At 39.2% G+C, this 72,089-nt stretch overlaps 2 protein-coding genes across 2 annotated transcripts; one reads left to right on the top strand and one right to left on the bottom strand.

Moving 5' to 3' along the window:
- Positions 1 to 32,500: 32,500 nt before the first annotated feature.
- Positions 32,501 to 33,538, top strand: LOC137287703 (uncharacterized). Its single transcript, XM_067820092.1, has one exon. It carries the CDS (start codon positions 32,501 to 32,503, stop codon positions 33,536 to 33,538), a length of 1,038 nt encoding a protein of 345 aa, XP_067676193.1.
- Positions 33,539 to 34,056: 518 nt separating this feature from the next.
- On the bottom strand, positions 34,057 to 36,390 carry LOC137287702 (uncharacterized). Its single transcript, XM_067820091.1, has 4 exons — positions 36,335 to 36,390; positions 35,051 to 35,278; positions 34,459 to 34,625; positions 34,057 to 34,301 (listed from the first exon to the last, which is right to left on the bottom strand). The coding sequence occupies exons 1-4, from the start codon at positions 36,388 to 36,390 to the stop codon at positions 34,057 to 34,059; spliced, it is 696 nt and encodes a 231-aa protein (XP_067676192.1).
- Between the last annotated feature and the right edge of the window lie 35,699 nt (positions 36,391 to 72,089).

Raw genomic sequence — 72,089 nt, 5'->3', positions numbered from 1 at the left:
TTTTGTCGGTTAATAAAGAATACATTTTATAAGCTTGAATCACAGAGTGACATGTTCCTTTGTGAGCCACGATCGCCCACTTCACATGACTGCATCAGGGTCAGTTATCGGATACGCGTCGAGATAAAGATGCTGAACATATATAAGTTGATCAGTTTTCCATTTATTGCAGAAATACTGAAAGGTCACAAGCTTACAGTTTCACTCTGTGCTGGTATAATATGATTACAAAATGTGGAATTATTTATGTCGCCTGTCTGTCATTTCTTAGCTTCACTGCATGGAATATACAAGATGAAGATGCTAGAATTACAGTGATATTTACATAGATTCCCACACTGACATGAGAGATAGATACACAGAGCCAGATACATGTGTGTGACAAAGACTCTGATAAAATGGTCAAACAAACTGTACTATTTTTCTTGTAAACTATACATTTTCTACATTGTCTATATACCTGTCTGTGTCAATACTGAGTACATATGATCAACATGTATAAATGGGAAATGCACTTCTAAATTTGCACAAAAGTGATTATCAAATGAGTTTAAAATCTGTTTTTAACAGAGATGAATTGTATTGTTACGGAAATGCTAGGCACGTGTGCACAACGATTGCAATGCCATGCTTATGTTAAACCGTTGCCAGTTTCGTATGGAATTCAGGAAAATTAATAATCACATTGCTTGATTGCCCTTCACATTGCAAATGATGAAACACATCAAACTCTACACACCGACACCGATGGCGAAGGCTTTACTGAGACAACAATGTCGTAGAATATTCTGAAACAAAATGACCGAATACCGAACACTTATAAGAACCTTGTAGGGGCGATAGTGAAGAATAATTTTCACGTCATATGTACAGGGCATCTATATCCTGTGGTGGGTGGTGTGTGTTTATGTGATTCTAACATTGATTCTCTTAAATGTAATTTTTTATGAAGTTATCATTTAGGATGATTATTCTTTGTCTGTGTATGGATGGTGGCGGGTATTTATGGATGTTTTACTTGTCAAGTCTACGACAAACAGTAATGAGTGATCTCAGTATCGTGAAAAACGACGACAGCTTGAGGATCAAGTAATAGTTGTAAGCGGGTCATTGATTATATGCTGGAGAGGACTCAGAAGACGACAGCAGTTAGAGTCCTACAGTAGTACAAAAAGGCCGCTTCCTTTCTAAAGTATGCTTGTGCTCTTTCAAGTTGCAATGTTTTGCTATCATTTCACTGTCGTTGAGACCTTGCGAAAAACCCAGCACACCGGACATCTCTTTACCAGGGGTAGACTTTAACACAATGAGCTTACTATTTTGGATGCTATTTAAGGGTCTAGAATATCTGTTTGGTGTTTTTTTTTGTTTGTTTGTTTATTCCATTGTTTGTTTGTTGTTTAATTCCGCACCGCCAGCGGCAATTTTCCAACGATATGGTGGCGGTATGTAACCATTAGACTCAGGTCAGACATTCCAGTCATTAGCAACAGGAGCGTTGATCTACACACATGTGCCAATCAGGCCAACGAGTGTGATATCCGATGCCGTTGGTAGACTGTAACGACAAGCATGGTTTTATGGTATTTTAATGTCAAAACAATGAAGGATCTTTTTGATGTTAATTATCATTCAACCATTGAGTTTTCAAAGGAAATAGAATTATCAGATAAATTTTGAATAATGTCTTTTTTAAATAGAAAATTGGTATTTTAAACATGGTGGTATGAATTAGCAACTGCAATTGTTAATGGCTTTACCCTCAAACTGAGTTAAAGTAGCGTAACATTATTGTCCTCCGAGAGGGTACGTAAGTCCCAAAACTTTTAAATGTCAAATTTAAACTTAAGCATTTTAAACGTAGTCTTTTTGTCATTTTAAATTTCGGCTACATATTCGTACAATCGTCAGTGGCTGTGGGGAAGATGTAAAACCAGCCAGGGTCCATGCAGGTACTTCATATGCTAGTTTTTAATTCGAACTGTGATACTGTTTACGCTGTGTTTCCGTACTTTGATACGTGATACGCTGTGATACGCTGTGTTTCCGTACTTTGATACGTGATACGCTGTGATACGCTGTGTTTCCGTACTTTGATACGTGATACGCTGTGATACGCTGTTTTTCCGTACTTTGATACGTGATACGCTGTTTCCGTACTTTGATACGTGATACGCTGTGATACGCTGTGTTTCCGTACTTTGATACGTGATACGTTGTGATACGCTGTGTTTCCGTACTTTGAAGACGGGTTTTATAATATATACATATTCTTTATCATCGTGTTTGTTCTCGTCACAACATGGCTAAAATGTTGCCAATGTCACGTTAAAATATAAATCACTCACCCACTGGTATGTCTGTTTATTAGAATTTAAGGCTGTATAGAGTGGTCATGTTGTATCATTTAGTTGCCTTACTTTAGCATGATTAAACAATGCCATCTGTACATTTCAAAGAATGCAGTATCTAATAACTATTTACTAGATTAATTTCAGATGTATGGAGCAGTCGCTTCTAGTAATTTGTGAATAATAAAATCTCATTTCAAGCTGCATAATATATCGAATCATCTGTAAGATGCATGATGTTGTTTTCTTGTGTTAAGTGGATTTTCATTATGTAGGCCCACCACTTTGTATTTCTTGGCACAGGAACAGCACTCTGCACTAGGAGACCGACACGTTAGCGGCAATTAAGGACACTGTCATTTGTATGGACCACAACATCCCGTGGGATTCACAGAGGTGTCAGTTTGTCATTAATTTCTTATTAGTAAAATAGTGAACAGAGCCCACACTCTATCCAGTGTCATCGTAATTACTGTTCCAGCACGCATTGATGACTGTCACAGTTTACAGTTGCCAAACAATAGCAACTGCCTCCAGTCATATGAATTAGGACGGTCAACTTGCATAAATGCAAGAATTGACAATATATACAGCTCTTTCTGCAACCATGAGAATGTGCTGCTACAAGTAGAGTAGAATGAACAATTTCAAATAGATTATGAATGAATTACGATGAATTACTGTCTCGTAGAGATGATACCAGATGTTCGGAAAAAAGACGCCATTAGTCTAAACAACTGAATTAACTGAGCTAATGAATGAGTGAGTGAGTGAGTTTAGTTTTACGCCACACTCACCAATATTCAATCTATATGGCAGAGGTCTGTAAATAATCGAGTCTGGACCAGACAATCCAGTGACCAACAACATGATTATTGATGACATGTGTCAACCAAGTCAGCGAGCCTGAGCATCCGATCCCGTTAGTCGACTCTTACGACAAGCATAGGTTGCTGAAGGCCTATTCTACCCCGTGACCTTTGAACTAATGAAACATTTTATGATGTAACACAATGTATCAGAGGAACGTAAATTTCCCTTATGTTTTTGAGCAGCACAATACACATTCATGTTTGTATTTATACAAGAGTGTGACATATCATTGAAGAGGTGGAGTACTAATGATTACAAATGAAAGTACGTCATTCACTCATGTGTGGGCGGTTTCATTACAGGTGATAAAGGAAGTCTTCATGCGGCAATTTGAAATGGCAAACATTTGAACCCAAACTTTATTACATGGAAATATCATAACCTATTATTCATTAGTTATGAAATGGTTCAACGATGTTATTCAGTAATTCTATGATTTAATCTTCGGGAAAGATTATATTTCCTGAGGAATATATCGATTCAAACATTGAAGTCCTTTGAGATATCACTGATGTAATGCAAACTGCTTTTGAGTTTGATAATAATTTTGTTTGAAGATCGAGTGTGTGTTTCAAGTGAGTTTTTTTCTTTTCCATTTTAAGGAATAATATGTTGATAGGCTGTCTTCCCTTGATTTCTGTTTTTGGAAAATGGGTGGAAATAGGGCACCAACAGCCGGTGGCAGATCGGAAGAGGAGATGCTTTTGATCAATAAATATGATTCGTGACTTGGTTGATTGAGTGTCATAGAGCTCAGAGGCATGGACCATTACTCATTTTTTAATCGAATTTTGACTGCAGCCGTATTCAACATCGTACCGACGGTGTAGTTTCATCACATTTTCTTCACATGAATATATTTAACGTCACATCAGCAATATGTCAGTCATAACGTGTCGAGAACGTTTAACACTGAAATGGAATATATGTATATTATAAAAACCGTGGACAATAAAACCACTAGAATATCACAATTAGATTTAAAACCAGCGCAAAAAGTAAAACAAATATCACTATTAGGACAATACAATATAAAAACAGGCTATAGATCGCCAACAACAGAAGGAAGATCACCAGAAAAAGGACGCAAATTGGTATTGAAACTTTTTGTCTTCTGTGTAACTGTTGAAAAAAGGAATCTCATGCGAATGATCAGTAGTTATGCGCTGCAATTGTGTTGCAGCATGTGTGCAGTTTATGAAGTCTTCTATTTTAGCTTCAACAATACCACAGCCTGGTGAAGACAATGAAGATGAGATAACATTATTTTACTGTATGTATCAGAAAACAATGCCGTTGATGTTCTAGAAGAATTTGTTTCGAGACATCCAAGATGAAATATAGGTTTTTATACACTTTAGCTGGAAATACGTGCTCAGTCAAGTGAACCACTTTTGAATCCAGGTTAGAGCTGATGAACAACTACCCAGTCTGATTTACAGTGACCCAATGGATGGAGTGCGGTAAAAGCTCGGTGAACGGACTCATAGACCTTCCTCGTATTTCCACGACAAAGGTTATTGTTAAAAAATCGTTCACTGGTTGTCTCATACAGAATCATGTGTTGACAGGTCGTTCCACACGACTTAATATTGCTGAATGTGGCGTGAAACAAACTATTACCAACACATCAACAGGATAAGGAGTGCTCAGCATTCTTAGCTGTATGAAAATAGAGGTTTGTGGTGAGAATCTGGATAGGCTGTCCATTAGCCTTATTCATATGTTAAATGCAGATGGCAGGAACAATGATCATACATTTTCAACTGCTGCCACCTATTTGTTACTATCGTTTTGGAAATGGAGCGGGTAAAAAAGTGCTTTTATGATATGTGAGTGAGTTAATATTTTACGTCACATCGGCGTTATCTCAGCCATAGCGTGACGAGAACATTTAAATGAAATATATCCATGTGGTAAAATCTGTCAACGAAGGACAGTAAAACAACTAGAATATCACAATTTCAATTAAAGCTAGCATGGAAAGTTAAAACTAATAACACTATTTAGACAATAGAATAGAAAAACAGACTATAGATCGCCAACAACAGAAGGTAGATCACCACACTAGGGACCATGGGGACTTACAGTACCTTTGCTTCCTACATGGACCCTAGTTGGATTTACACCATCCCTTCAGCTGCTGGCGATTGTACGAAAATTTAGCCAGAATTAACAGAACATGAATACTACGATTAAAAACCTGGTAGACTTAAATTTACTGTGAATGTTTGTGGACTTACGTACCCTCTCAGGAGGACAATAATTTTACAATACTTCAACCCCCTTTGAGGGTACAGTCACCAACAATTCAAGTTACCTATCTAAACTACCAATAATTACAATGCAACTATCTACAGAACATAATAATCAGAATTCATTCATGAAATCAATTTCTTTTAAAAATCCAATAATTAAATGAGCACTAACTGTGTTAAAAAGATCTGAAATTGTTTTTACATTAAAATACTTATCCCTTGTGATGGAGAATTCAACACAGTCAAGCAGGATATGCTTGACCGTGCTTCTCTCATCACAAGGGATACAAAATGGAGGATCCTCACCTTTAAGCAAATATTCATGGGTATATCTTGTGTGGCCAATACGACATCGTCTTAAAATAACCTCTTCAAATCTGGACTGACGACCCAAGTAGGTGTAACCAATATAAGGTTTTATTTCATGTAATTTATTTATACCTACTTGGGTGTCCCACTTCTTCTGCATCAGGTCACGGATATAAGATCTAATGCAAGCTTTGTAATCTGAATATGGAATAAGAAGAGGCGTCACAGATTTGTTGAGTTCTGCTTTAGCAGCAAGGTCAGCCAGTGTGTTACCAGAAATGCCTACGTGGCTGGGTAACCAACAGAAGACGATGTCGTATTGGCCAGTAGCAAGATCATTATACAATTCAATAATTTCTATTAAAAGTGGATGTTTACAAGAAATATTTTTAATAGCCTGAAGACAAGAAAGAGAGTCTGAATAAATTATATATTGTTTACGTTTAGGGTGTCTTTGAATATATTTAAGAGCTGTTAATATGGCGTTAGCTTCAGCTGTAAAAATAGAACTATTATCTGGTAATCTAGAAGATGTTGTTCTGGATCCAATGACAGCGGCACAAGCCACAGCGCCACCATCCTTAGACCCATCTGTAAACAAGGATTTATAATTGCTATATTTATGTTTCAAATGATTATATTCTTGTTTGTATTGTAATTCATTAGTTTCTGATTTTTTTAATGTGGTCAATGTTAGGTCAACTTGTGGTCTAACCAATTGCCAAGAAGGAGAAGAAAGAAGACGGGAAGGAGCTATGTTTTCCAGCTCAATGCCGGCCGAAGATAGAAAGGGTTTAATTCTGTGCCCGAGAGGTGGAACAAGAGAAGACTTTTTGTTGTACAAGTCCTCGTAGAGAGGATTGAAAAAAACCCAGTTATATGCAGGGTTAGATTCGTTAGAGTATAGCTTTGTTATATATTGTAAAGATGAATTTATACGGCGTTGTGTAAGAGATGGTTCATCGGCTTCGACATATAGACTGTCAACAGGAGAGGTTCTAAAGGACCCAAGACAAAGTCTTAGACCTTGATGATGAACAGAATCTAATAATTTTAAGTTGCTGTTGCAAGCTCCACCATATACGATGGATCCATAATCAAGTTTAGAACGGACAAGTGATCGATATAGATGGAGGAGGGTAGCTTGATCACCTCCCCATTTAGAATTTGATACCACTTTCAACAAATCAAGTGCTTTCAGGCATTTAGTTTTCAGAGATTTAATATGAGTCAGAAACGTTAGGTGTGAGTAAAACATTAATCGCAAGAACGTGGCTTCCTTGACAACTTTAATGGGAGTGCCATCTAGAGATAGTTCAGGGTCTTTATGTGGTTTGTACTTACGACAAAAATGTATGCACGTAGTTTTCGATTTAGACAATTTAAAGCCGTTTTCAAGACACCATTTATTTATTTTGTTTAAACACAACTGCAACTGCCGCTCTATGGTATGCATATTTTTACCACGACAAGAAATATTAAAATCATCCGCAAATAAGGATCCATCAATTGAATCGTTTAAAACTGTAGATAAACTGTTTATCTTTATACTAAAAAGTGTGACTGACAAAATACTGCCTTGTGGAACACCCTGATCATGATTGTAATGATCAGACAGGGTAGAACCCACGCGGACTTGAAATTGTCTGTTATTTAAAAATTTGCCTATGAATTGAGGCAAACGACCTCGCAAACCGAGATCATGTAGATCTCTCAGAACGCCATACTTCCAGGTTGTGTCATATGCCTTCTCAACATCAAAAAAGATAGACACAGCATGTTGCTTATTAATCAGCGCGTTTTTCACAAATGATTCTAAACGCACTAAGTGATCGACAGGACTTCTGTTTTTACGGAAACCACATTGTATATCTGTGATAAGGTTATTTGTTTCCAAGTACCAAACAAGTCGATTATTTATCATGCGTTCCATGGTCTTGCAAACACAGCTAGTTAATGAAGTTGGACGATAATTGGATGGATCCGTATGATCACGTCCAGGTTTAGGTATTGGTACCACTATAGCATCACGCCATGAAGAAGGAAATTTCCCGGATGTCCAAATATCATCAAATATTGATAAGAGCGTCTCTAAACAGGATTCTGGTAAATGCTTCAGGAGTTGATAATGTATGTTATCAGCTCCTGTAGCAGTGTCATGAGCTTGATCAAGAGCAGTATGGAGTTCATGAATAGAAAACGTTTCATTATAATCTTCAACATTATCAGAATTAAAATTAATAGTTTTCTCTTCTTGTTGTTTTTGATATTGCTGAAATTTAGGTGTATAATTCGAGGAGGAAGAATGTTTAGCGAGAGATTCGCCCAGTTTATTAGCAATATCTGATTTATCAGTAAGTAATTGATCTCCATGTTTAAGATGGTGGACACTAGATTTAGTACCTTTACCTTTGATTTTCTACACCATGTTCCATACCTTGGACATAGGTGTCAGAAAATTTATTTTGGATACATAATTTTGCCAAGATTGGCGTTTGTTGTTTTTAAAAGTACGCTACGCCTTAGCATTTAAAAAATTAAATTTGTTTAAATTATGCACCATGGGATGGCGACGGAAATAATGTTCTGCTTTTTTCCTTGCCTTCCTAGCTTGTTTGCATTCATCGCTGAACCATGGTTTTCGAATATGTGGAACTACAGAGGATTTTGGTATACACTCTTCAGCTATGGAATTCAAGTCATCAGAAAAACATTCGATAGCATCAGGAACGTCAATAAAACGTTCAGGTTTAAGTTTTTCAGCACACAGTGTTTCATATAAAGCCCAGTTAGCCTTTTTAAAATTTCGTCTTGATGATGGAGGAACATCGGATGGAGGTACAGCTTTTAATACAGTAGGAAAATGGTCACTTCCACAGAGGTCATCGTGGACTGACCATTCGAATTTATTTAGTAGTTCTGAATTTGTCAATGAGATGTCAAGAGCAGAATAGGTCCCTGTAAAAGGGTGTAAATATGTGTTGGAACCATCATTATAAATACATAAATCATTGTCAGAATAAAAGTCCTCCAACAATTTACCTTTACTGTTTGTAGTTACACTACCCCAGAGTGGGTTGTGCCCATTTAAATCTCCCATTATAATACAGGGCTTCGGAAGCTGATCATATAGAGCTTGAAGATCGGTTTTGGCAAAAGCCGAAGATGGTGAAATATAAAGAGAGCATAGTGTAAACGCTACATGTAAAGTAATTCTCACTGCAACAGCCTGCATATTAGTATTAAGTGAAACATGGCTTTGAATAACGTTTTGTTTGACTAGAATGGATGATCCGCCAGTGGCCCTATCACCCGGAGGTGAAAAAGAATGATATGCATTAAACTGACGAAGGTCAAATGTATCTGTTTGTTTTAAATATGTCTCCTTGAGACATAACGCTGAAGGTGTGAAATCTTGGACTAATAGCTGTAATTCATGTAAATTAGTCCTCAATCCTCTGCAGTTCCACTGTACAATATTATTGGAATAAACTATCTTTTGGGGGGATTTATTGGGGATCTACCCCGCACTCTTTTGGAGGGCGACAAGCTATGTGCTCTAGAATGGACGTTTTCAGAGACGTCCATATCTTCAAGAGACCCATATTTATTAAACAGCTGAATTTTATTTTGTGACCCATTAGGAGCTCTGCCACTTTGTTGTTTTGAAGCATCAGACTTAGGTTTGGGTTTAGTTTTAACACTCTGTTGTCTATCAGCTGTCGAATGAGACTCAGAGCGTGACTGTGAAGATGACTTATGATCAGAGGACTTTGATGTAGTAGGAAGTGATTCCTCAGTCTGGGATGATATAGCAGGGTATAAAACCTGTGGGGAGTCGGAACTGACCCAAGTCAGCCTGTGCATGATTTTGTTATTTTAGAGCTGGATTCAGACGATGATTTTGCTACTGTAGCATAACTTTCTAGAAGGTCAGATCTCTTCACCAGTTTCTTTGCCTCAGAAAAAGAGATATTTTGGGTGAACTTTATTTGGTTAATCGCCATTTGCTCTTTCCAATTGGACACTGTTTTGACGAAGATGAATGGTCGCCTGAGCAGTTAGTGCATTTTTTAAAGTCACTGTCACAATCTTCTGTTGTGTGTGTCTTTTCACCACAGTGAGCACACACAACAGACAATGTGCAGGTAGATACACCGTGTCCATATTTCTGGCATTTAAAACACCTGAACGGATTGGGGATGTAGGTATCAACTTGTATGTTACAATAGCCTGCCTTCACTGATTTAGGAGCATTTGGACATGAAAAGGTAAACAGATAGGTATTAGTTTGGAATGTTTCTTTGTTTTTTTCGGGTTGAAAAGCGTTTCACATACAGCATACCTTGATCTTTCATCTCTGATGCAATGTCAATTTCGGACATATCAGCAAACAATTGATCAAGTGCACGATCTCTGATGATACCTTTACTAGTGTTCAAGGTCAGAGACCGTGACCGGAATGCCCAGGAAAGATTTCATGTTCATCAGGTTCGTTGCTTGTTGCTTTTTCCCGCATTCGACTAGCACGGCACCCGAACGTAAGCGTCTAATGTTTTTCACCTCTCCAGCAACACCTTGAATACCCTTGGATACAGCAAAGGGGTTCAACTTTAACGGTGTCTTGTCAGGAGTCTCAATAACAACGAAACGCGGCCAGTATCAACAGGGTCAATATCAAGTGGACGTTTTGTTTTTTTGGTTGGGGTTTCATACGCCATAGTTAGTGTAATATGGTTCATCATCCGAGCTCCCCACCCAGCACGGAGTATCACAAGGACAATGCTAAAGCAAGCGGGCCTCCAGCTTGCAGCACCAAGGATACCCGGATGATATACTCCAGTAGAAGAATTACAAAGAATTAATCCACCAGATTGGCCCATGAGCCACCGCCTTCTGGGCATAAGACTCGAGGCAAAATCCAGAACTTCAAATACATTCCAAAACCAGAAAAGTCTATGAATAATTCAGCCAAGACCGAAATTAAAAGTCCAAATAAAATTTGTGCAATGACATACATGTATATATATAATCCATGCACAGGGCTTGGCATGAATCGGGCCAGTTAAACCACTCGTCTAAGTGAAGTTAGGGCCGAAGTGGTGTGTTGGGCAAATGGAACGCAGTTAAAAGCCCAAATGCCCTCAACCACCAGATTCCCGTCCTCCACCGACACGGGACGCAACCCACGGCAAACAGGTTGCCCAATTTAATCGCCTCTTACGACAAGCAATGGGGTGCTGTGGACACATTCTGTCCCGGGTCCACACGGGAGAAGAGCACTTAGCGTTACCCAGCACCCACCACGAGGAGGTGGCTCTTCATGGGTGCCTTATGATATGCCTCTGAAGGACCATATGTGACCAATCACCGCCAAACAGAACATACTGAAAAATGTATTAAAGAATAATCTCACCCTGATGCAGGTAATTTACACACAGCCATTCGAAATCATCCTGTGATTTGAAAGCGTCTATACTTAATATGATTTAAATGCTTGTTTGTTTTTAAAGGTAACGAGGTTTTGGAATGAATTAGAAAATCGTTTCGTCAGCAAACATTTGTTAATATTTTACCAAACTTGCTGGGTTGCTGAAGACCAATTCTGGTCAGGATCTTCAAGGAAGCTATCCCATTGCATGTGTCTGTGCTTGCAGCCGCCATCATTGCAGGGTATGCTTACCATTTTGCCAACACTGAGGATCATCAGTCTTGTATTAGCAATTCATAAACACCGGCTTACGAGAAAATAAGAGTTTTATAATTATTGAAATAGTTTTGTCGGTTTTATTCAGTACTAGTGTAGCGATACATATGGCAGAGGTAACTGAGATAACTGTAAATTGTTGATTCCAGTGTGTATTTCGTGGGGTAGTTATATGATTTAATTATGTTTTGTACTCAATACTCAACCTCCTACTTTGACTTATTCCATCCATTCCCGAATTATTTCAGGTGAACAATTGACTGAACTTAGTGTGTGTTTATGACGAGTGACGAACGTGGCGAGCATGCGCTCCCATGGTATCATCGCTATGTCATGGTGACAACACATGGTGACAATCACCGGATTGTCTGGTCCAGATTCGATTCGTGTACAGTAGTCAGATGTGATGCTGCTGCAGATATATACTCATGTTATAGTCACAACTGTACAATCTACTCTTAGCAGAGATCTCTTATAGATCTTGCATTTAGTGTTATGAAACAGACGAAATGACATCACTTAACACGGTGTTTATGACCAGGCAAAAAATAAATTATGATATTTACATTTCCTTTGATGAAGCAATAATTCTGATACATGCCTTTTATAAAGACACGCGAAGATTCTTTTATAATTTGTAAGAAGATTGTGTACAAAAGGTTCATGGACAAATGAAAAATAATTTACTTTGATTTCAAATGATCAATGCTCTAACGCATCCTTGATATGTCACACTTTTGCATAAATGCAATAAGGAATGCTTGTAATGGGATTTAGCTCCTACTTCAGAACTGATTTGAAAAACGGAAAACGCCATATCAAAGACTTGTACTGTGTTAGGCTGTCATAAGGCGATTGAGAATCCTTTGGTACAATTGGAATAGCTGTGCACATTGTCCCCTTGACCTCAAGGTGTTTCATGTTTCCTTCTAATGGGCCTTATTTGGTTCCTAAGACAAAGGTGTGGTGTTATTTCTTGAAGACTATTTCCCTGTAGAAATGTTAAACACGTGCTAGGTTCATGACAACAATTTCTAGCATGTGACAGCTGTGTGGTTTTCGAGGACACGATGGCCTGGTCTTCAGGTACATCGACACTCGCTGTGGTGAACTTCCATTACACTTGCCATCATCTCATGGTCGTCGGTTCCAATCCGAGGGTTCCCAACATGTGTAGTCATACTTCTGTCACGTATCTCTATACTGAGTTACTTCTTTCGTCAGTTTTCCTTCTTCGATCAGGTTTCACAATACAATTGTCCTTTTCCACTCGCACAAACCTGAATCACCATGATTGAATTACTGCTTTGGTTAATGATAATGACTGATCGAAATTCTCAGTAGTGGCAATATTTTGTTAAATTGTTAATCTCAAGGTTTGGCTACTTGATAATTATGAAAATCAATATTCAAAAACATGAACAGTGATACTACTTCCTTACAACAGAGCACATAAATATATGATCTGTGACAATTGGTCACTGTTTATGTAAAATCCCAACACATCCCACAATTGTTTCCATGAGTGATAAACTATGGCTGTTGGGGTGTTGTGAAGAATATACGGCTGGTAAATAAGAATACTGCGTAAATGTTTGTAGGGAGCATTTGTTTAATAAACAATAACTGTGTTCGTGAAGCTTTTATCACTATTTGGTTTGTAAACTTAATAATGTGAAATTCGTTTGCTAATAGACTAATCGAGCCTTGTTCATACATGACAGCATATTGTATCTGAGACTGTTGATTTTGGTGTTACTGGTTTTATCACAATAATATTACCTTCTAATTTAAAATAAAACATCCACAGAAATAAAGGTCTGGGAAAACAAAAGCTGCAAAGAAAATAGTACTTTATCCTAAGGAGATGGCCAAAACAAAGTATACTACAGTTTCATGATGTAAAATGTACTAAAAAGATTAAGATCGAAAAGAAATCACGGTGCAACAAGAGCCTACCATACAGCCATGATACTACTGTCAGCTATTGCTGTACGAATTCAGATGGGGCAGCAAAACGTTCTACTGAGTAATGGACAATGAGCACACACATCTAATATTGCTCAGTGATGCGTCATTTATATAATTACATAAAAGACTAGTAAAATCTCTCAGTCGCAAAAGGGAAGGTCAGTCGTCTGATGACGTCATGTGGGATAGTCGCCACTCTTGTCGAGGGCAGTTTGTATCACTTCGTTTTTATTGCATTTCGGCTGAAGGATGTTGTCACTGTCAAATCATTGGTGACACATCTCTGGAGCATGCACACCAAGGCAGCATGTGTACGTTGTTGGCTTTTCGGTACATCTAAACAATACAGGACGTTTGGCCCTAGAGTAGTCATTGTGGCGAAGGACACGAACTGTTGTAGAAATGGTGAGTGAGTGAGTTAATATGTAGCTTCACATTGGCAATATTGCAGTCATATCGTGACGAGAACAGTTTAATATATATCAATAATAAAATTAATAAATTTAGAACATAAAAGCAGTAAAAATACTACGTTATCACATATATGAACATAAAACTATCATGTGAAACTAAAACAATGTGATTAACAGGAGAATGCAATAGAAAACAAGGGCTATAGATCACCAGCAACTCAAGATAGATCACCATACTAAGGACTTAGAAATGGTAGGACGAGGAATATCATCACTGTAATGCTGAGATATCAAATCCCGAAAACGATTTGTATGACTGGAGGCGTTTTCTCCAATCGGCAAATACCACGAATCAAAAACAACAGTCGACATTGCACGACCTGTCGCCACATACCACCGTCCCTTCTCCCCTTCGGCGGAAAATACGCTGACGTCAACTATCAGGTGGGAATAGAGAGGACCGTCTTTTATTAGGGAAGATCACGCTCTGCTAGTCACGTTGCCGCTGTCAACTACACTTAGCAATTGCTGACGATGATGTTGCAATGTCAATGACTATCCTCTGTAAGCTCTAATTTCTCGAGCCGAGTGTCACCAAGCAAATGTCTGTCGACTAATCATATATCCCCAAGACATTCGTCGCTGACTTCATTTAGCGTAGTTTCCCTGTTCTTGACTGGTACTTTCTCTACCCAGTCTGTCTGAATGTTGTATCAGCAAACAAACATTCTAGTATGGGCTGATTGGTGACATCTGTATCATACCAAGGCTAACTCTCGATGATGTGAAGTCAGCGGTAGCATTTCAGTGGCCATTGGTTTGACTAGCAAATTATTTATTTCAATATAACAACACCAGGAACACTGCAACATCATTACACACGTATTCGGGAGTCAGATAAATCCTTGTCAGTGTGAGTATTGTATGGGTTCTTTTACTGATCAGTTAGCAGATTTTTATTACATAGTAGAGACCATCATTCTTCCTTTTCTCTGACTACTTTTGTTGCAATGAAATATGGATCTCATGTGTTTCTTAAACATGCTATTTCCACTGTTAGGTCAATCAGATCGAGCACTAATTATGAAAAATTAGGAAATCCATTCAAAAACACATTTACCACATTACTGTTCCAACAAACAACCCATCGGCTAAGTTTTGTCTCTGGTACGGGAGGTTTGTAATGGCGTTGAGTGAGTTAAAAGTTAAAGTCACATCGGAAATATTTCAGCCATATCGTGACTAAAACATGTTGTAAATTTACCCTAAATGCATGTAAATTATAACACCTGTCAACGAAGGAACGTACAATCAACTTGAATATTGCAGAAATTTAAGAAACTAGCATATATCGCTAACATTTGATTTCCAATTTGATTCAGTAATCGTGTTAAATCTACATAAACAATATAACCCACATGACATACATAATGATACCATTTCAACAGGATATTTTACATTGCTCGTCACACATGAAAATATATCATTAACCACAAAATCAATGCAGTGACCACATGCACATAGCAAACTGTATCAGCTTAGCATGTCATAGCATATACATACAGTTAGTGAGTGAGTTTAGTTTTACGCCGCACTCAGCAATAGTCCAGCTATATAGCGATCGCACACTGGGAATACTAGTATGTGCGCTCTGACATATGATAGTGAGTTAAGATTGAACGTCCCATCGGCAATATTTCAGCCATATTAAAACGAGAACATATTTGACGTTGAAATAAAATGTGTGTGTAATATAGGAAACTGTCGTCAACGGAAGGTAAAACAACTAGACTATCACAATAAGAATTAAGACGAGCGTGTTAAGTTAAAACTTATAGCACTATTTGGACAATATAATACAAACCAAGGTTGTAGGTCGCCAAGAACAGCTGACGTGTGATAAGTTCACTCTCCTCACTCATACTGCCTACGACTGGGAAAAGGGACGGGAGTTCTTGAAGGTTAAGACGGATGATTCCACAGTAGTGCTCTTGACCTTTGTAAATTGGACACTAATCAAGAAACAGAACAAACATAACGGTATATGTGATTCTTCAGTGTTTTTATTATCAACTATATTTGGTAAACGTAGATTTGTGAGTCGCAGGTTCCACTGTGCACCAAGTGCTCTCACGTCAAATGATTGCATCAGAATCCGGAAGTGGTTGCCTGTTTTGTCTCCGAATGACAGCATGCTATAAACTAAAGGCTAAGGACGATTCAGATATGAGATATCTGTGATGACCGATGTCAAACCAAGTCCCTCGTTACAGAAATGCTCAAAGGCCAGAGGACAATTGCACAAAACTGTGTGGGAAGTAGATGTACAGACACGCTGCTTCTTCACTTCAGGGACGGTGGGGTAGTGTAGTGGTTAAAGCGTTCGCTCGTCACACCGAAGACCCTGGCCACAATGTTTGAAGCACAATGTGTGACATTGTTTGGATATTGCTGATTGCGGTGTTAAACCCAAACTCGACCACTCTTTACTTAACCGTATAAAAATCATACCTTTTGATGCCATTGTTACTGCTATTTATAATGAAGTAGCGTATTTGTTCAGCATGAGGATGTTTGGAGACTGGTACACACATGGAGCTGAGTATGTGCAATGTAGACACAGTGGATGCATGAGAGCAAAGTGATCTCGTCCCCTGCAAATCACAGGTAATACACGCTCAGCATCTGCATATTTCAACATCAAGTGTGATCAGTATCTGAATATGAAAATGGCAGTTCGATATGTTTACAAAAGAGTAGTTTCGTTTAGGTAAATAATACTGTTTCTATGTACGTTTGATAATATGAGTGAGTTCAAATTTATCGTCACATCGGCAATATTTCAGCCACATCGTGACGAGAACAATTAATAGTGTGTGTGTGTGTGTGTGTGTGTGTGTGTGTGTGTGTAGGTAAATTTTAAAAAATCTGTCATCGAAGGACAGTAAAAGAACTAGATTATGACGGAATCGAATTATAAAACTAAACATTACATCTAAAACAGTTTAACAACAGATGACAATGCAAGGGAAAAAACAGCTTATATATTGCCAGGAACTAAAGGCAGATCACCATGCTGACGGCCATATGGAATTACACTACTGTTACAGCTGTGTTGCTGTATTGGTATGTGAACACATAAGCCTCAACCCTTATTGGGAAGTGAAACATTCTTCTTTATTCCACGTGTATGTATAATTGACACCAAAAAACACACACTCTCCTCTCTTTTTCTGGAGTTTTCTCCCTTTTTGTACATCACAAAAAACGGAAAAGTAACATACTTAACCGAGCAAAACCCATGTACTGATAAGAAGACTCTTGACGGGTTCACTTACCCGTCACATCACCCTCCCGTTAACGAAAGGATTTGTGATTAACCAAAATTTAATAATAGGTCGGAAGTATGATACCAATCTAACAACAGTGCAGGGCCCTTGCACTAGTGTGAGATAAGTAGGACACTTAAAGCTTTACGGATCAAACATGCTGAATTACCGATGAAATGTTGTGAAATATCTAACTGAATGCAATGGATGCATCAATCGCCTTCGTAAAGAATATGTGACACATGTAAGAAACTAAACGATATAGGTGAGATAAACTTCAAGTATGCATACAATGCAATGTCAAGATGATTAATACTGGATATTGAGCAAATATATAGTATAATAATAATACTGTTTAACTGAGTACTAGTAGATAGTGTTTGTTTCGAAGGAAGCAAACCGACTAGAAAAACAATATATCAAATTGTATACCATACACTGCATAAGTAACCAGAATCATGATAGATGCATAGGTAACTAACAGAGTATAACATGATCAAATATTTACCAAATTTGTTCACAACTGCAGTATTTCACAAGGGTTCATGATCAGTCCCTGTGGTCCAGTGAAACATATACAATGTTGAAATTGGCATTTGAATGCACCATCATTTTCTTGGTAAAGTCAGAAACCATTAAAAAAAATAACAAAACACAATATTTGTACTAACACTGGTAACTAATTTGAAGGAATTATCAAGGTAACACTACAAGTGGCTTCTGGAATTAACAGTTAACGACTATTTCTCTGCTTATTACACACGTTTACATCCCAAACGATTACTTAGTTCAGCGTTACTGTTTACGCTGGCTTCTTCTATCTGTTCTCAGTTGAGAATGGATGGAATTCACCATTTTCTGACAGTCAGATGAAAGATCACTATACGAAATCCAGGAGTTGTAAGATTGGTCAAATGATAACCATTTGACACGGTAATACCACTGTCCATGTTTATATTTCTTGGAAATGATCTTTTCTATCTCATAATACTGAGGATTGTCAGACATGTTCTTGACAGTCTCGGTTCTTTGCGAAGTGTCACACACAGTTCGTCTATCCTCGTTAGGTTGGAGATCATGGGGCGGGATCTCGTCACCAGACAAGATAGCAGGTGGCAGCTGGTCTGAGTTACCCGGGGGTTCGTGGTCATCTGGTTCGTTGGGACGGATGGTGGACTTCTTCAGTCGCTCCACATGCAATCTGTTCCTAATAAGTTTCCCATCACATTTGCGGCGTACACGTACATGAATGTCTGAAAGTTTCTCTGTGATATAGTATGGACCGGACCAAGGCCTGGCCAGTTTTCTTGTTTGGCCTGTGACAATCACTGGTTGGTACACAAACACTGTGTCACCAACCTTGAAATCTGGTAAGTTTACTTTACTTGCAAATTTGTCACACATGGCCTTCTTTCTTTCATTTAGAAGGTCTTCAGCGACTGTCCTAGCATGCTCTAAACCGCTCACTAACTGAGATACATAGTCCGCCGTTGTAAGAGAGCAGTTAGGGCCTAGATCGAGTGTTGTGTCACTGGGGAATCGAGGATGGCGTCCGTGAACAAGGAAGTAGGGAGAATAATTCGTTGTGTCAAGGGATGGTGTCGTGTTGTAGGCAAACTGTATGAAAGGTACATGCAAATCCCACTCATCATGCATTTTGTCACAGTATTTGGAAAGTGAAGCTTGGACAGTAGACATGAACCTTTCACTTTGCCCGTTACACCTTGGATGGTAGCTGGTAGTTTGAGTTTTCTTCACTGTCATCAGCTTACAAGTTTCTTTCACAACTTCAGAGAGAAAATTTGAACCACGGTCACTATGTAGATATTTCGGAGCACCATGTCTTCATATGATGTTGTACACTAACTTATTTGCCACAGTCACTGCTTTCATGTCAGAAACAGGGAACAATTCAACAAATTTGGTGAAGTAATCTACAAACACTAATAGGTATTTGTTTCCAGTTTGTTTGTGCAGTGGTAGAGGTCCAAGAAAGTTTGTGCTAACTCTCTCAAAAGGAGCAGATGCAGTTATGGGTGTAATCTGGGCTCGCACTGGTTGAGATGGCCGTTTACGTTGGTTACAAACATCACATGAAGTCAAGCATTTTGTAATATCTGAACACATACGAGGCCAAAAGTATTTCAACCTGGCCTTATTAATTGTTCGATCAATTCCAAAATAACCACCAGCAAGGGGGTCATCATGGATTTCTCTAAGTATCTGTGACTTCATTGAATCTGGGATGGCAAGCTGAATAGATGCCATGCTGTCGTTCCTCGTCCGATTCTCACGGATCCACACATGGAATAGGATATCATTGTGCAGAAAATAAAACCTGGAGGTATTAAAAACATCTTGCCTCCTTTTCTCATTATCAGGAAGAGCACCTTTCAGATTCTTGATCATGTCTTGATATTGTGGATCATTGCACTGTTCCAATTGTAGTTTATTGAGCGTACTGTCTGACACTTCTGAACATACCATGTCTGCAGAGTTAGTATATCCAGTTGTCGCCACTTGTGGAATTCCTTTCACAAGACGTTCGGGGTCAGCTTGTCGTGTTTTCAGTGTATTGACACAGACCTCATTTGAAGCAGTTTGCTCGATTTCCGGCAATGGATGTTGCTGAATCAGGGGCGAGACGGGTGTGGTATCTGGAACGTCACAGGTAAGGATAGAGTGATCATCTTCCTCATTCTCCAGCATCCGAGATTCTTCAGCATCCGAATATGTTCGTCTTGAGATGGCATCCGCATTGCCATGCAATACTCCCGGGCGCACAACAACAGTCATATCATATGACATGAGATATGTCACCCATCGTGCAATGCGACCAGTTTGGTCTTTTACAGACAACAACCACTTTAATGCTGAATGATCAACTACTACTGTGAATTGAGCATGTCGAAGGAGATAATCAAAATGTTTTATGGCAAAAATAACCGCTAAACATTCTTTTTCTGTGATAGTGTAGTTTCTCTCGGGTTTGTTCATAGACCTTCCCGCATACGCGATGACTCTTTCCACTCCCTGTTGTTCCTGACATAAAACGGATCCAACAGAAAATGGCATCTGTGTATAAGACAAAGGGGGCATTGTAGTTTGGATATGCAATTACGGGTGCCGTCATGAGATTCTGCTTTAGACATTCAAATGATTCTTGACACTCTGTAGTCCAGGTGAATGGTGTATCTTTCTTGGTCAGCTGGTTCAAAGGATGAGCAAGTTTTGCATAGTCGTCAATGAATTTTCTGTAATAACCGCTGAGGCCTAAGAATGCCCGAAGATCTTTCAAGGTAGTTGGCTGAGGGTATTCGCGAATAGCAGCTAATTTGTCAGGGTCTGGGGCGATGCCATGGGGAGTGACGATATGGCCAAGATACTTTATTTTGTGATGACCAAAGAAGCATTTTGATGGAGAGAGTTTCAGGTTTGCAGTCCGCAATCTTTCTAAAACTTCTCTGATATGAGTCATATGTTGACTGAAGTCCTTGGAATATATGATGACGTCATCTAAATAGATGAGGCAAGATTTCCATGTCAAGCCTTGCAATACTGTTTCCATCACTCTCTGAAATAAGGCGGGAGAGTTCTTGAGCCCCATAGGAAGCCTTCGAAACTGGAAAAGTCCAAGATGACATTTAAAGGCAGTATACTCTCTCGAGTCCGGGTCGATCATGAGTTGGTAAAACCCACTTTGTAGGTCTAAGGTGGTAAAGAACTTCGGTTGTGTGTGGCCAATACTTTCAAGGCACTCATCAGTGGTTGGCAAAGGATGGGCTAATAGTTCCGTGACAGAGTTCAAATTCCTGTAGTCCACAACAAATCGGTATTGGTTCTTCTGTCTCTTTGTCACAAGAAAGCATGGACTTGCCCAGGGACTCACTGAATCTTCAATAATGTTTTGATTCTTTAAATCATTGATGCATGTTTCAAGTGCTGCTTTTTGTTGAGGGCCTAATCTGTACGACCGTGATCTAATTGGAGCTTGATCCTGCTTCACTCTGATTTTATGAGTAATAATGTCACATGATCCAACCTTGCCATGAAGAGCAAACACATCAGAGTATTCGTCAATCAAAGATGTGAGGTCCTGTCTTTGATGTTCGGTTATGTCACTGTTGGCAGGGGGAAGATTTACGAACCGAGAGGCTTTATCTGAATCTTTATCACAAGGAGAGATAGGTATAGTTTCATTTGCACCTCTGTTGACACTAAACCCCTGTTCATCTGCACCTTCGTCACCAAGGTAGTACAAGCTGTCATCCTTGCCGAGACACACAAACTTCCCGATGTAACTACCCTTCGAGATTCCAACTGGTTCATCAGACAGGTTCACTAGGCGCTGATATACATGATTGTCATTTACATGACATAACACCTTGGCACATAAAACACCTTCAGGATAAGCACAGTTTCCATTCTCGCTAATGCCTAACACAGTGTTGGGAAGAGGGTTGCCTTTAAGCTTTGCCAAAATAACTATCTCTGAGCGCGGAGGGATAGTTACATTGTCTGCTGCAATAGTCTGTCTTCTGGTCAATAGACAGCTTATTGTTGCTAAAATCAAGCAGTGCATTGTGACTTGACAGAAAGTTCAGACCTAGAATAAAATCTGTGTTCAGACCGGGAACGAGGTAAAATTTCACGTTGAACATCGTCTGATTGAACCACACCTGTAATGTAACAGTCCCTTGAATTTCTACCTTTTCATCACTTGCCGTAACTATATATGTTTTGTCAGATTTCTGAATTGGTGCAAGATGAAATAACTTCTTGGTAATGGTTTCATATTTGGCAACACAAAAATCCGCACCAGTATCAATGAGGGCATAGTGTTTGTCCTGACCTATTGAAATTGGGACAAAGTTCTTTAAGACAGGTAAGGAAGTCGTTGATAGCCTAATGGTATCATTGGTTTCACTGAGTCCACCTAGAGCCCCATTGTTCTGGGTGGACGTTGTTAGTTTTCCTGACTAGTAGTGCACTGACTTTCAAAATGACCATTCTGGTGGCAACGTCGGAAAACAACTTTAGACATGGGCTTTTTCATGTACTTGGGGCAGGTTCTCGCTGTATGGCCAACTTCGAGACACAATTGACAGCTAACTGTGGATGTGGTCACGGTGTTCAGCATGTTTACAGGGCCTTGTTCTGGGGGTTTGGCCTTCAAGGACATGATAAGATCCAGCATGGTTGATAGGGTTTGGTCCTGTTTATTTACCTGTTCTTCTAACTTTCTCAGTTTAATTGAGCTCTGGTCCTGTGGGTTGCTGTTTCCCCCATAAGCGATGGATTCGGCTGCTATTCTAGCCGATTGGATGGCTGCTTGACATGTTGTGGGTTGTTGTTGGATTACAAATGTTCGTAAATGTGGCAAGAGGCCCCTTACAAAAATGCGCATCTTTTCATCGTCTGGTTTAGCCAGTGTGCTGCATTTGTTTTCAGTGGCATTTATATAGTCTTCCAGAGGCTCACACTCCCCCATAACCCTTTCAAATAATTGGTTTTCAATTAACCACGGTTGTTGAGAACTCGTGAAATGTGTGATAAACCGATTGTACAATGCTTTTCTATTTTTCTCCTCGGACAGGGTTTTGAACCACTGGACTGCCCTCCCATCCAGCATGAGACGGAAAACATTCGGTGTATCACTATCCGATAAGCGGGGCAGTTGGCGCCATGCCTCGAATTTCTCCAACCAAAGTTCGGGGTCCTCAGAAACATCACCAGTGAAACAATGAGGTTTCAAGTTACCGACCCCAGAAAATGGCTTAGATGGTTTGACAGTTTCAAAGTCATCGTCACTAATTTCTTGATGTTTTGATTTCTTGGGCGGCATGGTTGGCAAAATGGCGGCGAACAAAGATACACAAGGCAATGGAAAGTTTACTCACATAAACAGATGGATTGAATGTCCTTCATACTGCAATTATCGGGATCATTAGCATCTCCACCATATATGTTACAGCTGTGTTGCTGTATTGGTATGTGAACACATAAGCCTCAACCCTTATTGGGGAGTGAAACATTCTTCTTTATTCCACGTGTATGTATAATTGACACCAAAAAACACACACTCTCCTCTCTTTTTCTGGAGTTTTCTCCCTTTTTGTACATCATAAAAAACGGAAAAGTAACATACTTAACCGAGCAAAACCCATGTACTGATAAGAAGACTCTTGACGGGTTCACTTACCCGTCACACTACATTTGCTTCCTGCAAGCCACATATTAAGGAGACACATACTCTACTATTGAAAACTGGGAAAGTTTTTATTTATTTTGAATGTTTTGGGACTTACGTGTCCTCGCAGGGGGATTTGATCATATGATATTGTTCAAACCCTTACATGAAAACAAAGAACGTCATGTTCCACACTCAAACGGGAAAAATAGTTTCTTCACTTAAACGTATTGTGACAGTTCGGCATGGACATACTAAGAACCAGTGAAACCATGTCTCATGTTTAAGGAACTCACACTGTCCATCCTAATGTGTCAGCATTTTAAATCTTTCGAGGTACAAGTAAGCTTGCCATTTACACAAAGGACAACCTCCAAAGCGTGTCGTATGATGCTTACAAAGAGGTTATGTTAATTTACAAAGTAACGGCTTTATAAACTTTGAGTCACCAGTATACAAAATAGGAATCAAAATCACATTCCTTTGATCAGTGAAGTTTACATCGTATTCCAATTGTGTGTGTTTGTATGCGGTGTGTGTGTGTCATTTTGTGATTGTATGTTTGTTTCTGTGTGTGCGTTGTTGTCTGTGTGATTTTGTGATTGTTGGGTGTGTGATTGTATGTCTGTATGAAAGGTCATGGATATTGAAGACCATTTTAACCCTGATCTTCAGGGATCCTTTCAAAAAATGTTTCATGAACATTATAACATCGACTCAACATCTGTTGTCCAATACTGAAACATTTTTCGTAGATTGCTTAGCTGAAAAGAATTCTGTCTCGATGTGGAAGAGATTCCTTTGTTGTTGGCTTCATTGAAACATGCATATCTAAAGATATATATTTCTTGAAACGACAAAATGAATACTTCCTTTCCGATTAGGACAAGCACAACAGATTACTATACTTTGAAACAAAATGAAGGTATATTGAACGCCATCCGTGTACGCAGTAATGATTATTTGTGAGCTTTTCAGACTTTGAGACGCCACATGAAAGCTGTGTTTTCAATGGTTTTCAAAAGGGCTTTTCAGGTTCATGTTATAAATAAACACTAACCATTTTCTGTTAGACTTCATGTTGTATCTGCATGTATTTATGCTTGTGAAAATGTGAATAGCGTTCTGACTTACACACGCAAGTTGTCCTCTGGTGAGTACGAGAATATGATAAGCGCCTTTTCGTTCCTCTGGAAATGCCACATTAGGAATGTCTGTGAAATATCAGCTTTGTTAAAATGTACAAAGCAAGCAATGCCACATGAAGCCTTTTACCTATGTTACTACATAGCAATTAAGTAGCGCGGTAAAAAATTAAACCGAACAATTATCAGTTTTCTGACAAAACACGTGCCATTCACAATATACCACATTTGCACAGGTTGTCTTTTTAAAGGTACTCGGTTTGGCTTAAAGACGTTGAGAAAGTAAACATTTATTTTTTGCACGTACTCTCTTAATGTTGAAATGAGTAAAATCCAGTATATCATTTGTCTGACCGCAACTTATATACTAGTTTCTAAATGGATATGAAAAGGGTCTAATATTTGCACACGTGTCAAAAGCTATTTCGTAATTTATAGGAAGTAGGATCTACGTCGTCGACAAACGATTTTCTATCGCTCATCACAATTAAGGAACTACAGTGATTTTCAAGATCGATCTCAAAGACAAATAGAATTTCCTAAATCTACATCAGTAAAACATACTGCAGATTCAATGCTTAAGCGTCTAGTTGACATTAACATTCACTGATAGTAAGCTGTTGTAGGGCACCGCCATCAAATCACGCTTTGTCTGAAATAACGTTCAAGCAAATGGTATTTAGCCTTCGCTATATTGGATTTGCCTGCATCGTACTTACTATCCCCCGAACACTGTATGTGGGTTATCTATCACAGAGAAACAGCCTGATGTGGAAGCGGTGTCTCAAGTCAAAAGGAAACGTAACGATACAATATAGCTTCGGTCTAACTGCGTAGTGCAAATATCCGGTATTAATGCGATTCGATGCTGGAGCCAGTAAATTAAGTGTTGCTCTTTTCCTCCGCGGGGGCCCATCCTTCTTCTGTGAGTGAGTGAGTGAGTGAGTGAGTGAGTGAGTGAGTGAGTGAGTGAGTGAGTGAGTGAGTGAGTGAGTGAGTGAGTGAGTGAGTGAGTGAGTGAGTGAGTGAGTGAGTGAGTGAGTGAGTGAGTTATTATTTAACGTCACATCGGCAGTATCACAGCCATATCGTTACGAGAACATTTAACACTGAAATGGAATATATGTATATGACAAAAGTCTGTCTGCGAAGGACAACACAAAACAATTAGAATATCACAATCAGTTATTTATTAAAACTATCGTGGAAAGTTAAAACTATTATCACTATTTGGACAATGCGATACAAAACAGGCTATAGATTGCCAACAGCTGAAGGTAGATCATCATACTAGGGACTCTTATTTGAAGAAGGCAAGAGCTGTCTTCACCTGCAGTCTGCAGGACTGGTGGCAGGTTGGTCTATTTTTGTTTGTTGTTTCAAAAGTGGTTCAGCTATATGGCGACCGTCTGCAAATAACCGTATGTTGACTAGACAATCCAATGATCAACATCATGGGCATCGAGTGAATGAGTGAGTTAATATTTAACGTCACATCGGTAGTATTTCAGCCATTTCGTGACGAGAACATATTTGACATTGAAAGCGCGGGCAGATATCCCACAAACACACCTATTCCAACATACCTAACCGTGTACATATACCTCGGGAATGGTCGAAGTCTCATAACGACCTATCTTGGTAAAGAACATGCATAGTCGGCAGATGTTTTTGTAATGTGGGAAATTCATAGATTAATGTGTTAATAATTACGCATAATCACAAAGGTGAACCGAAATTGTAATTTATTTATATATATTATTTGATATTTAATAAACAATTAATAAACACTCAGGAGTGGGTGAGCTTAGTTTTACGAAGCCTACAGCAATATTATTGCGGAGTACACCGGAAATGGTGGGCAATCGAACCCGGGTCTTCACCGTGAGCAGCGAACGGTTTAACCACAAGGCTACCCCACCGTCCAAACACTTAGTATGTATTCGTATACATGTTCATGTCACGATATTGATATTAAGTATGAAAAGTGTTTTGACGCGTTTCTCTGTGGGTCTGACGCTGTGACAACATGAGCTGACAGTGGTTGTGTGACACTTGCCTATCTATCCCATAAAGGTGAACCAGAAAAAAAGAAAATTTGTCTGCATTCCCCCTATATTATTTTGTGTTAGTCAGTAATCAACAACTATGATGTAGTCGAAAATTTGGGGACCGAATGTATTTTGTTTTACCTGCACTACACCATCTCTTCAACTGTTGGCAAATCAGAGATATCTGGCCATGAATTACACGCACTCTACGAGTAATAAAGTGGTAAGATGGTAAGATTGAATTTCCGTCTTGGAACTTACGGATCTGCACAGAAGGACAAAAAAAAAGTTACCATACCTCTAAACGTAACCGCCACCCCCACCCCCACCCCCACCCCCACCCGCGCGCGCGCGCGCGCACACACTCACACACACTCACACACACACCACCACCCACCACCAACCACCACCCACCACCCACCACCCACTACCCCGCCGAGTACATCATGCAAATTCGGGTTCCGCAGGTGGTACCTTGCACCAAATACTTAGATCCACATTGTCTCAGTTCACCCAGTTGTAAAATGGGTACATTAGAAAATGTGAGTATTTAGTTCAGTAGTACGGGCAGCGTGATATACTGTATACTCCCCAGGCAGTTGACAAAAGTATCAGAAAGTACCATAGTGTCCTATGACCAGGGTTAGTAATGTAGGTAGCGCCGTGAGCAGGCAATGTCCTGGACATGAACGCCTTATAAGAGGACTGTTACTATTATTACAAGGATGACACCCAATGTTCTCGAAAAGAGATCGTATCTTGCATGCATATTCACGACTGGGAAAACCCTCAGTTAACACGATGAACTGTAGATTATTTTGGATAATAAAAATAACGAACCACTTGGATGACATTGAAAACATTCATCAGATGCTTCACATGTGTAGATGCGTGTCCTCATCATCTCCAGTGCGTACAAATATCAAATTATTAAACGCAGTTTCTGTGTAACAGGATAATCAAACACAGGGAATCCATACAGCAAATACAGCATTGTACCTAGTTCAACCTGGAAAGACACGACTGAAGGAAAATTCGTTGAGACAATATTAGGAAAATGGGCTCAGTGGATTGAACATTTATGGCTAATATTAGCAACTTGAGATTAGACATTACTTAGTTTGCTCTCAACGAGGACATGAATATATGTGTTGAGTAGGGATCAGTATGTTTTTCGTGCCAAAGTGAATTCTTTTGTATCTAGACAGATTACCTCATGGTATTTCCAGACGCAATTATCTCTATGACCATGACTTGAAAGGTTAGTTGAACATCAGGTGAAAAGCAAGACATCCCTAAGGCCTTCTTTTTAGCCCAGAGGGAGCCAAGCGAGTTGGTAACATGTGTTCCATATGTTTGACGTGACCTCAGTGTCATATTAAGTGCGATCGTAACAAACAGTTACGGAGAGATGTCATCACATGCAGCTAACCGTTTCTTGGATGTAAGATGATTACATTTTTAGTCAACTGACAAATGTTGACTGGCGATGACGGTTGCCCTGAAACAACTTACTGTTCGTGATTTTCATCCACAAATGCCATATTTCAATTTCTCTGGTTTGTCTGGGGAAGAAAACATTAAATCGAAATAATCTAAATGTCATAAACGGGACTGTCGCGACGCTTTACTCAGCAATTCCTCAATCATTTTGTTAAAGATGACATAAACTGAGATGAGCTTGATGGCATGACTAGGAATCAGAATGTTCTTTGCTCTAAAAACGTATTTCATCTGCATTCCGTCAGATTATTAGCGTTTGGTATTTAAAGACATATTTACAACTGGCAGTTGTTCAAAAGGTTACATGTTCTTTAGGAGTGAACGACAAATATAGTTCCAAGCAATGCAGCTCGCCGGGTTCACGCAAAGTGTCGTGACAAGTGTTTGAGAAAAAAAATCTCTTCAGCAATCGAGTTTGGAACACGTGGATGATTAAATTGGTATTCTGGACGTGAGCCGAAAATGCGAATCCAATGATGTATTTACTTCATATAACTTATTTATGGGTGAAGCATTCACGTACAGCCAGCATGTGTCTTCGCTATCATTTCTCGACGAGTCACCCAGGTTCAGTGAGTGAGTGAGTTAATATTTAACGTCACATCGGCAGTATTGCAGCCATATCGTGACGAGAACAATTAATTATAAAAATACAAATGAATTAATAGCACATACATTGTAAAACTCTGTCAACGAAGGACAGTAAAACTAACTAGAATATCACAGCGTAGAATGTAAAACCAGTGATTAGACCTAAAACAATGTATCTATAAAGGACAATATAAAAATGAGCTATAGGTTGCCAACAACTGAAGGTAGATCACCATACTAAGGATCATGGGGACTTACAGTATCACCCAGGTTCAGATTATAAACCATATCCCTACCAGAATTAGATATTACTATTATCTTTAATAATGAGAACGTTACAAATGCGCACCATTGTTAGTCACACACTACTACATGACTGACAAAGAAACGTTACTATTGTCAAGGAAGTTGAATCTTCATCTTTGGAAATATCTGTAAGTTGACGCTATTTCGAACATGTCATATACTTATGTCTGTGATTCAATGTTTGTTTAAATTCAACATTTTCTACTCCTATATTGTCACTGAGATTGAATCTGGTGTCAATGAAAACTCGGGTAAGGATTACCTGGAAAAAGTGTATGACAGGAGGGATTTAAATTATCTTGGCTATGCATGTATTTGTGACTAGCGCTACCTTTATTCTCACCTATGTTTGCAACTACCTGGCACTATTCAATCAAGTTTCGTTATATAGATATGATTTGAGCTGATATTTCCTACGACTACAGTTAGTGAGTGAATTTAGGTTCACACCGCTTTTAGCAATATTGTAGCAATGTCACATTTGGTGATACAAGAAGAATGTTTCACACATTGTGTAAGGGTCTTTGGTTTGACAAGCGCGAGAACACCTTAACCATTTGGCTACCACACCGCAGCTTATGACTATAGAAAATCGATTTGTGTAATCCAACAGACTTCAGACTTTACATTCATGTACGGCTGTGAAAAGTCTGCCTCACTGTTCTGGCAGAACATTCGCCAGTCTATCACCGATCTTTGTAATTTCCCTATAGCGAAGCGGAGCCATGTGTATATTATTTACAATGATCAAACTTGTTGAAAATGATGAAGACTTCCGTAAGAGAATTTTGAAACATGCTTGACGCACGGAAATAAGCCCACACGTACGGTACAAGGAATCACATTCCCCCGGTGATAAGCCTACTGTTTATTGCTAGCATTCGAAGCCTAACCAAAGCATGTCCAGTCACTCAGTCTCACATACACGACATGATCTGGCTAGTATTGCACATGATTTGTCATCAACAGCGTATAGTCTTGATTAAACGTGCATGCCTTGGGGGACTGGAGACTTTATTATCTGAAATGACCGCAAACCATACCGTGATGACCAACTCGTCCAGCTAAAATGACTTGAAATATCTCAGCTTCCTGTGTCGATGCTAGTTTCTACGTTACAAATGAAACACTTAACAGCCGCAGGCTCCACATCAAAACCGTAACACATTAGTCGTCTACCGTGATTTCATAAATGGATGAAATGAGATCTGATGAGGAGGAGGTAGACAGAAGGAAAAGTAACTAAAGCTGAATCCGGAGCTGATGATGGGTCTTGTCAAATACAGAAGTTTCTTGGCTAATATCAGTCAGGAATACACCTACTTGACATGTACATTAACGGTTTTATGTCAGGCGTCATTAAAAGGAAATTGGTTACATAGATCGCAAATATACTGGCTAGCTTTCAAGCTAGGTTTGACTTGGATTGCCGGTGAGCGCGCGATAGCGAGACTGCAAAGAAAGCTGTAGAATAGTAGTGTGTTTGTATAGGGATGTGCAGATACGTTTGCCTCCGTTTATGGGGTATGTGGAGATGGTGAGGGTGTTGGGACGGGGTCGAGGTTATTATGATGCCATTGTGTGATTAAGACGCGGATGGAGTGTATGTTACATGCATATGTTGATGATACGTCCAACACATTTAACACATGGAGAGCTCCATTGACCCACATCAAACACCATCACTGTATTTGTACCACTTGATCTCTAACTGTGGCACGAGTTGATAACGACGTAGTAGAATTCATCACAGTTCTTGTATGAAGCAGCAATACATTAAGGTGCATTTAAGGTGTAGCTAAGGCATCCTCCAGTCCAACTGAACATCGGTTCCAATTCATCACATGGTACAATAAGTGAAGTCCCTTTGCGGTGTCTCCGTGTAAGCTCATAAACACCCTGTCTACGGAAACGTTGTGGCATACTGTCCACACAAACTGTCATCTACTGATAATTGTTCGGGTATGTCCCGCTTTGCCGATGAAGCATAAACTATATACAAACTGCATACTACAAATCGGTACCCTAAAGTGGGGTTAAAGTAGTGTTATAGTGTATACTTCAGGACAGCCATGTCCAAATATTTCTACTGACCAAAAACTATGTGGCCAGGCTATATGATATTTAGTTATTATTACTCAATCTGCAATCTTAATCTTTATCACTACCGCAGAGTACATTGTTTTGTCAGCTACCTTGTTCCTCTTTGTCACTTCCATTAATTACTGTATATGACATTTATGGCCTTTATTGGTCATCCCCCTTGGCTGTATCTGTCATCACATCAGCTGTAGAAGGAAGTGCTATTAGCTTCTCCATCTGTCCATTGTTGAATCTTGCCTGTCTACTGTTGTTTAAAACTATATATGTGTATGCTCACATCTGTACTGTACGTGAGAGATGAGAAGTGAGATGTGAGTGTGGAGACTGGCATTCCGACTGTCTTTGTAGGGACGACCGTGAGCAGGATTATGCCGCTCGCAGGAAAGGCCCTGGGGTTGAGCTGGAAGTCCGCTCACCTCATTCATGTATACTTGTTTGTCATGTCTTGTGAAACCAACTAAAGAAGTCTGAACAACTAAACTATGCCTTCGTCTTCATCAACGTATGTCATCACGTCAAACACATACTACGCGTTGACATAGGACTCAGCGTTGACAGTAGCGTAAAATTATTGTCCCCCTGAAAGGTAACGTAAGTCCCAAAACTTTCAAAGTGAAATTTAAACTTACCAATATTTTAAACGTAGTATTTCCGTCATTTTAAATTTCGGCTACATTTTCCTAGAATCACCAGCGGCGGAAAGGATGGTGTAAATCCAGCTAGAGTCCATGCAGGTAGCAAAAGTAATGCATGTCCCCTTCGTCCCTAGTCTGGTGATCTACCTTCAGTTGTTGCTGATCTATAGCCTATTTTTATAATATTATTATGTACTGTCCAAATATTAGTATTGTCCAAGTAGTATTGTCCAAATTGTGCTGTAAGTTTTAACATCATATGCTTCATAATTCGAATTTTGATACTCTAGTTTTTTTACCGTACCTTGACGACGGGTTTTATAATATCTACAGATTATGTATAATCATGTTTGTTCTCGTCACGATATGACTGAAAGTTTGCGGATGTGACGAAAAATTATAACTCTCTCACTCACAAATCGGATGGATCATTCCGACTTTGGCATAGCCACGTTAAATACGACAAAATGTTGGCACGGTTAGAGTCCAAATGCCATAATGCTTCGTCCCACGATCTGTAAGTCTACCTACTCCAGAAGAATAGAGAGGTTCAGCAGCGCGACGTGTACATGTACGGCTACGTGTAACTTACACGTACACGTACGCGTACACGCTACAAAACTTGTGTGAACATGAGTAAATCTTACGTGTACGGGTACGTGTGCTGGTACATTACATGTGTATGTAAAACGGCCTTTGATTGGTCAAATTTTCCGACTTGGACAAGTCTGTAACATGCTTACATTCGTGTGAATAAAGTTAGTAATGGCGGCAAATATAAATCTTTTGGCTGCTGTGGAAGATAACGATGATCTTTTGTTGCTTTCTGCTTTGAAAGAAGATGATCTTTTGCCCGAAAGATACATTAATTTACATGAACTTACTAACGATCAGTGCCGTAAGTGGTTCAGATTTACTAGAGAAGATTTATTCACACTCAAAGCAACCCTACTGCTGCCTGACGAATTCCACTGCTCGAATCGTACAACTTGTCCAGGCATTGATGGTCTGTGCATTCTCCTTAGAAGACTCTCCTATCCAAATCGGCTTGAAGACTTAAAGCACTTTTTTGGTCGATCGACTTCAGAATTGTCTCACATTTTTAATACTGTTTTAAATTACATTTATGATATGCACAATCATTTACTGGACAATCTAGACAAACCCTGGCTATCACATGATCATCTGGAAGATATGTCTCGTTCCATTCATTACCAAGGTTCACCTCTCACTAACTGCTGGGGGTTTATTGATGGTACTGTGCGACCGATATGCCGGCCTCAACAAAACCAAAAACTCGTTTTCAATGGACATAAACGAGTACATGGTTTGAAGTACCAGAGTATAGTAACACCGAATGGAATGATAGCCCATTTGTATGGCCCCATTGAAGGCCGCCGCCATGATGCTGGTATGTTACGAGAAAGCGATGTTGAAAAAGATATGTCAGAGAATATGACATTTCGAAACAATGTATTTTGTGTATATGGAGACCCAGCATATCCAGTTTCACCTTACATAATTGCACCATACAGAGGAGGAGTGATGACAGCTAATCAAGCTCTATTCAACAAGAAGATGTCAGCCGTCAGAATCTGTGTTGAGTGGACTTTTGGCAAGCTGCTCACACTATTTGCATTTCTAGATTTCAAAAAGAACCAAAAACTGTATTTGCAGCCAGTTGGTAAATACTACAAAGTTGCTGCTATCCTCACAAACTGCCACACGTGCCTGTATGGAAGTGAAACTAGCTCTTTCTTTCAGCTCGATCCACCATCAATTCAAGAGTACATACACAACTAAACTAGATCATAACTGTTCCAGACCTGTGCTTTCATGTAGAATGTGTTAGCAGAGTTTTATGCCGCTTTCAGCAATATTCCAGCAATATCACGGCGGGAAACACCAGAAATGGGATTTATACATTGTACCCATCTGGGGAAATTGAACCCAGTTCTTCAGCATGACAAGCGAATGCTTTAACCATTAGACTACCCTACCACACCCCTTTCATGCAGCGTTACAGGGGCACAGCTAAGCCATTCTGTATGCGTGGGCGAAATAATAGTATTAATTGAATGAGAATTTAATGAATTTTTTAAAGACAAAGATATTTCATTGCTACAATTACAGTCATCTATTTGTAAGCAATTTCCTAAGCGAATACCGTAGCTATGCTCCTGTTAGTGATTTATTGATTCTAAACATAACTGCATATTCCATTGTCTCATATATTTATTCAATGCAAATCTGTTAGAGGTACATTTGAAGTTACACCTTGATTCTTCTGAATTTGTTTTGGCACATTTCCTTCATATAAATTATTTGTTAATAAATTTTTGTAAGAGTTCAAACAAAGCTGTCTTTTCTTTGCTTTCCATCTCCATTCTTTGTCTCCTCTCTTCTCTCTCCTGTTCAAATCTTTCCCTCTCAAGTTTCAATTCTTCCTTTCTAATGTTCAGTTCTTCTCTTCTCAGCTCTACCTCCTGCTCCGACTTACATTTCAGGTAGTCTAGCACGCTGGTGCTGCTTCTCCTCTTATTAAGGGTTGTCTCCTCCGAGTGATCTGAATTCAGGTAACAAATATTCATATTTAAGACCCTATTTAAGACAACAACAACAACAACCCCCCAAAAACATTCATACACCATTGCTACTTTGCGTAAGTTTTACATCAAGATGTTTCACATTGTGTTTTCAATATATAGGAAAGAATCACAAACCTTTACTCATACCCTCCATAGCTCTCTTTCTGATTTCTTTCCCTTTATTCTCAATCGCAATTTTCTTTGACTTTTCCTCCTCACGATTCCTATCCTCTTCCTCCCTGAGTTCTGTTATTTCTTCCAAGAGAGCTATCTTTTCATCAAATTCCTCTGTGTTGCCAGAACTGGAAAACAACAATATCAGAGGAGTAGTATTGTAAAGATCTACTAAACCTAAATATCACAAAATGATTACTCTAAGATTTCCAATTTAATTCAACTTGAATTAAACAGTAATGTCAAACACAATGTTAATTTTTTAACATATACATATATATTTTTTATTTCGTCTAGGTGAAAACCCTACGCACATTATGCACATTTCTGACAAGACCTAATCTGTTTACAACAACCTGTTTTGCATTTTCAAACTGTATTGCGTAGATTCGTAGATTTTTGGATAAATATTAATATAAGTAAATAGATTTGGGCTGTTTGTTATCTTAGCGGCTAATTATAACCGATCTACGCTTTTTAATATTCAAATTGGATAGCCTATGCTATAGGCTATCTACACATGCGTAAAATTAACTGTTACATAATTTATTACCTTCTTAAATCTTCCGCAGTTTTCTGTTTGAACTGGTCCAACATCAAATGCGTCCTCTCACGAACTCGCCTTGTATCGACACTAAAGTTTGACCGTGTAGTTGTCAAATTGTCTGCTACTGCTTGCCATTTGCCCTTGTCTTTGAACGGGTTGGAAGCCAACACTTCCCTGAGCAGTGTCACATCGTCTTTTTCAGAGAACCTGACTTGGGTTTTGCATTGTGCCATACTGAAATTCGTAATTACTCATAATGCACATGTCTGCAACATATATAAATAATATTGACAAACTATTGATATCAACGATTCTAACGATGACCTTCAGGAATGATAGGCTAAATATCGAGTCTAAAATACTGCAAATAACTCGCTATATTTCACAGAAACTTGTCACAATTTTAATACTGGATGATACCTTGATACTTATATTAATATACTATCTTTAGGATTCAACAGTCTGTTCAGCTGTTTTTTAAAAAATGCTCACAAGTTTTCACTTACGTGTATCCTTCGAAGTAGGCGACAGCGGAAACTTGTAGGACGACAGGTTAGCAAATAGTGATGACGTAATACACACGTATTTAGGGGAATCCCCTAATCACCCGTAGCCGTACATGTACACGTCGCGCTGCTCAACCTCTCTAATAAAAAATAGCTTGTAAATTAGGTGCTCATGTAAGTCAAAGTTTGACTTAAAAACTGTCTAGCAAGCTTCATTTTCATGAATCTTGGATGAAAGATATAAATTCTCGGCAACATAATGTTCAATAAACGTCACTGGTGATTGAGGGGTATAATTTGAGGAGCAGCTTTTTCGTATTGCTTTGCTATTTAGGTTTTGTGTTATATTTTGGGCCTTTTCTAGGATAGCATCACGCCAACATTCATACGGTAAAGTACACCATGCACGCTTGTCGAAGAAGTCAGATTCAGGATACAGACTAGATAAAAGCCTGTCTGATCAGGGATGTGTCTGAGGATGATGTTTTAGGGATTAATAATACATTTCAAGACATAGATTATTCCAAAAGCGGATATACATGCCAGTGTGATTGCTCTCTCTTGGACAGCATTCAGCCATTCACAGAAGCGGAGGTTTTCAAACGGTTTTTGAGTAATCCAGTAATATGTGACTGGAACTTACTAATGTCGCTACTGTCCCAATAAGTAAACTGGTGAAGTGAGTTTAACTTCAGGCGCAGGTCCTATTATACCCCGAAAGGAAGCAGTCATCAGACCATTGATATAGAAAACAGGATGTGATCAAAATGACTTGAAAACTTACCTTTTCTTCATATTACCCTTTCTTCCTACACTTGTTGCTTGTGACCCAACTCCCATCTTCCAGCGCACAGACTTATCAGAAAGTCGTGTTATCAATGATTTACTTTGATAGGTTGAGGGCGGAAAGTGTGACCCACTTGAATTTCTTGGAATGTTGGCCACTCGTTTGACACTCTTCATCCCCAAACACTTCGGAGACAGCTTTGGGTGAGTGAGTGAGCTAATATTTAACGTCACATCGGCAATATTGCAGCCACGTCGTGACGAGAACGATTAATTATAAAAATACAAATGAATTCATAGCACATACATTGTAAAACCCTGTCAACGAGGGACAGTAAAACTAACTAGAATATCACAGCGTAGAATGTAAAACTAGTCAATAGACCTAAAACAATGTATCTATAGAGGACATTCAATATAAAAATGAGCTATATGAAGGTAGATCACCATACTAAGGACCATGGGGACTTACAGTACATTTGCTTCCTGCATGGACCCTAGTTGCATTTACACCATCCCTTCAGCCGTTAATAGTTCAGACAAATCTAGCCATAAAGTAAAAACACACTTAATGCTACGATTAAAAATCTGGACAACTGAAATTTACTTCAAATGTTTTGGGACTTAAGTACCCACTCAGGAGGACAATTATTTTACAGCACTTCAACCCCCTTTGAGGGTACAACCATTAACGATTTGAGTTAATAATTTAATCTTTCAATTTTGGAGACAGCCTTGGACTTGGAGTAAACAGAATGGCATGGTTTGTTTCAACAGTCAGTCATCATCAATGATCAGGCATCAGGAAAAAGCTTTCATTGTGGACTGCCACTAGGATCGGCTGTAGGACCAATGTTGTTTATGCTTTTCACCTGAGATCTTGGAGATGTAAACAATACACATGATATGACGCACCTTTGTGATGCAGATGACACCCAGGTGTCCGATTCGGAGAACCCAGTACTTAGCACCCAGTATCATACTATACAAGTTTAAACGCGTAAAACGTACAAATATGGATGACGTCACATTTACTCAAACTGAATGAGACGAAGACCGACGAATTTGTCAGCACGAAAATAATCTTCATCAAATGATGAACTCAATCGCAATTTACAACAGTGTCATTCCATTTTCGGAACCATCAAAAACCTTGGACAATCTGGACAATCATTTGATGCTTACATTTGCGGAACATCTGTAGCATCAGAAGCTCCCTTACCACATCTCAGGACCTAATGTGATCTCAGGTTCTTTAAAAGACTGACTACTCTAATGACATCTTCAATGGATTTTCCGAAAACTACAGAAAGTAACAAACTCTTTAGCCTGACTTGTCAGCTAAATCCCCTGAACAATCCACATAACGCTAGTTCCTCAGTCCCTGCAATGGCTACCAATGAGACCACAGTTGAAACTGATGGACTGAATGAGCGGCAGACTGATTTCACATCGCTTTCATGACTGGTTATGGTAGAGGAGGACATTTCCAAATGCATGATACATGCAAGACATGATACCCGATGCATTCTTTAGTTTGAGATGTCGTTTCCTGACTTTTCATTAGCACGTTGTCTTGTTTGTCACTGTGGCGGGTGCCTACGATGGGACAGGATACATTTACCATTCCACGAACACCTCTTATCACCAATACTTTTTAATGATTAAAGCTACTCACTGATCGACTCTGTTCTAAAGGGAATTTCTCTTGTATTTTGTCAGGTTTTGTGGTGTTGTCTTTTTAACAGTAGAGACAATAATGTCACAGTGCATCAGCTTGATGTGGATCGAAAGCGCGAATTTAAGCAGGCACTAGACATTCATGTCTTGAGTATCTGAATATATATGTATGAATACTGGTTAACACAATCTAGAGTGAGAGAGTTGTAGATTTACGCAACCTTTGGCATTATTCTAACAACATCACGGCTGGGAAAACCATAAATGGGCTTCACACATTGTGTCCATATACGTACTCGAACCCGAGTCTTCAGTATTGGGCTAAACCACAACCACTAAACTTGCCTGGAAACATCGGGTCTAGTTTGGACTCGATTACAGGGTTCTTGAAATAGTATTGCTGCGGCTAAGACCATTGTGCCTAACGTCTCCGCTTGACTTTCAATGTAGATGTTTAAGAGGGAATAGGAAGTAAGAAATACTGATAAATGTACAATTTGTGATCAGTAATTAAGTTAGGTAAACACATCGATCTCCTTGCCAGCGATTCGACATAAGAATAGATATCAATTTGTTGGGACTCTAATCTGGGGAATACATGTGGACATTAATCAGAAGAGTTGAAATTTAAACACGTTCCCACAGTATCTCACCATGGGATTTTGCACATTTGACCTTTGCGTGACGAATGGACGCGTTCGCATCAAGGCCCCTACAGAGATATTGAAGTCTTAAAAGTGTTCTGGAGAGTCTTTTGAGACACTGGATTACACCTCCACTGGAGCCGGGAAAATGTATTGGCGAGAAAGTTCCATTCGACATCACCAGTAGCAAAATTCAGTGTTAGACAGCTACCGTCTGTACCACCTCTCCCAAAGTCTGATCGACGAACACAGGTATGCTACTGAGCATACTCGAATCATTTTCGATCTTGAAGTGGTATTCTGGCACTGTCGACGGATTGACCATGCCAGATTCGGTCGTACAATAAGTTCTCCCTTACAACTGATAACAGTGATAAGTCCAGCGGTGATTCCATCTCTGCTGCAAGGACAGATAAACAAGTTGGTCCTACTCAGTAGATACAGGTGCGGTTCAATACCGATTAGTTTAGATGGCAACATTTATTGTAAACCAAAAGTCACTGTGTTCTGTAATCTGATTGGTTGAAAAGCATGATTAAATGGTATTAGATGAAACTGAAAGACTATTCACCGCGTATTGACACGTAAACAATTGTTTTGTTGTGTCATCAACAGTGGTGACGTCATTCAAATCATATTGTGACGTAAAGTTAGAATGAAGTCACAAATGAGCAACTCCAGATGCTACCATGAGAACCAGCTGAAACGGCCAGCTGATGACACTTCACTGCTGTGTCCGTATTCGATGTAAACGAGTGCAGACACTAAAACCCCTTTGGTTTACGTTTGTGTTTACAATGTCGATTAACATCATGAGTAAACTCAATAACACCCGGAAATTGGCCAACACATGATGTTTATCTCCTAATAGGACAAAGATGGAGTGACGAATAGATGCCTTTGCTCTGTGCATTGAACTTGTGATGACAATTAAAAGACGATCAATATTTCTGAACTGTTGCCAAGATTCCCATAGAGCGGATGGTACAATCACATTTACGTTTATACAATACATGCTTACAAAGGTTGACACATTCTGTAGAGGCTGGGCATTTTATTATACGAAATGGATGGGGTATAATGGTTCCTTTGATCTTTATCCTGCAGACAGTAGATGCGAAAAACATTATATTCATTTTTGATATTATTCCTTTCGCATATTATGTATGATTAGTTCTCAGTGGTATGCCGTGGTATTTTATCAATACATTAGGGACAGTGAGTGAGTAAAAATCTTCGCATCGGTAATACGTCATGAGAACACTTAATTTTATACATAGTAATTGTGGCAGTAGGACAGTAAATTAACTAGATTACCTCAGATTCGAATTTACAACTAGTAATGAGATCTACAACAGTGTAACCACAGACGACAATACAAGGTAAAAAGAGGCTATATAGGTAAAAATAGCAGGTAATCCTAAAACAATATAGTTATAAGAGAACAAGACCAAAATGTAACTGGGCTATAGACACTACTTTTGCTACCTGCATGGACCCTAGTTGGATTTATATCATCCCTTCAGCAGCCAGCGATTGTAGGCAAAGTTAGCCAACTTTGATATTTACTTTGGCAAGGTTGGGACGTCGACTTACGTACCCGTTTCATTTGCTACCTGCATGGACCCTAGTTGGATTTATATCATCCCTTCAGCAGCCAGCGATTGTAGGCAAAGTTAGCCAACTTTGATATTTACTTTGGCAAGGTTGGGACGTCGACTTACGTACCCGTTTCATTTGCTACCTGCATGGATTACACTTCCATTTACACTGAATGTTTCTCGACTTACTTACCCTCCCAGGAGGACAATAATTTTACAGTACTTTTTAAAAGAGTTAAAAATTATCGTCGCATGGGCCATATTTCAGCCATATCGTGTTGAGAACGATTAATTATAAACTTATACATATTAGTCAATGACACATTGACAAAAACCTGCTGTAAACGAAATTTAACTAGAATATCACAGACAAGAATGTAAAACTAGTAATTAGATCTAAAACAGTTTAACTACAGAGGGCAATACATTATAAAAAAGGTCTATGGACTGCCAACAACTGAAGGTAGATCATCATGCGAGGGACCATGGGGACTTACAGCACCTTTGCTTCTTGCATGGACCTTAGCTGGATTTACAGGTAACCATCCCCTCAGTCACTGGCATACATACAGATTTAGCCATACATGAAAACGACAAAAATGCTACGATTAAAAACCTGGAAAACTTAAATTTACATAAAATGTTTTGGGACTTACGTACCATCTCAGAAGGACAATAATTTTACAGTACTTTAACCCCCTATGAGTATCTGGTGCTACAATAACGTATTTTAGGCATTTGCTGGATGGTGTTGTGCCGACATTATGAGACGCGTTTGAACCATTATTAGAGAAAACGTTTCAGTGCCAGTTTCTTCTGCATTTACACACGTTGAACACTATCACTTCATGATGCTGTAGATCTGTAGATGAACAGAAAACATGAATATGCTTGTAAATAAACTTTTATGTGCATTTAAACCTTTGAATACACCATACCTTAAAATCATACCATGAAGTGTGCTTATGTGCCATGACTTATGATCAAGTTCAATATAGGCTTACTTTACAATTTTCTGATAGTAATACAGGATCATGCATTACGCATAGAGCATTGCTCATAACAGATAGACTGTTATAGTATTTTATGTGGATATTTACTTTTATGTACATACATCAATTATTTGATGCTGTTAGATGTGACACTGATAGTGTTGTTATTAATCTTACACCTACACATGAGACTGACAGGTTCGTTTGTGTACCAGACCAAGAGGTATTTGAATGTTAACACAAAACAAAAGAAGAAAGAAAGAATGCCATTTCGCATGCTGATGGACGAGGAATGATTGTTGCCATACAGCGAGAGAGATGTTGTATAGGTATTCTTGTAAAAAGTCTATATTATTTAGTTTATGAAAACGTAAATAACCATTCTCTTTGAACCCTAATCATTTTCCTCAGTACACATGACAGTCCTGTGTGTGTGGCAACTGGACAGCGATGGGTTTTGAGGATATTTCCTTTGTTCTGTTTAGTTTTCAACTACAATCCAGCCTCCACCATGCAGATGTTATTCATATTGCGGACACCATTCTGTGCGCCAGGATATGCTGACGCACTTTAAACCGAATCGCCGAACCTGACCACATGATAAATATTTATTTGCCTTTTAAGATCGTCAAAGGTCCCCGATTACAACCTGGACTCCCATCCAGTTTATGTTGTACTGTGGTGACTTCACCTTTGGAACTGTGTGGTAGCTCGGTGGTTAAAGCGTTTGTTCGTGACTCCGAAGAATCGGGTTCTATTCCCCACATGGGTACAAACTGTGGAGACCATATCTGGTGTCTTCGTCGTTATAATGCTGAAATATTGATAAAAGCGACCTTAAATCATACTCACTGATTCACTCTAGAGACCACCACGCCGTTACGGATTTCGTGGGCTGATTAAATGGAGAATGGCTAAAGTAAATGCCAGGGGTTTCCGGCATTCATTAAGGCAGGAAATTTTACACTACATATTACTCACTGGCTTTTTATGAGAAAATGAGGTAACAATATGAGTATCCATCACAGCAATGACGTGTGCCAACCCAGTCAGCGGACTTGACCACCCGATCCCGTTGTTTGCTTCTTGCCGTAAGTATGCAGAGGTTACGGAGGACCAGTTTTAACTCGCATCGTCACGGGAGCTATTTTATGTGACAAACATGAAACAGACATTTCATTCAGAAATACACTATCAAGAAGCAACATGTTGTATTGTGCATCAATATCTATTGGCTGAAAAACTATTGTCATTATCAGATTCCAAATGTTTCTCCCTAATAACATTTAAATTTAATAACATACTGCCCATCAGTGGTATGTGTGAATGCACTTTCTTCATAAAGAGCAAATTGTGGTACTTTTTTGCTTGAATCGCTCCCGGGATTCGAACCCGCACCCTCAGAGTCAGGCACCTAATCGCCAGCACAAAAAGTCAGCCACCGCGACTTCAACAAAAATGGAAGTCGGACATTTTGTAGTCTAGGCTGCGTGCTCTGTGTGCCCCTATGATAAGTGTAAACTGGCACAAATACTCTCTTAATGTGTCTTTCAAGTGGTTATTTTTCTCATGTAACGCAAGTGCTGTATAGAAGTTGAAGATAACACAGTCACAGATGGCTGACAATGAGCTATTGTAAAAGGTTACAGGAAAACAGTGTTACAGGGTCGTATCAGAATATTAATAATGCTCCTTTGTAAGTCAAATAACGCTGCCTGTGTATCTAAATTGACAGGAAACGGGAAATTATAAACACTTTACTTAGAACATAGAACGTATTATACATAAGAACTTCCTGTTTCAATAGCCATGCCATTTGTCTGACAGTTTCAAGCCATTCGTTTCACTATTTTAAATGCCAACCGAGACGGTTTTTGATATCAGAACAATAACATCAAATGGGATGGGATGTCAGCATCCTCTGAAACTGCTCTCTTCACTATGCATTGATTACATGTAGTTTTGAAATAATAATCTTGCGTGTTTTGATATTTAGTCACTACAAAGCATCACTTAGAGACATTCCGTCTATAGGAGATGCATCTATAAATAAGACCCGTGAAGGTCCGCAGTAGAATAGACCTTCAGCAACCCATGTTTGCCATAAAAGGCGACTATCCTTGTCGTAAGAGGCGACTAACGGGATCGTGTGGTCAGGCGCATTTTAGGCATTTGCTGGATGGTGTTGTGCAAATGTCAAATGTCCTCGGTTCCCAATTACGCAGATCGATGTTCATGTTGTTGATTACTGGATTGTCTGGTCCAGACTTGATTATTTACAGATCGCCACCACATAGCTTGAATACTGCTGAGTGCGGCGTAAAACTAAATTCAGTCTATAAATGATCGGGTTTGGACCAGACGGTCCAGCTCGATCGGTATCACTGACTCACTGACCACTGTTCGTTTGGGCACGAAGAAACCCGATCAACCGATTCTGACCACTGTCCGTTCGGTCACATCTCACGACTAAAATGGAGAATACGATAAAATAAAAAAAACCAAACTGGTTGCTTTATCACAAATTTACCTTAAATGACAATTTGTCAATAGGTTACAAAGAGGCCAATGTTTTCAAATCCAGTGCCAATGCGGGAAACCGAGTTGCAAAGTTTTTCTGATTTTCAGCAACACTCCTGCAGGTTAAACTAATGGTTCAACAGATGAAACGCCGGGGAGGCTGTAGTTTCTCTTATCTCACATAATTACACATGGGGAAATCGATGCATTTAGTTAATGCTTGACAGTAAAGCTGAATTATTTTGGGCTGAATGGATAGCATCTGATCAACTCATTCTGATTATCCCATGGTGATGAATGTGTTTTTCCTTTCTTTCATAACAGATGGCGTTTTTGTGAACGAACCCGGATCTTCAGGGGTCACAAAAAGACGGAAATCGTTTAGCTTGCACAGCCTTTGTAGCTGGCACAAAACAAAAGCAGAAACATACAGAAACACAAAAAACTCTTAATGAACATACTACTAATTATTAGTACATCATGATATGTTAATGTTTTGGTGTGAATAGTATTATGACAGATTGGAAGGAGAGTATTGTAAAGTTTTACTGTTCTACTCGGGAAAAGAACGTTTCATTTGTACCACCGACTACAGTAGAGGTCGAACTTGTTGCCATGGAAACGCTAAATTGTTTCAAGCAGAAATGCAAACCTTCCAAAGGGTACCACTTTACCACCAGACCCATCTATGTACATACCAAGTTTGGTGAAGTAATAGTGAACGGTTTTAAAGTTGTGCTCTGGAAAAGAGCACAACTAGTGTATCCCCCAAGACGCACAGATAGGGATCAAGCCTGACATACGTACGAAGTTTAATAAAGACAGCATGTATAGCTTGGAAGATGTGCTTCTGACAACGTAACATCCTCATCATTAGTCATAGTCATATTTCCATGGAAACCACAAAGAAAGTCCATATCTGGATCTAATCCCCACACGGCGTATATAGTGCTTGACATATGTACCACATTCGGTTAAGCTATCCTAACAGCTTAGGAGACCTTCGTTGTCGCGGGTAATAATGAGCATTACTGGTATATTATGTCCATTTGATTAATGTATGGTATGTGATACGTACAGGTTCTTCATATTTCTTGTAATACAAGAACCCAATCAGGAACCTATGGCGGGTTGTTCTCGCACCAACTGGTGGGCAAAACGGGTTTAATAAGGTAACAATTAGCTTATTGTCTGTCAAATCAGCAAGATACGTGCTTGTTTTGAACTTTCTGTGAGATGCCATATCGGCCTGATGGGAAGGCAGTTACCAACAGCATACCAGTTATATCACACAGCCTGTAAACTCAATCTCAAGAGCTGGAAAATGTGGAGGAGCCATGCGTTTACTTCTTCCATGAAACCTATAAAACGTAAATAGGGCATTCCAGAATTCGAACACACAGTTAAAGGTTTCTTTCACGTCCAAACGTCGACAGTAAATGGCAGGCCATGGTCTTTTCCATGTGCCCCATGCTTATATAGTCAAACGAAAAGGAAAGATAGTGTCATAATTAAAGATTTCCTAAGTACACAAACATAACGATAGCTTCCCGGGAAACATACTACTAAGATTTTAGTTTCTCTGTACTGATAAAAGACATAATTTCCTTTAACTTAAAAAATACTATGAAACAAATGATCTCTCTAAGCTGTCTTTGTTTTGACCGGTTTCCTGATGAAACAAAAACAGCTGCCAAGGACGTCCAATAATTACGACCATTTTAACAGGTCTATCTTCTAAAAGAACAACGTACCACTGGAATATGAATAACTGATGTTTAGGTATTAAGTATATTACAGGTTTTATTTTCATGAAAGTGGATACCTAAATCTAAAGTGACAATTTTCTCCCAGAAGTGTTCGATCAATACTGGTCTTTATTCATGAGAATAAGTTTTATTGGAAGCGTACTTGTATGTTATTAACTCATTTCCAAAGCAATTGAATGCAGTTTATATTCGTTGAATGATGCACAATTACCACATAAAAAAGCCTCGAAACCGACATCAATGTCTTTTACATCCAGCTGTTTTGTTGGTGGTAAAATGACTAGATATTCTGATAGTGTACAAATCCTTCTTCCACATGAATGAATAAGTCAGATGTGTTCAATGCATTCAACTCTACAAATGATTGCATTAGGATGCTTTTTTCCTTGATTCCAATTAAAGTCAATTGACCATGTTTATTTCAAACGAAAAGCTTTCGTAATTCGGACGCTCTAAGCGTCTGAGGCAAGTATTGGCCCGGTACAGCATGCATGTGAATAATTGACCATCAAAGAGAATGAACACAGGAGTGAGTGATTTTAGTTTTACGCCGCACTCACCAATATTCCAGCTATATGGCGGCGGTCTGTAAACAATCGAGTCTGGACCAGACAATCCAGTGATCAACATCATGAGCATTGATCTGCGTAATTGGGAACCGATAACATGTGTCAACCAAGTCAGCGAACCTGACCACCCCATCCCGTTAGTCGCCTCTTTCGACAAGCATAGTCGCCTTTTATGGCAAACATAGGTTGCTGAAGGCCTATTTACCCCGGGACCTTCACGGGTCATGAACACAGGAACAAACAAGGCTTTTACAACTCACAGAGCAGGTTGGGAAGTGGACGAAGTGAAGCAAACGAAAGTTTTCGTCATGTGAAAAATGTTATGGATTGTTAGTCAATTCATCCTGAGATCCCTCGGGTGGTAATCGTGTAAATATGAAAACACGAAGTCGATGGCAACCTAGTACTCAAAGAAACGCGAAATCAATAGTGTGAAATGATGATATTGACAATGAGTGAAAAAAATGACATTTTTCTATCAACGTTATATTCGCAAGTGAGTGAGTTAATATTTAACGTCACATCGGTAATATCTAAACCATATCGTGACGAAAACAATTCATATAAGAAAAATGAAAACATTTGAAGAACAAAATCTGCCACGATGGACAGTAAAAACCTAGGCTATCACATATATGGATATAAAACTAGGATGGAAACGCAAAACGCTCTAGTATTTAAAGCAGACAGTACAATATAGAGCTATAGATTGCCAGCAACTGAAGGTAGATCATTTACATTCGCAAGAGACAACGATAACGCGAAAGAAAGCACTCAGTGTTTGACACTAACGCATGCCTTGAAAATCCAATCAATCCGTCCATATGGAAACCACATAACGCATGGCTTTAGGAACAGGAAACGAAACAAACGTTAACGTCAATATCAGGTGTGGCCATCAGCAACGGCTGTACATCTCCCCATGCTGTTGAAGAGACTTCGAATGGACCTCCTGGGGATGTTGTTGTAAGAGTCAACAACATTCCGTTGCAGTTGTTGCAAGTTACTGGACACACTCACTGTTGGTGAATTTGCTTTTACCAGAGGTGTTCGATGGGATTTAAATCAGGGCTTAAAGCTGGCCAATCCATCGTCTGTATGTCGTTGTTCGGGGGAATGTCTGTGTCAGTCTTGCTGTGTGGGCTATCGCGTTATCTTGCTGGAAAGCGAGATGACGTCTTCGTGCAAAATAGACGAATTACTGGTCTCAACACTTTGTCGAAGTAACGCTGCGCAGTAACAACCCTACCACAACCTTGCCCATTGTTCTCAAAGATTACATGTTGATCATGACGTCCCCAGCCTATGGCACCATCAGCGGTATCGATACAGAAAGGGACTTTCATTTGAGAAGACGATGTTCTGCCACTGACTTTGGCGACAGTTGCGATAGACTGCCGCCAGTTCAGTCGAGCACGTCTGTGTCGTTGCGTCAAACGTGAACCAACGTGTGGTCGACAGCAACGAAAACCACCCTGAGTGAGACGAACAGTGTTGTCAATGATGCGTCTGTTGTGTCTTTATATGTTGTTACGGACAGTTGTGTTAGCTGGTCATGATACAATACAATACAACTGGATATGTGTATAGTGCCGATATCCAGTTAGTTCAGCTGCTCAAGGGCGCTTTCTTTCTCTCGATCATTGGATGCCCATCACAACGGCACATCGTATTTTCAATGTCAACTCCATGGAGATCATACAACTGTTGCAGCCTTACAAGGCGCACCGACTTAATGTGGCTTTCCCATCCTTACGAGGTACCCATTCACAGCTGGGTGGACTGGAACACATAGTCACAGTACTTTGGCCATGTTTACTGCACGTTGCTGCAGCCGCAACTGGGTGTTTGTACGCATTCGTGTTGCCACCATCTGGTCATCCAACAACGGATTCGTGGGTTCTTTTAAGCGCAAATGGTTGTGTACTGCACACTAGGGGTTGTGACATCACTGAGAGAGAGTCTGCACACGAAGTTGACTCAAAGGAGTTTCACACCCGGTCACAGGTGGGCTCGATCCCGGTACCTCCATGCTCGCTGGATTAGTAGCCTGGCGCCTTGGATAGCCAGCCTACCACGCCCCCGCATAATGTGGCGGTTTTGTCGGTATGACGTTACACATAGAGGCATGCTACGAGGGTGGTCAGCGAAGTGTTTGTCTGCTGATAGTGGTAAAGCAGTCTGCAGATGGTGGACTGATATGTTCCATAATACCTGGCGACGCGTTGGATGCTCTAACCTGCCTCAGCATTCCGTATTGCTCTCTGACGTTCGTTAGCACGTAATGTGGCATTTTCACTAGTGCCTGAAAATGCGAATACAGAGCTGTAGCAGTATGAATTCCTTAGGTAGCATCGTAATAGCAAGAACATCATGCAATTCTAACTTAAAGACCTGTCTCTGCACGGACAAAATGAAAACTACTGACTTAGTGACGTCACGTGTGCTGTGTTTGTGGTAAACAGTTCTCCTTTTGCCGTGATAAACGGCATTAACGGAATCAGTTACATATCAGAAAGCTATTCAACCCGTGGATTTACGTCATAGTAGATATTGATGAATTTTGCGTTTCTTTTAGCGGCGAGTATGTATAACATAGGGGAATGATAAGTGTAAATTAAATACATGCGAGTCATGTTTGCATTAAAAACCCTAAACCATTGTCATCATTATATATGATGGAGTGAGTGAGTGAGTGAGCGAGTGAGTAAATATTCAACGTCACACCGGCAATATCTCAGCCATATCGTGACGAGAACATTTAACATTTAAATGAAATATATGCATATTGTAAAATTCTGTCAACGAAGGACAGTAAAACAACTAGAATATCACAATTTGAATTAAAACTACCATGGAAAGTCAAAACCAATATCACTATTCAGACAATGCAACATAAAAACAGGCTATAGATTGCCAACAACAGTGGGTAGATCACCACACTAGGGACCATGGGGATTTACAGTACCTTTGCTACCTGCATGAACCCTAGTTGGATTTACACCATCTCTTCAGCTGCTGGCGATTGTAGGAAAAGTTAGCCAAAATCAAAACAAAAAGAACTCTACGTTTAAAAAGCATGAAAAGTTCACATAGACCTGAACGTTTTTGGACTTACGTACCCTCTCAGCAGGACAATAATTTTACAATACTTCAACCCCCTTTGAGGGTACAGCCACCAGCAATTCAAGTTACTAATCCAAACTACCAATCATTAAAATACATGTGTTTACAGAACATACTATTCAAAATTCAAGAAAAAAATCAATTTCCTTTAAAAAATCAATAATTAAATAAGAACTAACGCTAGTAAAAGATCCTTAATTGTTTTAACTTTAAAATACTCTTGGAATGGAGAATTCAACACAGTCAAGTCAAATATGCTTGACCGTGACACTCTCATGACAAGGGATACAGAACGGAGGATCTTCATCTTTCAACAGGTATACATGTGTATCCCTTGTATGACCAATACGACATCGTCGCATGATGGCCTCTTCAAATCAGGACTGACAACCCAAATGGTTATAACCAGTGTAAGGTTTTATCTCATGTAATTTATTGATACCCACTTGGGTGTACCACTTCTTCTGCATCAGATCACGGATAAAAGATCCAAGAGCAGTTTAAATTTTTAGTCTGAGTATGGAATTAGAAATAGAGTCACAGATTTGTTGAGCGCTGCCTTAGCAGCAAGATCAGCCAGCGTATTCCCTGAAATACCCTGAGCTGATAATGTATGGTGCAGAATAAGTTCATGTACCAGGATGTAAATAGGTGTTAGAACCGTCAATATATATGCATAAATCATTATCTGAACAGAACTCTTCCAGTAATTTACCTTTAGCATTTGTAGTTGTACTACCTCAGAGTGGGATATGGCCATTTAAGTCCCCCATAATAAAACAAGGTTTGGGTAGCTGGTCATACATTGATTGATTGAAGGTCTGATTTCCTAAAGGTTGAAGACGGAGAAATATACAAAGAGCATAAGGTAAATGCAACGTGTAATGTGAGACGTACTGCAACTGCTTGAAGATTAGATGTAAGTGTAACAGGGCTATGAATTACATTCTGGCTGACTAAGATAGAAGAACCTCCAGTGGCCCTATCGCCAGGAGGAGAAAAATAATGATATGAGTTGTAATGACGTAAGTTCATTTTGTCTGTTTGCTTTAAATACGTTTCCTGAAGACACAAAGCCGATGGTTTAAAGTCCTGGACCAATAATTATAAACCGTTAAAATTTGTCTTAAATCCTCTATAATTCCACTGAATCAGTGTTTGAAAATGAATCATCTCTTAGGCGGCTTGACTGGAGATCTGCTTCGCCTGCTTCTTTTAGGCGACAAACTAGCAGGTCTTCGATGGATGCTTTCCTAGACATCCATCTCTTCAAGTGATCCAAACTTGTTGTATACTTTGACTGGATCATCTGATCCTTTAGGGTGTCTACCCGGTAGATTAGAACGAGAAGATGAATCTGTTTTATACCTTGTTGGTGCAGTTTGTCCTTTTCCAGAATGTGTTTTTGATGGCTGTGAAATGGTCGTGGAAGATAGTTTAGTTGTCACAGTAGGTGTTTCACGTGTCACAGAAGATGACGATTCAGATATCTGTGTCGGTGGAGTTTCAACTGTAGTCTGAGTAGCAGATTCAGATGGCCGACTGGTTGAGGATTGACAAAGTTCACCCATGTCAAATCTGTCTGGCACTGAACTGATGCAGTCGATGTTGACACTGTGCGTATTTTTGTCACAGATGCATATGTCTCAGTCTGTTCATTATTTATCACAACTTTCTTTGCCTCCAGGTAAGTGATGTTCCTTGTGTATTTTATTGATTTGTTGATTTCCATTTCTCTTTTCCAGACTGGACACGATTTACTGGAGGAAGAGTGAGGACCAGAACAGTTCTCACACTTTTTGAAATCACTCTTACACTTGTATCTACAAATTTATGCCATGGCCGAATTTTTGACATTTAAAACACCTCAAAGGATTCGGAATAGACATTTCAACATCAATTTTACAATGTCCTGCTTTGACTGATTTGGGTGATGTTGGAGACGAAAATGAAAAAGGTACGTATTTGTGTTGTTCATTTCGGTACCCTGACGCCTGGTAAACCTTTTAACAAAGGTAACTCCCTTGTATTTCATTTCAAAAACAAATATCCAGTTCAGACATATCTTTACAGAGTCTGTCTCGATCTCTTATGATACAACTACTAGTGTTGTGTGGCAAACAACAGCCATATTGCAAGGGCACTGAACTGTACACATGGTACCATCATCATGCTGATCCAGTGTCACAGGCAGCACCCAAGACAGGTCACGATCAGGCACACCACGTGTGACGACTCTACAGGAAGACCGTCATGTGCGTACTCTTCATCTGCTCAACCGGGTCATCAGAGCAAATGGAAGCGTCGGCAACGGCTCTAGGACGTAATCAGTCGACATACCGTGCTACGACGTCGCATGCATGGAAACCAGGAACATTGCGATCGTCGTCGTATTATACAGTCGGCAAATACAGTACGTACTAATACGATATAAGAAGCAAGTGTTTTTTACAGTCCATAATGAGTGCATATTTTGCTTTTATCGATCATTAGCAAGGGTGTTTACTTTCTTTTGGCCACTAGTTTATTTATGGCATGTTTATTTATTTAGTGACATGACGACCAATATAATGCGCACATTGGGTTACTGAAACTGCACGTTTTTTGGAACAAACTGCCCCAAGTCCATGTCCACGTTTCCTTTGTCCATGCGCGTGTGTAAACAGTATAACAAAATATATGGATATTCCATGACGTACAATTTGATATAAGAATGACAGCTTTGGACCTTAGGGTACCAAGGATTCGGCGACAGTATCCTGCTTTCTCCTTTTTCTCAACAGTTACGTTACGTACTGAATATGACTGTTTTCTAATTTCGTGAATTCAATTGAATATGCATCACTAATGGTGCTGAGATGTAACATCTCACAGACAATAAGGTCATAAATAATTGTGTATCAACAACAATGTTCCCTATCACCATGAACAAATCCCAAGCTGGCGTAGCCCTTCTTGTGTATGGGACTCATTTGGAAAGGTTAACCATGTCACCAAAGACCACTTGCTAGAATGGTTTATGATTTTTGCTTTAAAATGTTCCGAAGATTGTTTTTATTATATGAACCATTTAAATTCTAAAAGAATGTTTATGATTACAACATTTTGTTTGAATCTGAAATAAACTGTAAATGAAGAACTTGACTTAGTCGTTGGACCTGTGTAACCATTCTTACCAACGTTATGTTTCAGCAATGGCTGTTGTAATATACCTTACCTATTCCGCAAACACGAGAGGAAACACAGAACAGAGGAGCGTTATATCGAGAATCGTCGTGGTTTGTGGCAAATATGTTGTGAAATATATTTGGTTTACTTCCCGTTTCGAGAATCATAAAGAGAAATTTCCTGTTATGCTTTGACAGTTTTACTGCCAGATTGCAATGCAAGGAAGAAAATATGCAGAAAATGCTGATGAAATTCGACTAAATGTTGATGAAAAAGAAAGTGAATATCTTTTCCTTGGCCTTTGTGGTAATAATTGAGTTGTTGATTTGAAGGAAACGCATCAGTGATACTTCTTGGTCCACGAGTGAGCTGACAGATTACGAGAAGGTTGGAAAACCACAGTAGCGCTGACGCTCGTAAATGTCTTTGAACTTAACCATCCTGTTATTTGTATTTCATCACAGATTTACAATGCCTTTTTCTGATGAAATCGTGTCCTCACAAATCTCTCTCTTCCGCAATCGCACAATTATTACAAATGTCTAAAAGAAACTGTTTTTGAGTGGCTGGAACATTTGTCAAGAACTGGATTGAAACATGTTCCTCAAAGGGAAACTTCAACTGAGACCAAACAGATCTAAATATACAAGGCTTTGGTAACAAGCAACTGCGGTCGGAAACGGTAAACTAAATAACAGAGACTGAGGACGGTGATGGAAGTGGGTAGACAAATATGACAGTCGACAGAATGGAAGGGGCATTGGTAAATAATGCACGTGGTGGGATTATGGAGACTGTCCTCGGAATGGTCCACATCTAAAGACGTTAACCTGGACACTTGATACTAGCATAACAAAACATGTTTACCCTCTTTGCGAGCATATTGTGTCATGGGTGATTTTTAGCGATCGATCTATGTGATTTTTGCAACTAGTTTGCCTTATTCCAACTGGAATCTGTTTGGGAGACATATTAGTCCTCGGCGTTGACACATACGCCCAGAATATAACATGTCACTGAAATATACTGTCGTAGCATCTGCCTTTACATAAAAATCATGATCAGTGAAAGCAATGAAATGGATGATTCTGGTTTAACAGCATATGTCAAAGGGCTGTCGGACAGCTACATGTTGAATGAAAGCCATGATTACGCATGTTGTAGGCCTTCACCATATCGGGGAACCCACAAACACGACAATAATCATGGCGAGACTGAAATCTGGGATGGCATAGTAACCTGAACAGTCCGTGATTTTCTGGTATTACTGTTTCATATTGTCATTTTGAACCAGTGTTTCCCTGGTAGCTCAGTTCCGCCTTCAGTTCCTTAATGCCTGCTATTGTGCTTTGGTCTTCTCATGGTGAGTTGTACAGTTACAACTTGTCACTTTCTGTCGGGGAAAAACAACTAGATGCTGATTGCATTCATTTGTCAATTCGACACTCGGAACAGATTCAGAATGAATTTTGTGAATAAGAGACATGCATTACAAGTCGTTCAGTGATCACGAGTGGGCATAGGTTGAGGTACCCTTGATGTTTGTTTATGTGCAAACATCGAGAGCACATCAACCCACACTCACTCACTTCATCCAACCTGTGTGAATCAAACGAATCGAATCTTGCATCTGGCTCTTTTTTCTGTCTTAGTAAACTCGCCGCCTTGATATGCATAGCAGAGCCAATATACTTTTAGGTGCACCACCGATGCTGAAGTATCAAAATTATTTGTCCCCATATAACCGGACCCTCGATTATCTCAAACTTGTAAACATTAATTGTATTGAAAGTGATTTGAATATAAACTTCCTTAGTTTGTTACCTGTGATTCCGTTGTTATGATATTTTGGTCATACATGCATATTAGTTGCGAAATTCCTTCTGCTGAATAGGCGTTCATGAAATGTCCTCTGAACAAAGTGCATACACCTTCGTCTGACTGCTTTATGGTGCGCCTGTTCTTTCTTGCGTTTGCTGCGTCATCAATTGTGGCTGTTCTTAAGGAAAGTAGTATTTCAACCTGAATGATAAACATAGCAACGTAAGAACACAATGATATTACAAACCCAGTTTATAGAATTTCACAATTTTATGCTGTTAGAATACACAAGCTATCAATGGATGAATATGTCTCTTGATGTATTGCATCCAGTAACAGTTTGGATTTTTACAAATCCATTCGCCGTGCAGTGGAAATAGAAACGATCTCTCCTGTGGATTAAGGGGAGTCGGCGAGTCGGTCTTGGCATCCACATTTAGCCGAACGCTGTTACGTCCCTTAAGGCATGCCGGGAAGGTATGGTTTTGTTGATTGGAATTGTTATATGTGTGAGTTTGTAAGCGCTATATACCAGTGTTTGCGGTTCTCGCCATGTATTGGACGTCCACGATCTGCGTCACCTCGGGCATTTCTTCACTTTCAGGCTATGACAAGTGGGGCGTTAATTTGACTGTTTGCGATAAAGAAAGCTCTCACACACCATGCAATTCATTAAAAAAATGACAGTACTTTAATGTGTTCAGTTTACAAACGCTAAAGTTCCAATAAATAATAAACACGTGTATATTTTCATTTAAGGAGAGTGACTCCTAATAGTTCTGTTTTTAATTTTGTGTTGTGTGTTAATGCCTTTGGAAATGTTAAATAAATTTACAAATTCAGTGGGTCTCATTCTCGTCCATAAATGCATCACTGTTTTTCTCTAATTGTAGAGTTGCTAGATGGTAAAGTGTGCAAGAGATTCCGACCACGATATGTGTTCAAGAAATCGTCACTTGTCCCCAACGTATTGAATTCTCGTCTTTTTACAAAGCACGCAGATCAACTGATTCAACCTACGAGCAGTTTCTAATTATGTAAAGCAATATCTGTTGATGAATTGGCAAAAACGTTACAGTCGATTTCGCAAGAAGCCCATGTCAGAATGAAATAATGTTTTTCATAATTGTCCCTAACAACAATTGTCCCAATTAGTCCTACCTGAAGTGAAAAAAATGACTAAATAGGTTCTATAGAAAGCATTTTAATCGCCTCTGGTCTTTGTGGGTGACTGTGACATTTTGTTAAAGGATACAGAGGAACGTAATTGGATCACTGATTGCATTCTATAAGTAACTGAGTGAGTGAGTGAGTGAGTTTGCTTGGGCGGCTCTTTCATTCAGTAGTCCATAGATCTCTTATGATGAATTTACGGCATTTACATATATTTCGAGACAACGAAAAATATTTCTGAGATTACCAATTCAAACTGATTCTATATAGATAAAGAATGAAATATTCCCACCAGCATAGACAAGACAGAATGCTTTATTTTTCTGTGTGAATTACTACATTTGATCAAACTGATAACCACAACACCAACTTTTCTCATTTTTCCAAGGTATTTGATAACTAGAGCGCGCCCCTTGACGAAGGCATGATTTTGGTCAATAACTGGAAGCACAAAATTTCTATGCATTGGCTGCAAACGCTCGTGTTGCTGTTGGATAGATAGATTGACTTTTGTATATAATACCAAGCGGTCATGTACGTAGGAGGTAGTGCATTTATGTAGAATCTATATCTGGGTGCGATGTCAAGCAGACATTCTTGATAGACATAGTATTTGTGTATGTTTTAATTGATACCTCAGACTAATGTATATGGTAAATGTTTGTGCTTTAACTTAATCTGTTAAACTATCGATTACTACACTGTTTACTTTCACAATACACATGCATCCACCAACATCCATACACACACACTGGTTAGAGTTGCTTTTCAGCAGCACGTGCCTTCCGATGAAATGGTTGCAGTCTCGATGATGGTCCACTGATGTCATTGTATCCAATCAGCATAGATCGCTGCTCATAAAGCTAGTCACTCCAGCTCGATGTGACTATATGACGAAATAAAGCTAGAATATTGCTGAAAGTAGCGTCTGATAAGCACAACAACAGTAAAATACAAAACACAAAACAAAGCACACCAAACCAAAACAGCAACGAAGATCAGCTAAGAGTATTGTAGTGGAAAACATTGATAATATCATTGAGGCTTTTTCTGCTCAATACAGTAACCTTTCGGTCCATGGTCTACAACGACTTTGCCGTGTGTCCATTGTCATTCGCTTACTGGTTAAACACAATTATCATCATTCAAATCAATCCAGTTGATCTTTCAACTGTAATTACCTCAATCATACTTAAGTGTCCACTCTGTATCCACACTGTAATTGTTCAAGATGGTTCTCCGAGGTACATCGTCTTCTTGAAACAAAAACACCCATGCCCTACTTTCTCCTCCATTAACTCGACAATGAATGATTGTAATTATTCTCGCCTTACCAAGACAGAGTCGTAAGAATAGTCTTATGTGGAGTCTTAAGAAGGTAATGTGTCCGTGATTCCCAGGTTTCAAATGCTAAAAGACTGACGGCTCAAATGTTACATCGTGCATGACAGTGAATGAGCGTGGTTTTGGTATGGCCTCTTTTATCAATGTTCCAGCATTACAACTGAGAAATGGACTTCATACATTCTGGCCATGGAGGGAATCGAACCCGGGCCTTCGGGGTGACGAGGGAACGTTTCAATCACTGATCTATCCCACAGTCCCCTTCACATTGTAAGAGAAAGACATATAAAATATTTTCAGGTTAGCTTTAAGTTAGCACTTAACTTTCATGTAATTTAGTCTTTGTCGGGAGGAAACGATTCCTCAGAGTAGGACTTGATTTACACAGGTAATCCTAGTATATAGTGGATGAAAGTCCAAATATGAAAATGTTGCAACGAAACACTTACAGACGTACAACTTTACACTCTCGCAGTAAATTTCCCATAACACTGGAAATGAAACACCCCTCGTTTTCCGTGGAAGGGCTTAAGTTGCAAGTAACTGGCGTAAAGGAATGGTTTGCGTTTGTAGAGAAAAGTCAATGTTCCGTCATTTGTGGAAATGACTGGTGATTTAGCGGTATTGGGGAAAAATAGGTGTATGGTTTAAAGACACGAACCGTATTCAATACAACATTATAACCCTTCATATGTATGACACACCGACTTTTCGAGTTCACGTCTTACTAGCCTATATTGGACATGATGTGTTTGCTAACTATGGCGTCCGTTATTACGAGGAGAAAGCAATAACAAGTAGGTTTGGAGTCACAGGTGTGCGGCATTCATATAAACCATGGTATATTAGGTATGGTATATTAGTTTGACAAAGCATAAAACCCAGAGAGATGAATTAGGTACAAACAGGCGAAATCATACATGTTGTCGCGCATGCTCATCGTTTTACCAGGGCATTAATCGTGGACACAACGTTGAGTCGAATTTCACATCACCTCATACATATATTACTGTGGAATTATCATGAATCACGAACGGATTCTATGGTTCATGTGTCTTCATCATTTAAGACACAAAATGCATGACTCTTTGCATCATAAACAGACTGAACAGTTTGAACATTGGTGCTAACTGGTTTTGATTAACGATTTAAATTCCAATACACAAACTCTGTTTCATCTGGGTCACAAGGGATAAATATTTCAATGTCAAAACTGTCAAGGATCTTTTTAACAGTGTTATTTCTCATTTAATCATTGTTTTTTTAAAGGAAAGTGATTTCTTTGTTGAATTAAGAATAGTATGTGCTGTAAATAGATGTATTTTAATGGTTGGTAGTTTATATTAGTAACTAGAATTGTTAGTGGCTGTACCCTCAAAGGGGGTGAAGTATTGTAAAACTATTGTCCTCCTGAGAGCGTACATACGTCCCAAAACAGTCAATGTAAATTTAAATCTACCAGGTTTTTAATCGTAGTATTCTTGTTGTTTTAACTTTGGCTAGCATTTTGTACACTCGTCAGCAGCTGAAGGGATGATGTAAATCCAACTAGGGCCCATGCAGGTAGCAAAGGTACTGTAAGTCCCCATGGTCCCTAGTATGGTGATGTTGTATTGTCCGACTAGTGATATTAGTTTTAGCTTTCCACACTAGTTTTAATCCTATTCGTGATATTTTAGTTGTTTTACTGTCCTTCGTTGACAGATTTTTATAGTAGACCTAAATTTCATTTCAGTATGAAATGTTCTCGTAACGATATATCTGAGATATTGCCGGTGTGACGTTAAATATTAACTCACTCACTCTATTTTATCTGCTTCTAGACAGGATACATATCCCAAAATTAAATTGCAACTTACACAAGAGACTTTCTGTAAATTATATGCACATCGCACATCTGAACTGAAGAATCCATTGATCGATGATGTACGCAATTACCCACGCCTGTGATGACGCGCAACGAACAGCTTTCCATGTGGTAGCCTTCCATGTTATCAGGAAAATAAAATAGATGTTCCTATCCGTTTGTGGCATTAATAATCTAACTTCTATGAACTTTGTCTCATATGGACACTTCACAAATGTTTTTTTTTTCTGGTTGTATAACGCAACACAACTCAATATTCCAGTCATATGTGGAGAGGTGTCCGTAAGTAATTAGTCAAGTATAAGAAAACCAGTGATGACATCATGACGAAAGCTTTTCGCACTTTGGAGAAAATTACATTCATCAACCAAGTCAGAGAGCCTGATGACCCGATTTCGTGGGTCGCTTGTAACGACATGCATATGTCCTGCTGACCGTGGTGGCCCCTCTACGACAGCTTAATTCTTTTAAATGGTTTGCAGACTATCATATCAAGGTAGAATTAAAACCCCTTTTGTCTTACAGTTATGAAACTGAGGTATGCAAAAGAAGTCGACCACTTGATTCCTTGTGTGATTGAGTGAGTGAGTTTAACCTTACTCCGACCACTGGCCAAGAACATGACAAACGGTTGACAGATATAGTACACATCTGTCTTTCACATCTACGCAGAGCTTCCCCGCGGCTATGCAATGAGTTTGTCGCTTCTATGTTTTTATCACAGTTTGTGTGCTTCAGTCGAATAACTGTCTGTGTTAAAGTACTTTTTACTGTTAAATGGACAAAAATGAGTGAAGAGCAGTCATCAACTTCTTCACCTTAGAACATCCGATATCAGAGAATAATGGTGAACGAGTACTGTCATAAAATGGAAAGTGGCCTTCAGCCCTGTTTTTTTCAGTTGTAATTTTGTATCAGTGGTTTAGTAAGTGGGCTTGGTTTAACGCAGCTGTAAGCATAATCTTAGACACCAGATATGGACTTCGCACATTGCATCCATGCGGGATATTCAAGCCATGTTGTCTGTTTGATGAACTTGTCAGGTCGTATCATGTTTATCTTTATAATAAAGCTAACCTTGGCATGATCCAAAATTCACTATTCTCGAATTGATGCTCTTTTTGTAAGCGTTATTTTCTGTAAAATGCGGTCACATTGTAGCATATGTTGAGGTCACGTATCATCCATCTAGAACAAGCCAGCCCTGGCTCAAAAAGTGGACCCTATTAGTGAGACAATGGTTAAAGCCAGATGATATTGCATTCCTTAGTGTAATTTACCTGAAAGACACGATGCACATTCTGGTGACTGTTTCCGAATTATGTCTAAACATTGTTATTAGTATCATTTGCGAACATGAGACATTATTTGGCTAAAGAATGGTATCGTTAGCTGCTGCACATGTGATAGAGGCACATTTAATGAAGACGTCTTCATGATGGTCAGAGCTGTTCCGGTCACAGTATATGTTCATGGAACAAATCGGCCCAATTTGGAGTGCCGCTGAGCTATACCTGTTTGTTTAAGATAATTTAGGTGATGGTATTTGTAAACCATGTTCGTCGTTTCAGCATTTTCATTGTCACATTTATCTCTTTGGTTCCATCACTGTTCATCAGTCGAGATGAAGGAATGGTGAACAGGGGAATCAGATATACACGTGCGAGGGATAAGGACCAAACGTTGGCACGACCATGATGGTCATAAGGATTACACGTTGTTAGGACTGTGATTGAGGTAAGGACAACATAATGCTATGTCAGTGGTGGAATTAAGGACAACACGTTGCTATGACTGTGATGGTCATAAGGACAAAACATTGACATGACTGTGATGAGGTCAATTACAACACGTTGCTGTGACTGTGATGGGTTGAGGACGACACGTTTGCTTTGACTGTGATGGGTTAAGGACAACACATTTGCTTTGACTGTGATGGGGTTAAAGTCAACACGTTGTTATGACTGTGATGGGTTGAGGACAACATGTTGCTGTCCCAGTCACAGCAACATGCTGCCCTTAACCCCATCACAATCATATTGTTTCATTGTTCTAACATTATATGTAATTTATCAATTTTTGTACATTGGTCCGAAACGATATGACCAAATATAGATGACCAGGAAACATAAATAAGACATCAACGAAAGACTGAGAACATCAAGCCATCATTTGGTCGAGGTTCTAATATAGAACAGGTCTGCTGCTTTAAGGCTTCAACGACAGACACTGGTTAGGTACGTCTCTTAATAAGTTCTGACTGTTCAGTCTGGAATACGTGAAACCTTAAAGTCAACGCGAAACCGCAAATACGTGGAACTAAGTTAATTACACCTGCACAATCACGACCACCGTCCCGACGAGTTGGTAATTGTATATTCACTGTAGCATTGACTGTAAATAGACATGGGAAGGTTCGCTGCTTGTATGTTCTTATGTTGACGAAATTACTTCAAAATTCATCGGAGTCATAAGATGCTATGTACAAGAACCAATGCCATGGAGAAAGACCATACTCTCTGAAATGCCAGTGGAATGCTGCACCTGATGAAGGAGTAAGAATACGATGTGGAACGTGGTGTCCATAACAAGGCTGACTTCCATAAACTCTAGCCTTTATGTGTATCAAGTCCGAAAGCAGTAGAAATGTGACGTGTCCATTAATGCTCATCATTAAAGCATGCTACATCATGTTATTATCTTTAAATATTTGAAAAAAAGTTTGTGTTACATATGCATATTTTTTATATTTTGTGTTATGTCACATTTTGCGTCCTCTCAAACTCGAGGACAACATGAAACGGCATATACACTTATGATCAGAATCGTGAACATGACTTTTATTGACACGCATTTTAAAGTGACACATTTTGTTGAAGTTACAGATGTTTCTCAGTACACCTATACCACCTCCATGGTACAGTGACCCGTGACGGTCCAGGGTGGAACAGGCCTTCAGGAACCCATGCTAGACATAGAAGGCGACTATGCTTGTCGTAAGAGGCGACTAACGGGATCGGGTGGTCAGACTCGCAGACTTGGTTGACATATGTCATCGGTTCCAAATTGGTGCTTATGCTGATGGTCGCTGGATTGTTTGGATCAGGCTCGATTATTTACAGATCGCCACCGTAGAACAGGAATATTGCTGAGTGCGGCGTAAAACTAAACTCACTCACACATGGTATAGTGGTTAGAACGTTCGCCTAGGGAGTGGAAGATCGCGGAAATATGGTTCTTGTTGGTCCCGGCCTGGTCTGGTAGGATCGGAGTCCGTGTAATGTCTGGGGTTTTCCTACATAACTGTGGTATGGTACATCGGTGAGCAAGTACTATTAAACCAGCTTATGTCTGGGCTAGTACAAACAGCCACACATACACCCGCTTGCATTTCGTCATGTGAGTGAAGTGTACGACGTAAGATCCGATCACACTTACACAGGTAGGTGTCAAGGTAGGCAAGAATGTCAAAGCAGCTTGCCTATATTACCTTAAGGAGGAAGACACCAATCCATGGCCAGCTTGTCTGAAAAAAGATACTTTGGATAGTATACATATCGACTGACGGATGCTGATTCCAGTGAGCAACCTTTCCAGTGTTCTTACACGACACAAATTATGTATCCAGCGACAGTTGTACCAGGAACATGAAAGGTCCTCGTTCAGGGTAACATGATCAGGCAAGTGACGCACTCATCAGTCAGTCAGATGTATTGTTTCCCTTTTTGGAGGCAATTAGCCTAGGCTAGACTCCCTGTGCCCACTGAAGACAAAAACGTGTGTTATGAGAGACGCGAGTTAAACGTGCTTCTTTGAGAAGGTAATGCTTCTGACATTCTGAACCCGAGGATGAATGTTGCATGCTAATTATCGTCATGATGTCCCACCGAAGTAAGAAATGACAGATCCACGGATGTGCAAAGGAGGGTTTGGTACATTGATAAGTTTAGCGGTAGAGGTATGATGTTTGATTACGTTTCATCAAAGTGGGCTATAATGGACTGTTTCAACATACGGTTATGACCAGTTCAAAATATGTGCTGCTATCTAAATGTGAATTTTTTAAAATGGGGTTAAAACAAACATGACCTACCCTACTTGAAAGCTTCTTAAAAAACAGAATCCAGTGAATGTGATTTTTCTATATCGCAACCATCTGCTTATGGATCAGTCTCAAATAATGAAAATTAATTTCCCTTCAACACGACGCAGATGTGCATTAAATTTGCCGTTGATCACCACACGTCTCACGCTCAAGACACACAGAGGAATCCTTTGACTGTTATTTGTTAGTGGGAACTAATTTAACTTAGTGTGTGTGTGACAATGTCGCTTCCTATCTTATTAACACTAGGATGTTTGTCGTGGTGGTCCCACTTCAAGTTTGTACAGAACAACGCTCGAGAAGTAAAGTGGTTGAGTACTAAACTTGTCGTTGGCTTTGGAAACTAATTTGCACCAATGGTCCGTTAAATGAAATACGAAATCCTTGAATCTTTGGTACAGCAAGGCGCTCCTTGCTGGTCACATAATCAATACCTCGTCACAAGCCTAAACATTTGTATATTTACACACATTATACACTACACAGAGGACATGAGACTTCTTGAGTGCTTCTGAAATGTAACAAGAGTTTGTTCATTTCAAGATTATACGGAACAACGGTCGAAAATGAACCTTATTCATGCTGAACTTGGCTTTGGAACCTAATTTGCACCGATGGTCTGTTGATTAAATTGTGTCATTGATCACATAGCTTTTGTGAATCTTCAGTATACCAAGGCGCTCCTTCAAGTACATATAAACAGTTTTTTCGTCACATTTGTGCAACAATTTGTGTATTTACACACAAAATACACTTTGCACTGGACATGGCATTTCAAGAGTGCCTCCGAAATATAACAAGAGCTTGTACACACAATTTCTTTTCATCATAGCCCATCTTTCCGGCAAAACTGCATTCTCTGAACTTTGGTATTTCTGATCATGACGGGAAGGAACCACGGTAAAGATGAAATTTGTAACTATTTATTAATGTACCGAAGAGGTAGTTAAGATAGGACTTCATTGTTTGAAGTATGCATTATTTCTTAATGAATTCTGAATATGAAGAAATTGTGTAACATGTTTCTCGTTTTAATGGTGCATTTTGAAGAACAATCCTCTCGATAGAGAGCCACACTTTGTCAATCTGGATCTATGTTTTTCTAATAAATCTTATCATTGGCAAGAAATAACGAAGATTATTTACCATGTAATAAATCTTATTGAGAAGAAATAACATTTCATACTGATTGATTGCTACAAGTTCTGTAAACATGTGAATTCTCACAAACTATGCAACATCAATGATTACTTTCATGATTTTCAAAAACGTGATGGCAAGTACTGAAAGCCAACTGTCCTTCGACTTTGAAGCCTAACGACAGGGCAACTGATGGCGTCGGATATTAAACATCAGAAAGCGTCTGTAACTTCATCAGGCACATACGTAGTCTAGTTCAAAGCACATATATGTCCTCCTAAGATTCCACGCTAGAACCGATCCCCTGAAAGCAGTGCATGTTGTAAGTGGCATCTTGTAAGTGAGTGTGCGACTGTGTGTTTGTGTCACATATTAAGATGAAACTGTGTGAAATAGATTAATTCTTTGTGAGACATTTGGCTATAAAACACCATGAACAAACCTGATACCTTGTTCGTGTAAAAGAAAAAGATAATCGTTTCCTTGGCTTTGGTGATAACTGACCTTGGTAGTGACTGAGGTGTTGATTTTGAAGAAGGATCAGTCTTGGTTCACGAGTGCGTCGAAGATTACGAGAAGGTTGGAAACCCGCAGTAGCGCTGATGCTCGTAAATGTCTTTGAACATAATCATCCTGTCATTTGTATTTCATCACAGAGTTACAATGGTCCTTTCTGATGTAACTGTGTCCTCACAAATGCCTTCCTTCCTCAATACTACAATTATCACAAATGAGTGAAAGAAATTGATTTTGACGCCCTCGAACATTGCCACGAGATGGAATAAAGCATGTCCTCCAAAGGGAAACTTCAACTGAGACCAAACAGCTGTAAATATACAAGGCTTTGATAACAAGCAACTGCAGGTCGGAAAGGTTACATTAAATAACAGAAAGACTGAGGTATGTGGTGGAAATGAGTAGAGTACCGTGACAGTCGACAGAATGGAAGGGGCATTGATGACTAAACCACGAGGTGGGAGTAATGGAGACTGTCCTTGCAATGGTCAGCATCTTAAGGCATCACCCTCGACATTTCATACAGGCATAGCAAAACATCTTTGCCCTTTTTTTAGCGAACTCATAGTGTCATCAATGACTTTTTGTCTTATCATTCCCATTGGAATCTGCTTGGGAGGATAATCTAGACTCGCTGGTCCTTGGCGTTGTAGTATATGCCTAGAATACAAACTGTCATTGAAATATACCGTCTCCGCCATATGCGCTTTTGCATGGAAATCATGACCAGTGAAAACAATAAAATGACTGATAAGGGATTAACAGTATATGACAGAGGGCTATTGTGGTAGCACAGCTACATGTTGAATGAAAGCCATGATAATACATAACGTAGACGTTCACCACCTCGGGAAAACTCACAAGGACGACTGTGATCATAACAAGACGGAATATATCAAGACCTGTACTGCAACCCGGCATTGCATAGTAACCTGAACAGTTCGTGACTTCCTGGTATTTCTGTTTCACATTGTCTGTTTGAACCAGAGCTTGCGTGGTTGTCCAGTACTGCCTTCAGTTTCTTAATGTCTGCTGTTGTGGTTCGGTCCGCTTGTGCGTTTTACAAATGACTTGTCAGCTTTCTGTTGGAGCAAACCAGACACACAGGATGCTAATTGCATTCATTTGCCAATTCGACATTCGGATCAGATTCAGGACGAATAAAAGAAATTGAATCAGAGAAATACTGAAATATAACGTTTGACATGCAAAACAAAGCCAATATACTTTTAGGTGAACCATTGATGCTGAACGTTTCAGAATCAATTGTCCCTTTACAAACGGACCTTCGATTATCTCAAACTTGTAAACATTAATGGTATTGTTACTGCTAAGTGATTTGAATAAAATTTTGCTTAGTTTATTCCCAGTGATTTCCATTGTAATGATCTTCGTGTCATAAATGCATTTTAGATGCGAAATTACCCCTGCTGATGTTTTTTTTAATCCACATACTTTCGTCTGACTTTTTTACGTCTGTTCTTTCTTGCATTTGCTGCTTCATCCAGTTTTTGCTGTTTGTAAGGAAACTCGCATGTCAACCTGAATGTTAAACATGTACTATAGCAGCGTACGAACAAAATGACATTACAAAATCAGTTTATATAATTTCACAAATTTATGATGTCGGAATCCAAAAGCTATCACTGGATGAAGTTGTCTTGATATATTCTATTCTGTAACATTTTAGACCTTTACAAATCCAGTTTCTGTGTAATGGAAACGGAGGTGACCCATCTGCGGATTAGGGAGTCGGCAAGTCGGTCTTTGCATCTGAGTTTAGCAGCATGCCGTTGCGTTCCCTAACGAAATGTATGCTATTGTTGACTGGAATTGTTATATGTGTGATTTTGTCAGCACCATATACCAGTGCTGGTGGTTCTCACCATCTGTTACACGTGCAAGATCTGCGTCACTTCGGATCTTCAGTCGTACCTCGTACATCGAGACACACTTGTTTTCTGTTAAAAACAATCAGGTGTCAATAAAACGTAAAATGAAACATTAGCAATATGTTTCAATATTGTGCTGAAAGCGACATCGGGATATCTACGCTGAGTATTACCTGACGTTCATTTAAGCACAAAACACAAACACAGGGTCGGAAAATGATAGGAAAACTACAAGATAACTATAAATAATGGCTTTTAGAAGGTGCGTGCATGCGTGCGTACATGAGATTGAACTGAAGCCATTTTCGTGCTGTGTAAGTGTCTTATTACCCACTGTTAGTTATCTGACATACAACCGGCAGTCTGTGACTATATCTAATTTCCGATTTTTCGATTCCATGAACAATACTGCCAAGATAAAAGTATCTGAAACGACATTGTATTTGCAATATTTCCTTCATTTCAAGGAACAACAGACATACAGAGATCGCCAACGGCAAATTATCTTAATTATGTAAACATACATTATTTGAAGCCAACTGACAATGCACTGACATATCTATATAAAACTAACAGACCCGTGTACAGGAATTCAGGAAAAAAACCATTAACTGTGACCAGAGTAGCGTTAACATGGCAGACTAAAAAAGCTCCCACACACCGAGCAAGTCATTCCACTGTTCTTCCTAGTATAACATGTTAACATGTAAATTTACAAACGAAAGGGTTAATCAAATAAACAATAAACTAAAGTGTATAATTGCATGTAAGGAGAGGGGCTCCTGTTAGTCATGTTTATAATTTTCTGATTTTCTGATCACACTATGCTAAACGTATTGACTGACTTTCTTTACACAAAACACGTGGATCAACTGATTCAACTTACAGGCGGTTTCCAGTTATGTAAAGCAAGATTTGTTGGGGAATTGGCAAAAACATAACTGTCGATTTCGTAAGAAGCGCATATCAGAATGATATTATCTTTTTCATAATTGTCACAACAACAACAGCAACAACAACAACAACGAGATTAGTCCTTGAAGGAGCCTAAGAAAGATTAGATGAGTTCTATTTAAACCATTCCAACTTAATCCCCTCTGGTCTCTGTAGATGATTGCGACTTTTCATTTTTCAAAGGAAGTAAATGGAAGCGTGAGTGAGTGAGTTTGTTTGATTGCCTCGTTGTGCATTATTTCAGTTACATCACGACATAACTACTTAATGCAGGTATAAAGTGCGAGGTTCACGTTGCAGGCGGTTTGAGCGGAACTCTAAAGCATAGATACAGTGTAGACGGTTGATTCCATAAACCTGTTATGATGAAATAACGACATTTACATATATTTCGAGACAATGAAAACTATTTCTCAGATGACCAATTTAAACTGAGTTTATACAATTAAAGAATGGAATACTCCCACCAGCATAGTCAAGATGGCATTTTTTCTGTGTGAATTCCTACATTGGTTCATATTGTTAAAGACAACACCAACCTTTACCATTTTTACAAGGCACTTGTACTTTATAATGTGTTGGATTCTTTGCATGATAGCAAGAGTGCGGCAATGAATGATGGCATGGCATGGCTCAATGTCTTGGCTGTACCCTCTAGCCTTTCAGTTGGAAGCGTCGATAGACTGGCTAATAAAGTACCAAACATTCACGTTCGTAGGAGGTAAAGCATGTATGTAGAATCTATATCTGGATGGAATGTCAGGCAGACATTCTTGTTATATACAATAGTTGTTCGGGCTTTAATTTCATACCTCGGGCTAATATATATTGTAGATGTGTAGGCGTTAAATTAGTATAGTAGACTATCTACTACACCGTTTACTTTCAACATCCACCCACATCCATACACACACACTGGTTTGAGTTCTTTTTCAGCAACACGTATTTTCCAATAAAGGGTTACAGTCTTGATGAATTGATCCATGGATGTCATCACAACGGGTCTGCGTACCTCGCTGCTCGTAATGTCGGTCAGCGGCTATATACAGAAAGTATGCTGAAAGTATATAAATATAAATAAATAAATATATATAAATATAACAACAATAACAAAAAAAAACAAACTAAAAGCTAACAATCAAAACAGAACAAGAATGAAGACCACCTAACCCAAGAGTTCTCGTATCGTGACGAAAACAGTTTCATGTGTATGAATATTAAAATCAATAAACCGAAAACTTATAAACACGGAAAGACAGTGAACACACTATCTTATCACATATATAAACATACAACTAGCATTGAAAGCTAACGCATTGTAATTAAAGGGGACAATACGATATTAAACAGGGCCTACAGACCGCCAACAACTGAAGGTAGATCACCTGAGTAGGGTTATTGTATGGAGATAACACTGATATCATTGTGGTTTATGTCCAAGTGTAATCGTCTGTCTGTTCAATGCCATTACTTTTCGGGCCGTGATCCACAACGACTTCGCAATGTGTCCAAAATCAGTCGCCTACTGATAAAACACAATTATCATCATTCAAAGAAATCCATTTAATCTTATATAATTGCAACTGTAATTACCCCAATCGTACCTAAGTGCCTACTCTGTCTATATCCGTTCTGTGATTGTCCAAGATGGTTCTCGGAGGCACAGTGTCTTATGGAAATGATGACATTCATGACCTACTTTCTCCTCCATTAAATCGACTTGAAATATTGTAATTTATCTCAAGAAGAGCCTCATGTGGAGTCTTAAGAATGGAAAGTTGGAACTTAGTTTAATGTAATTTAGTCTTTGTCGGGAGGAAACGATTCCTCAGAGTGGTACTTGATTTACACATGTAAATCTAGTATATAGTTGATGAAGTCCAGATGTGAAAGTCATTCAGCGAAACACTTACAAACATACAGCTATACACTCTCGCAATAAATTTCACATTACACTGGAAGTGAAACACGCTTCGTTTCCGTGGAATCGCTTACGTTGCAAGTAACAGACGTAAAGGAATGGTTTGCGTTTGTAGAGAAAAGTTAATATTCCGGTATTTGTGGAAATGAACAGTGATCTAGGTGGTATTGGTGTAAAACAGGTGAAAGGATTAAAGACATCAACATTTTTAATGCAACATTAGACACCCATATCATATCTATGACACTCACTCAAGTGGATAATGTGTTTCTCATAACAACGACATTTCGAGTTCACGTTTTCCCTTAACTATGGCGTTCGTTATTACGAGGAGAAAGCAATAGCAACTAGGTTTGACGTCACTGATTTGTGGCATTCATATGAACCATAGAACATGGTATATTACTTTGACAAACTGGTTTTATCAAAACCGATTTGAATTTCAATTCAAAAGCTCTGTTTCATCTGCTTGTAGACAGCATACGTACCTCAAGCATATACTGCGCTTTACACCAATGACTTTCCACCAGCTGCATGCACAGCGCATATCTGAACATACGAATCCGTTGATCAGTGATGTAAGCAATTACCGATGCCCGTGATGACGCGCAACTAACAGAGCTACTGGATTTAACCATGCTTTCCATTGGTCACAATCCACGTTATCAGGACAAAAGCGAAAATTCGTCTTAGGATTTAGGAGTTTTACTTCTATGAACTGTTCTTCACATGCACATGTCACAAATGTTTTTGGGTTGTTGTATAACGCAACACAAATCAATGTTCCAGTCATATTGGAGTAGTCCGTAAATAATCACTCAAGTACAAGGAAACCAGTGATGACATAATGAGGAAAGATTTTCCCAGTTCGGTTGAAATGACATTCATCAACCAAATCAGAGATCCTGATGATCCAATTTCATGGGGAGCTCATGGGGAGCTTGTAATGACAGACGTGTGTCAAGCTGAAATGTTTGTGACACATTATGATAGCTTCATTTCTTGAGATTAAATCTTACCTCACTCACTCATATCAACGAGCGAAGTCAAATACAATAATGAAACTGAAGTAGGCAAAAGGAAGCTGACCCCTTGATTCTTCAATGGGAGAGACCATGTCTTAATCCTGGACAACAGTGTTCAATTACAACAGAATGGCTAAACAATGGCTAGTTTTCATTCAGTTCAGTCTTGATAAACTGATAACTGTCAGGTTCTACAGTTGTTAAATAATGCGATATCAGAAGGGTTTAACGTGGCATACGAAAGCGGTTGCTGAGTGATTGATATTATATACCACACATTAGTTAGTCGTCATATGTACCAGCAGAGCTTCCTTGCAACTATGGGATGGTTTTGCCGGTTCTATTTTTTATCACACTTTGGCGTGCTTCAGTCGAATAACTGTCTAACTTCGACAAAGAGTTATAGTACTTCTTAGTGTCAAATGGACAAAACTGAGTTAAGAGTAGTCATCAACGTCTTCACCTTTGAACATCCTACATCAATGAATAATGATGGAGTACATGCTATGAAAAGGAAAATGGCCTTCAGCCGTGTTTTTGTTTGTTTGGAATTTTGTATCAGTGGTTTAGTGAGTGGGCTTGGTTTTACGCAGCTATTAACATATGTTAGACATCCATGCAGGAATTACAAAACATGTCATCTGACTGATGAACTTCTGAGGCCGTATCAGGTTTGTCTTTGTGATAAAACTAACTTTGACATGATCCAAATTCGGTATTCCTGAGTTAATGCTTTGTCGTTTTTAGATAAAACGTGTTCGAGATCACGTATCATCCATCTAAATCCAGTGGATGCTACCACCAAAAGTGGATACAATTAGAGTAGCTATGATTGAAACCAGCTGATATTGCATTTCTTCCCGTAACTAACTTCCTGAAAGACTAGATCCACATTCTGGTGACTGTTTCCTAATTATGTCTAGACATTGTTATTAGCATCATATGCAAAATTGAGACATTATTTGTCTAATGAATCATATCATTAACTGCTACATAGGTGATAGAGGCGCAGTTAATGAAGACATCTTTTGTTGGAAAGGTCATTTAGTAGTCGCGGATGTTCCGGTCACAGATTATGTCCATAAAACAAATCGATCCAATTTGGACATTGACCTATACCTATTTGTTTAAGATGATTTGGGTGAAAAGATGGTATTTGTAAACTGTATTTTTCACTTCAGCACTTTCAATGGCACTATCAACTCTGGGATCCTAAGTGACGAATTAACATCAAGCCATAACTTGGTTTAGATTCTATTATAGGTCTATTTCTTTGAGGATTAAAACACAGATCCTGGTTAGATGCGTCTGTTAATAAGTTCTGACTGTTCTTCAGTGATGCATGTTTGCATGGTTTCAGCGGGTAATATGTGAAACATTAAAGTTCAAGTGAAACCGCAAATACATGTACCCGCGTTTATTAGATCTACACAATCACGAACCCCGCCTGCTGGTTATTGCACTTTCATCTAAAAATTGTGCAAGATCTGGCATAAACATGGAAAGTGTTTTTCAGCTTCCATGTTTCTAAATTACTCGAAGTCTATGATAGAATTAAACCTATGCCATAGAGATGGACCTGATGAAAGAGTAAGAATATACTGCGGAACGTGGTGTCCATCAAAATCCAAAAGATGACTTCCATAATAGTTTGCTTTTATGTGTATCACTTCCAAAAAACCGTAAAAATGTGGAAGTGTACCTTAATATTCGTAATTAAAGGATGTCAATTCATGTTTAATATTCTTTAATATAGGTTACAATAGGTTCGTGTTACATGCTTATGATCAGAATCTTGAACATGACTTCTGTCTATTCGAAAAGGGTATGTATTGTGATTTTATTCATACGAAGGGGCTTTTAAAATGACATATTATATTTCTTGGTATTGATGCACATAGTTTACACCGGTAGGACCACATTTAT

Source organism: Haliotis asinina, chromosome 6 (assembly GCF_037392515.1).
Source record: "Haliotis asinina isolate JCU_RB_2024 chromosome 6, JCU_Hal_asi_v2, whole genome shotgun sequence".
NCBI classification, from domain to species: domain Eukaryota; kingdom Metazoa; phylum Mollusca; class Gastropoda; order Lepetellida; family Haliotidae; genus Haliotis; species Haliotis asinina.
The sequence above is the reverse complement of the archived record's forward strand: the minus strand, read 5'-3'. Positions and strand labels throughout refer to the sequence as shown.

Bases quoted from the DNA above. Each gene is read 5' to 3' on its own strand.
- LOC137287703 (XM_067820092.1), top strand. From the start codon at position 32,501: ATGGCGGCAAATATAAATCTTTTGGCTGCTGTGGAAGATAACGATGAT.
- LOC137287702 (XM_067820091.1), bottom strand. From the start codon at position 36,390: ATGGGAGTTGGGTCACAAGCAACAAGTGTAGGAAGAAAGGGTAATATG. The intron at 35,279-36,334 runs GTAAGTTTTCAA...TACGAATTTCAG, and splicing joins AAGGGTAATATGAAGAAAAG to TATGGCACAATGCAAAACCC. The intron at 34,626-35,050 runs GTAATAAATTAT...GTTGTTTTCCAG, and splicing joins ACTGCGGAAGATTTAAGAAG to TTCTGGCAACACAGAGGAAT.